General features: G+C 33.3%; 4 protein-coding genes and 2 long non-coding RNA genes across 10 annotated transcripts in view; 1 reads left to right on the forward strand and 5 right to left on the reverse strand.

Moving 5' to 3' along the window:
- LOC114165399 overlaps positions 1-1683 on the reverse strand; it is a gene marked incomplete at its 3' end in the record, with an annotated part of 1953 nt that extends 270 nt beyond the window's left edge. Inside the window, exons 1-3 of the mRNA XM_028050038.1 lie at positions 1368-1683; positions 379-569; positions 1-156 (exon numbers count right to left, since the gene is read on the reverse strand). The exon at positions 1-156 is cut by the window's left edge and continues 270 nt beyond it. Coding sequence (XP_027905839.1) covers positions 1-156; positions 379-569; positions 1368-1683 — 663 coding nt within the window. The remainder of the gene's footprint in view (positions 157-378; positions 570-1367) is intronic.
- Positions 1684-17381: 15698 nt separating this feature from the next.
- On the reverse strand, positions 17382-18608 carry LOC114165400. Its single transcript, XM_028050039.1, has one exon. It carries the CDS (start codon positions 18606-18608, stop codon positions 17382-17384), a length of 1227 nt encoding a protein of 408 aa, XP_027905840.1.
- Positions 18609-29597: 10989 nt separating this feature from the next.
- On the forward strand, positions 29598-35327 carry LOC114167195 (LIMR family protein At5g01460). Its single transcript, XM_028052202.1, has 14 exons — positions 29598-30154; positions 30276-30361; positions 31636-31748; positions 31863-31973; positions 32268-32366; positions 32459-32581; positions 32784-32846; positions 32929-32993; positions 33464-33573; positions 33688-33802; positions 33910-33975; positions 34383-34493; positions 34634-34700; positions 34881-35327. The coding sequence occupies exons 1-14, from the start codon at positions 29805-29807 to the stop codon at positions 34926-34928; spliced, it is 1527 nt and encodes a 508-aa protein (XP_027908003.1). The 5' UTR covers positions 29598-29804; the 3' UTR covers positions 34929-35327.
- A 687-nt stretch (positions 35328-36014) lies between these two features.
- LOC114166551 (GDSL esterase/lipase CPRD49-like) lies at positions 36015-39015 on the reverse strand. The gene is made up of 6 exons (XM_028051299.1): positions 38771-39015; positions 37676-37753; positions 37120-37260; positions 36948-37024; positions 36427-36576; positions 36015-36314 (listed from the first exon to the last, which is right to left on the reverse strand). The coding sequence occupies exons 1-6, from the start codon at positions 38879-38881 to the stop codon at positions 36176-36178; spliced, it is 696 nt and encodes a 231-aa protein (XP_027907100.1). The 5' UTR covers positions 38882-39015; the 3' UTR covers positions 36015-36175.
- Positions 39016-46374: 7359 nt separating this feature from the next.
- On the reverse strand, positions 46375-50242 carry LOC114166428. 4 transcript variants are annotated; one of them, XR_003599921.1, is made up of 7 exons: positions 49029-50242; positions 48025-48453; positions 47707-47924; positions 47064-47527; positions 46885-46976; positions 46734-46809; positions 46375-46534 (listed from the first exon to the last, which is right to left on the reverse strand). It is a non-coding gene; the product is annotated as an uncharacterized LOC114166428 (long non-coding RNA). The 4 variants fall into 4 exon arrangements; XR_003599923.1 differs by lacking the exon at positions 47707-47924 and having other exon boundaries at positions 47064-47196; XR_003599920.1 differs by having other exon boundaries at positions 47064-47924.
- A 19849-nt stretch (positions 50243-70091) lies between these two features.
- Positions 70092-72089, reverse strand: part of LOC114166120 — a 2895-nt gene continuing 897 nt past the window's right edge. For both annotated transcript variants that reach the window (XR_003599855.1, XR_003599854.1), the window contains exons 3-4: positions 70430-70592; positions 70092-70299 (exon numbers count right to left, since the gene is read on the reverse strand). This is a non-coding gene — a long non-coding RNA (uncharacterized LOC114166120). The remainder of the gene's footprint in view (positions 70300-70429; positions 70593-72089) is intronic.

Consider the following 72089-nt stretch of genomic DNA (forward strand, 5'->3'; position numbering starts at 1 on the left):
ATCATCAGCCTTTACCAAAATCTGGTGGTAACCTGATCGCAGATCTATCTTCGAGAACACTGATGACCCATGTAACTGATCCATCAAGTCGTCAATCCTCGGGAGCGGATACTTGTTCTTGATGGTCATCTTGTTCAGTTGCCTGTAATCCACACACAGGCGTGAACTCCCGTCCTTCTTCTTCACCAACAACACTGGTGCTCCCCAAGGCGAAGTGCTGGGTCGTATGAACTGTTTCTCCATCAGATCTTCTATCTGTTTCTTAAGCTCTACCAACTCTGTCGGAGCCATGCGATATGGGGCCATCGAGACCGGGCCTGTTCCTGGGACTAGATCAATAGAGAACTCCACCTCTCTACTGGGAGGCAATCCTGGTACCTCCTCCGGAAATACATCCACAAAATCCTGGACGACTGGTATCACAAACGTCGTCTCTCCTCTCTCCACCCCCATATGTGTGAAGATCATGTAGCATTGCGCACCATCCTGTAGTTCCCTCATAACACCCTGAGAAGACATCAACTCAGGCTTCTCTGAGTCGGGAAACAACAGCTTCTTCTCCCGACAATCTATCAGAATGCGATTGGCAGAGAGCCAATCCATCCCTAAGATCACCTCCAACTCCTGTAGAGGTAGGCAGATTAAGTTCACCTTGTATCTGCGTCCTTCTACCTCCACTGGAAACCTAGCATACAAGGACGACGTCCTGACCAAACCCGACGCCGGAGTAGACACCGCAAGCTCACACTGTAGCTCGCGCACCGGCAAACCCAACCGTTCCACACACGTAAAAGACACAAAAGAGTGTGTCGCTCCAGAATCATACAACACACAACATCTCATCCCAGAAATCACACAATAACCCATAACAAGGTTACCTGAACCTGCAGCCTCAGCTCCGGTCATGGCATATACTCTGCCTGTCGCCTGAGGCCTGTTGCCTCTATCTCTCCGCTGATGCTGGTGAGGAGTCTGAACTGGAGGGCGTGCTGCTGCCCTAGCAAGGGTGGGACAATCCTTCCCAAAGTGGCCCTCCTTGCCACAGTTGTTGCATATGCGGTAGCCCTCCATACGCGGACAAGCGTACCTCGGGTGGGGTCCTCCACATGTATAACACTGTACTCGACCCTGCTGAGGAGGAAGACCCCTATACCCCTGAGACTGATGGTGTGGTCTATCATATGGTCTCCTCCGCTCCTCATGTTTGGGCTTGGACCCAGATGGTCCACCGATCCTCTGAGGTGGCTGTGGCTGCTGCGGGTGCTGGCCTTCCACCTCGCGCTTCATCTTCTCCATCACCCTGGCCTTCTCTACCAGAGCGGCAAAGTCCTTGATGGACAAATGAGCCACCATCAAGCGGATGTCACCGCGGAGCCCGTTCTCAAACTTCCTGCATCGCCACTCCTCATCGAGTGGCAGGGTGTAGAAACGACTGAGGTGTTTGAACCTATCAGCATACTCTGTAACAGTCTTCCCTCCCTGGGTCAACTGGAGGAACTCCACCTCCTTAGCGTATCGGATGCTGTCCGGGAAGTACTCGGAGAGGAATCTATCCCTGAAAGTTTCCCACGTCACTGGCTCATCCCTCTCCTTCAGGATGGATCGGGTGCTGCTCCACCAATGCTCCGCCTCTCCCGTGAGCATATAAACTGAGAACGCCAACCTGTTCTCCGCAGGGCACATCTTGGCGTCGTAGATGCGCTCTAGGTCCTTCAACCATTGGTCTGCGGCGTCAGGACTAGTCTTCCCGTCAAACTTCGCCGGGTGGTGTTTCAGAAAGTCCTCCAGGCTCCACTCCTTGACTGCAGGTCGTGGTTCAGGACCAAACACAGGGGCAGCCGCCCTGTTCTCCTCCAACTGGCGGAGGGCCTCCATATGCTGCCTATGAGCATCCTCAGCAGCTACCCTCGCAGCCTCCATCTGCTGCATCACAGCCTGCTGCTGCTCAAACGACGCTGCCTGTCGCTGCATGGATGCCTCATGCTGCTGCATCATCGCAGCACTCTGCTGCGTCATAGCTGCTACCATCGCCTCTATGGCTCTGGCGATATCTGGTGCGTCCCCCTGGGATGACTGAGAAGCTCGGCGAGGAGGTGCCATAATCCACTGGCACACAGAAAATCACTTGGTTAGGCTCGATAAAGGCAAGAATTTAACTAAGAACACTCAGAAGATACACAGAGAAGCTAAGCGGACATCCAAGTCCACAGACCTAAGGAATGACCGCTCTGATACCATAAATGTAACGCCCCATTTAATTTAATACATAAAATTAAAGGAAACGTCACACAGAGATAATCAACAATACAGTCCTGGGGTTCATAACGTCACCCCTACAAAACCAGGCACACCACGATGCCAACAAAAGCAGGATAACAGTTTAACTAAGAGTTTATAATCCAAAGACAACGAGTACAGGGGCCATAGCCCTAAAGAAGACATGATGAAGAGAAGTGTAAGATTCAGCCCAGATGGCTAAGTAGCGGAGTCGCCATTCCCTTGTCGCCCATGAGAACCTCGCCCATCTGCTCCCATCAACCAAAGTTGATGATCATCGCAAGAGAGAACAGCCACATACATCACAACCATGCAACAAAACGGGTAAGCTAGAGCCAACAACATATTCATCATGCAGTCAAATATATATTCCTCATCTCATATCCACTTAACAACCAAACATGTTATGACTCTTCATTCAATACACTACGACCCGACTCGACTCATCCGGATACGTATAACTTGGTCGGATTCAGCGGATGCTTGCACTTGTGGTGAATACCTCTGCTCGACTCTGAGTTGCTCATCTCCGAGCTATATGTTACAAGTGTTACGATGAATCAAATCTCCGTCACCACAAGGTTAGCCCTTAATGAATTTCAGGCCTCCTGCTACTCTCACCACAGGAGTCAGTCTACTCTAAGTGAGACTAACTGGCTCCTTAGAGTGTCAGGATGCAACCTTACCTTGAATCCTTACCTAATTATACAAATGGGGCACCACCATGGACACCCACTAACAAGGGCCATAGAATTACGTCCCGACCACTGAAGCGCAACCCTAGAGGTCCCACCTAGAGACCTCAAGGAATTACACGCTGACACGGACCAATCATTCATAATTCAGCAATAAGAGAATATTAAATCATACTTTACAATTTCATATCAACCCTTGAAATCAATTCCTCATCTGCATCACATCCCAAATCTATGCCTCTGATCATCACCACCCCAATGAGTCTAGGGCCTCGTCTCATACTAATACCAGGTTCCTTTAGTACCAAACCTCTCATTCATTTCACATGCCAATAACATATCCAAACCATCGTACGAAATTCATGAATCATGCCAAACATACCTCATGCTCCATTATATATATATATATATATATATATATATATATATATATATATATATATATATATATATATATATATATATATCACTCATCATACCATCATACTCAACCAAGACAGGTCATTTAGGAACAAACAAACAGCCAGCCACTGTGCTGTCTCGCCCAGCACCTCGCTCAGGCTGAGGGATCTCGCTCAGGCGAGGCAGTCTCGCTCAGGCGAGTCCCCCTCCGCTCAAGCGAGGGCTCGAAACCAGGAAACAGGAACCACTGCGGGATCTCGCTTAGGCGAGATACCTCTCGCCTGGGCGAGTGGTTCGCTCGCTCAAGAGCTGAGCAAGTCGCCTGGGCGACTTATCGCGAAAAGTGGGGTGGCGAGCCTTCGTCAGACTCGTTTAGGCGAGCCCGACTCGCCTGGGCGAGATTAACAGTTCTCGCCCTGGTTCACCTGCAACAGATCCATCATTTCGTCCAACCAAACATACAAAACAGCCCACACATCCAGAACAACGATTTAATCCATGCAAACAGCTCACAAACTCAAGGAACGACAGAAAACAAACAACCTAGCTGAAACCCTAACTTCCCGTACCTGGAAAGCGGCTTAACAGAACTTCGACGCGGGACCTTGGAGCACGGCAGTTCGAGTGATGGACCTAAGAACTGGCGGAACAGCGGAGGACACGAATATTTTCGGACTTTAATCGGTGGAAAACGAAAGTAAAGCTTTAGGAGGTAAGTACAATAAGTTTAGAGTCACTTACATGGGGTAGGAATCGTTAGTTGAGCTCTTGGGACGAACTGGTTCACGACAAGGACAAACCCTAGCAGAGCTCTAGTGCGGAAGGGGTGACGGCTGCTGATTTCTGCAAGAGTGAGGGTGAGTGTGGAATTAGGGCAGACCTGAGAACTTTATGTGTTGGGCCGGCCTTAGCCCACTAATCTTAGGGCAGAAAATAAGGTGGATTTTCATGAGCCTTACAGTCTCAAACTCCTGAAATCAGAAAATACCACCACAAAAATTCTAATATAGACAACAATAAAGTCAACATATTATTAAGATATTTCTAAAACAAAATAAATTTATTCTGAAAGATTTTAATTAATCATATATAGTAAAAGTTTGTAAAAAATCTACAAAATTTTATCTTCCGTTGATTCACCAAACTTTCTTTGCTATATCTCAAAATTTAAAAGAAATAATACATTTTTTATATTTATAGTTATGATGCTATTGGACCAATAAATAAATGGGTATGCTATTTAATTTAGAAATCACATAAAGTTAAATATAAATAAATGAGTATGCTACTAAAGTTGATGTTGCTTACACCATTGCCTTTCACCACCAATGTCCTCATGATAGGTCCTGACCAGATAATCAATGTCCTTGTCATTGCTTATCAAACATTTGGAAGATATTACATGGTTACACATGCATATCAAATGGTATATAAATATAAAGTCGACCAAGAAAATGGTATGTAAATATAGCTAGTGGTATTTAAATATTCAAAGAAATGTTCATCCAACAAATTGTTAGGAATCCAAGTGTGATTCTAAGTCCCACATTGGCTAGAAATGAGAAAGTGAAGCACTATATAAGAATAAAGACCCATAAACCCATTGCCTTAAGGTTTTGGGTTGAGAGTGGTGTCAATATCTTATGTGGTTAGGCTCAAGTCTCATTGGTGTTTGTTCTCCCTAGTGAAACCCCCTCCTTATAAACCTAACAAGTGGTATCAGAGCCGATGGTTAAAATCGGTTCAGACGAGTGCACTGGAAGGGGGAGTGTACCAATGTGGTTGAAGGGACTCACCCTTGAGGGGGAGATTGTTAGGAATCCAAGTGTGATTCTAAGTCCCACATTGGCTAGAAATGAGAAAGTGGAGCACTATATAAGAATAAAGACCCATAAACCCATTGCCTTAAGGTTTTGGGTTGAGAGTGGTGTCAGTATAGGTTTTGGGTTGAGAGTGGTGTCAGTATCTTATGTGGTTAGGCTCAAGTCTCATTGGTGTTTGTTCTCCTTAGTGAAACCCCCTCCTTATAAACCTAACACAAATTGTATAGGGAAATCAGAAATCTAATTTGAGTGAAAAAAGGGATTCATCAGCTAAAAAATGACTCAAATTATGTGCCTCGGACCTCATAGATAATAGTATCAAAAATGACAATATCATTGTGGTCTCCTAAAGCCCGGTATGATTTATCCACATCTCTAAAAAGTACTAGTCAAAGTCACCACCATAATGACAATGCAAAAAGAACAATATATGAAACTTTCTTTCTCCGGTAACAAATACAAAGACTTAATCCTTAATCAATATTCTTAGGGTAATGAAAGGTCAAACTTTACAACCTTCTGCCATGTCTATTCAGTGGCATGGATGAAAAACTCACTTATCAAAAATAGACCTCACAGGATAACTATATGGAGCTTATTTCAATAACATAAAAACATGAAATCATAAACATAACTAAAGGCATAAAATAGAAAAACGTAGAGACATCAACTTTAAGCCACAAACCAGGCATTCAGTTAAGTTGGATAAATCCCTAGTCCTTTTGTCTATTGGAACATAGTCTTTAGATAACTCTGGTTGTAGCCTAATTCTTTCTTCAATTCGAGGAGCTTCGTCGCCGGTGAAACTGGTAATCAAAGAAGAAGAAGAAGAAAATGATAAAATTTTAACATGCTAATCCAGAGATTAAACATTAGTACACATCTTAATGAAAATAGGAATCCAGAGCACGAAATATTAACCTAATCAAGGAATATTATCCATTAACACTTTTTTTGAGTGAAAAAAAAAGTTATAACAACATATTGGTCGCCGATTTCATCTTTGTTCTCCATTTAGTGAAGATTTGGGGAGGAAGGTAGCAAAGAAATATAACTTCTTGAATAAATTTTCAGTACACCATCAAGACATTATACAATGTTCCCTCCATCCCATAATCCTAGAAGCGGGAAAAACAATATGACTTATAACCCAACAGATGCTATTGTTTAAACACAGAAAAAAATGGGGCAAAGTTGTAAAATCAGGACCTTAGAGAAACAAATGGAAAGAAAGTTTAAAAAAGGTTTAAACGGAAAGAAAGTAAAAAAAAACTATATCTAAACAAACATTCAATAGAACAAAACGTGAAAGAATAGAGGAAAAAATAAAAAACATTAGAAAACACTAGAACACACAACATATTCTAAAAAAAAATACCCCTTTAAATAAAACCTTGGAGCCAGCACCATTACCACCGAAACCGGCACCCATCCCTGTTGTCGTCGTCTTGTTAGATATCATTACTCTTTTTGATATGTAGAACTTCTTCAAAAAAAATCTAAAAAACCATGAAATAAGTTCAAATTGGCAAACAAAACCTAAGAAACCTATAAATAAAATAAAGCTTAACAGGAAGAAGAAAACCCATCATGGTTTCTCCACCAGGAACGATTTTCACATGTATGGAGTTCAATTATTTCTTCGGTGTCAGAAAGTGGGATCCATTCTTTAAGAGCTATGGATTATAGAAATGACAAACTTCATGTTGGTGAGATAGCTGACCAGAAAGGTTTGATTTTTCACACAATTATTCCATCACGGTCACTCAAAATATGGTCTTTCAAAATAAAGGTTGGCGCTCAAAATTGGTACACATATACAACTGACGTAAGGTTCATTAATGGATGTAACATCTATCAACTCAACTCAGAGTATTCCCTCCTTCTATCGATCTCAGAAGCGGGAAAGTTGAAATGACTATTTAACTCAAATGCTCAAACGAAAAGGAGATTGATAGAAGGGTTAAAATAATATTTTTTCTGATCACAGATCAGAGACGGAGAAAACATCTTTAAAACAAGGGTAATTGACGAAAAAAACTGTAAAATGGACAGGTGTCAATGATCGGAAATGGGGTATTTTAGTATTTTCCAGAGGTCTTTGTTTTCATATAGTTTAGATTGTCAATATCAATTTCAAGTCAATTTTTTACCACTCTTTTTATAAGACCATTCGTCAAATCTATATCTATATCCAAATATATCTATGTAATCTAAAATTTATGAAAACAAAGACCTCTGGAAAATACCCTTATATCCATATTTAATTTTTCGACACCTGTCCAATTTTTTGGTTTTTTTGTCATTCTCCTCTTTTAACCTTTTTAACTCTTCCCGCTCTCAGATAGATTGGGATTCATCTTTTAGGCTTCCTGACTCAGTTTGAAATTCCCTTAGTCTTTTCCTTCTTCTACGTACTCTGATCCTCCATTCTTTAGTTTCAAGAAAAAAAAAACGATTCTTGAGCTCTCAACGATCCCACCTTCCGACACCGAAGAAATAACTAAACTCCACACAAACATGTGAAGATCCTTTTTGATGGAGCGACCATGATAGGCTTTTTTCTTCTGAGCTTTATTTGATTTCTAGGTTTTATTTTCTTATTTGATATTATTTCATGGTTCTTTAGTTTTTTTTTTTTGGAAAAGTTCTACCTATCAAGGAGAGTTGTGATATCTAACTAGAACCACGACAGGGACTGGCGTTGGCTCCGATGATGGTGGTGCTTGGGATCGTGCTACCGTTTATGTTTGTGAGGGTGCGACAAGGGTATGTTTTTTTGGTTAGCACCTGTGTTTTAGAGTTTTCTAATGTTTCTCATTTTTCTTTTCCTATGTTCTTTCACGTTTTCTTCTTCTATATAAGAGAAGATCGAAGATTTTTGAAGATCCAAAACGAAGTTCTCAAGCAGAAGGATGAAAACTCATTATTAAAAGGTTTTATTTTTATAAGGTTTGTATTTGATTATTTTCCCATTTTTGGAGTTTGATTTTAATCATTTTTGTTCTGTGAGCCAACCCATCCTCCTAGTAGTGTTCCAATGGTGTTCCTCACATGTGGGTCTACGAGGTTAAACCTTGCGGAATCTGTTGTTAGGTTTTCTATTCATGGAAGTTTTATTTCTTCTTTTTAATGGTTTGGTTTTTTTTTTATGTTTTTAGGTTGAAGTTCTTTTCCTGATGATATTTTTAGGTATGTAATCTGTGCATATATAATTTCTTTGTTTTTTGTGAGTACGTTATTCATGGAAGTTTTTTTTTTGTTGATATGGATTTTGTGTATATATAATTTGTTTGGTTTATATGACAAAGTTATTGTTCAATAGATATTATACTTAGGATGTAGATGAGGTTCTGAAGCAAGTTCTTGAAACCAAATACTTTGGACTTTTTGACAATTTTGTAGTCTTCATAGGACAAACAAGATGATTGACTCGCTTAGGTAAGTTTATTCAACACCAATTGGTAAAGTTTCTTCAATGAAACCTCTAGATGTTTCGGTCACTTCAAATCAGTAGCACAGGAAACATAAATTGTTATTCAAGACCATTTAATGTAATAACTTACTCTTTCAAATGGGAAAATAGAAGAATAAATATCACAAATGAATCTGAACTATCTTTTAAATAAGAAAATTAAAGATATTTTCAATAAAGATTATTATTAAGATTAAAGATATTTACTAGGGTTGCTTCAGAACCCGATAGTGAAAAAGGTAAGCTTTTAGAGTTGGAGGTTTTGTTTAGTTAATTTATTTTATGGTTTTAATTGTTATTATCGATTTAACTGCTATATTGTTGATAAGTACAAAATAGTTGGTGCTCACCAATATTGTCTCATCCGATAACTAAGATTTGATTCAACTTTCCCAAAAAGTGTTTGTGCAAATAGTCTCCAATATTTATTTTTCTATATTTTTTTATGTATGAGAAACACAAAATTGTTTGTGCATATAGCTTCTAATATTGTATATAGCATCCAGTATTCTTTTGTGCAGATAAAATATGGATCCTATGTTACTTCATTACCGGTAAGATCCTAGATTTTCAATAATTTTATTAATATAATATATTTTTTTTGTGGAAAGTAGATTCTTAAAATAATCAATGGTGAGTTCATATCACTTGACCATCTCAAAGTTTTCTTTTTTAACTGGAAATACAGCTTTGGAAATGGCATGAATTCTTGAGTCTGTTTTATGGAGGTGGATTACTGTTATGTTTGAAAGGAAGTTTTGATTTTAGAACTTACTAGATGTTGTATGATAAATTAATTGTTGGGTGGTATAAAATTGTTTGAGAAAATGGTTTTTAGAACTAGAAAGTGGGGAGAGAACCAAACAAGATCCTTATTTTCTTCTAAAACGTGTTTTTTGCTACAAGTTTTATCAAGAATTGATTTTAAATTATATAGGAGCAGGTCTTGGCTACTACGCAGATGCTTGGAGAAGCAAGGAAGAAATGGTTCCAAGGAACAACTGATGTTGTTAGGCAATTTATTTGGGTTTTTAAGGTAAAAACATATGATGTTGTGTATTTCTTAAAAAATACTATTTTGATATATAGAGTAGTGAATGTGGTTTTGCATGATCTTCCAGGATGCCAAGAACAAGGATGTGGAGGATATATTGATACTTTATGGGGATCATCTTTACCGAATGGACTATATGGACTTTGTACAAAATGGTATAAATTTTCATCTAACATTACAACTCATAACATTTATAGTTTTTTGAAACTAATATTGATTTTGATGGGGACTATGATTGCATACACATGTTGACACGAATGTTGATATCACAGTTTCATGTGTTCCCATGGATGACAAGTATCTCTATGTGAAAATCTGCAACATTTGATTTCTCACAATAAAGGAACTCCACATTATTCACAAGAGCTAAACATTCACTGAAAATGATATCGTTTTTTGTTTTATCTTGAATTGAGTTTAGATTTAATTGTGTTAATTGTCTTGTAGTCGAGCATTAGATTATTGACAAAACCAAAATTGATGTCTACGTACTCCACTAGCTAGTGCCCCCTTTTAATTTAGAACTTGATTTGGCATATCACAAGAGCATGAAACCAATAAAACAGTGATTGAACCAAGCCATATGGAGCCAAAAACAGAGCTGCAATGTATATCATGGAAAGCTTAAACAGTAACTATAAATTAAACCTAATAAAAATGCAGAGTAACTTTAAACTAGGATGTCTTCAACCAATATGGATGGTCTGTGGACAACAGAGAATGAAGTGCAGAACAAAATGAAAATATAAAATCAGAAGCTAAGTGTAAAATGCAAGCTGGAAATATTCATTGAAGACATAAAACTCCCACAACAGATTGAATTGACAAGAACATTCATCATGGGTTTCAACTTACATAGTCTTGGAATCAAAATAACAACTGAATAGCAAACTAAAATAAAACTCACAATCCATATCACAATGCAAAGTGTTCAGCAATTCATCTTCGAGGACCTTGAAGAGAAAAGTTTTTCAGAGAATCCAGAATGATGGTGTTGTCTAAGAGCTAACAAAAGAAAATTGCACACCAATGGTCCCTAAAAAAACTCCATCGTTCTCTCTATCCCCTCTTTTTTCAATTTCAGCCCCCTCCCCTCTGCACCAAATTGCCTCTCCAAATTCCCAACAACATTTTGTCCAAAAGCTGCCAAAAGCTGATCCTGCTTTTTCAGTGTGTGTGCTGCCAATCCAAACAGAATTTTCTTCTGTTTTGTCTGCTGATGTGGCAATGATGGCCAACCCTAGATCAGCTCCCTTTTTGGGCTATTCCATGTGCAGAGAAGAAGCCCATTAGGTGAAGAAAGGGTCTGCTTCAAGACTTTGCTAAATGCACCAAATTTTCAACAAAAACATGAGGTGGTTTTTGCCTTTGTAACTGCTGTCATCTTCCAGAGGAAACTGCATCTCGAACAAAATTCCAAAAATTGCGTTCTACCACTTCAATTAAAACTCTTTGAGTGTAGAATCCAACGCAACAAGAACCAACTCATTTGGACACCTGTAGAGAAAGTTATGATCAAAACAAGCAGCAAAGGTCAGTGCTGAAAAATCAGCGTTTTTCTGCCAGCGCCTAGCGGAAGAAAGATAGCGCTAGGCGGGAATGTGACAGTGGAAAATGATCCTTTAAGATGCGTCGGGCGGTAATAAATACCGCCAGGCGATACTGCAGCTTTGAAGACAACTTTAAAATATCACATTTTTTAAGCTAAGATTGAAAGATAACGGAAACTAAAATGGCAAGTGAGTGCAATAAGCTTCAATATGAAGGTATAGAAATTGAGTTATCAAATACCCCCACACTTAGACTTTTGCACTCCTGGGCAAAACTAAGACTAAACAACCTATAACACCAGACTCAAGCAAGCACAAACCCAACCATCAAGAGCTGCGGATCACAGACTGGAAAATTGGTTGAGTCTGTGGAGACAACATAGACAAGCAAGAACTAGACAAAGCGAGACTGAGCCAAGAAAAGTGTAAACATTGTAAGCACATTGTTTCAAAATTGTGAGCAGAGATGTGAGTAGGGAAAGAAAAACTTCATCCATCAAAGTTAGAATCATTCAAACCAGTCAAGAGCATGTTTAAAGCATTACAAACAAGAATCTCAATCAAATCAGATCTAGGATCAAAATTGACAAACTCTCACAGCATGTGTATCACTCAATTCTCTCATGTGTTTCTGAAAGAATTTCACTCCACACCTCATGCAAGCGTGCATTGCCATAAGCTTGAAAAACCTCTAATTTCTACCACTCAAATGAATACAACTCAAGATCAAAAGGACTTTTATATGGCTTGTGATGTGGTCAAGGTGAAGGTGGAATAAAGTGAGAGGTCTAGAGCTAGAAACCAAAGAGAAGTGAGGGAGCAATAAAGAAATGTGAGAAGAATAAGTGCAGATTATATTTCTGCAAAAATTGAACAATTAAACCAGCAAACTCTCTTCTCTTTCTCTTTTGTTTTCCACTTTTCTTTCCTTTTTTTTTCAATTTTCTCTTTTGTAATTCAATGCAGACCACCTCTTTTTTTTTTTTTTCAGATTTTTCAATCTTTTTCTCATTCATACACCCTTCCAAACTCTCATAATGCACCAAAATCAAATTCTGCACCTTTTTCCCCCACACTTAGACTTCTCAATAGGGCTCAAAATAGTTCCAAGGTTCCTCACAACTCTAAGGTTGGGTTGATCATGGTTTTAAGGTTCAAGGCTTGTAATGAGCTGAAATATCACAAACAAAAATAGGTCAATTAGGCTCAAAGTAGGGTGCAATGGAGAATAGTGCAAGGAAAGGCTGTTCGGCTAAGTGGATGGTTCACACAAAATGCCTAGATCCTTTCAAGAGTGTAAACAAACAAGTAGCATAAAAAAGAGTTCAATCAAGTTCTAGATCACATTGCAAGCATGAGTACATCACACAATGAAGAAATTTGGCTCAAAGCTCACTAAGGATATAATTCATCAAATCTGATCCGTCATCTAACTCTCATGAGAATCCAACTAAACACAATGCATGAACATGTCAATCAGGTGTGAAAACTTCTAACTAAGGATGGAGAATCAAAATTATTCACATGTGCTCAAAAAGCCTTTATTTTCATTCAATGCAACAATGAAGACTAAACGAGGCTCAATCAAAACACTAACAAACATGCCTAACATAATAAAAACAAAATACCTAATCTTAAACAGAAAACACAAAAGCATTAAATGAAAATTGAAACCCCTCCCCCACAATTGAGTCCAACATTGTCCTCAATGTGAGTGAGGGTAAACAAACTTGGTATGGTGATCCTGACAGCCTAGAGGAGTTCATCCTCCTCTCTCATTGGCTCAGTAAGACTGAGCTGTTCAATGCTCTCCTTTGGCCTTGGTGTGTTGTCATGAAAGACTTTGAGTTGTTGGCCATTAACCTTGAATGTACTGTTGGTAGCTTCATCAAAAACTTCAACTGCACCATAAGGGAAGACTTTAGTTATAACATAAGGACCATCCCATTTAGATCGAAGCTTACCAGCCATGAGTTTAAGCTTGGAATTAAACAGGAGCACTTTTTGGCCTTCATAAAACTCCTTTCTTAAGATTTTCTGGTCATGATATTTCTTCACCTTCTCCTTATAGATCTTGGAGTTCTCATATGCTTGCAATCGAATTTCTTCTAACTCTTGCAATTGAAGCTTTCTCTCTTTCCCAACTTCCTTCAACTCCAAATTGCATCTCTTCACTGCCCAATAGGCTTTATGCTCAATCTCCACGGGGAGATGACATGCTTTCCCAAAGACTACTCTGAAAGGTGACATGCCTAGGGGTGTCCTATACGCTGTCCTTTGTGCCCACAAGGCTTCATCCAATAGTTGGCTCCAATTCTTCCTATGTGGTTCCACCAATTTCTGTAGCAGATTTTTCACTTCCCTGTTGAAAACCTCAGCCTGCCCATTAGTTTGGGGGTGATAAGGTGTGGAGGTTTTGTGAGTCACCCCATACTTCAGGAGTAGTGTTGCTATCACTCTGTTGTAGAAGTGGCTTCCTTGGTCACTGATGATTGCTTTTGGCACCCCAAATCTGCAAAAAATGTTAGTCTTGAGAAAATCTGCAACAACTTTAGAGTCATTAGTCCTGGTGGCTTTAGCTTCCACCCATCTAGACACATAATCCACAGCTAGAAGAATGTAAGAAAAACCAGCAGAGGGGGGAAAAGGCCCCATAAAATCTATGCCCCACACATCAAATACTTCACACACAATTATAGGTTGTTGAGGCATTTCATTTCTCTTTGTAATGTTACCTTCTGCCCTCTGGCATTTCTCACACCCTTTAACAAACCTGTATGCGTCCTTAAAGAATGTTGGCCAGTAAAATCCACTATCTAACACTCTTCTTGCAGTCCTTTGAGGCCCAGAATGGCCTCCAACCGATGTGTCATAGCAGTGGTGTAGAATAGCTTCAAACTCACCATTAGGGACACACCTTCTTATCACTTGATCACTGCAGAACTTCCAAAGGTAGGGGTCATCCCAAACAAAATGCTTTGCATCTGCTTTTAACTTGTCAACTTGAGCTCTAGATGTATGAGAAGGCAAAATGTTAGTAGCCAAATAGTTCACAAGGTCAGCATACCATGGAATAGAATTACAAGAATGTAAAGAATATAAGAGTGAGTCAGGAAAATCATCACAGATTGGCACTGTGTTGTGTGTGCCCTCAATTCTGCTGAGATGGTCAGCAACTTGATTTAAGGCTCCACTCCTATCCTTGATTTCCAAATCAAATTCTTGTAGGAGGAGCATCCATCTGATCAGTCTTGGTTTGGCATCAGATTTCTTGAGTAAATACTTCAGAGCAGCATGCTCGGTAAAGACAGTGATTTTGGAACCCACCAAGTATGATCTGAACTTGTCCAATGCAAAAACAATGGCAAGCAACTCCTTTTCTGTTGTGGTGTAGTTGCTTTGTGCAGGATCCAATGTTCTTGAGGCATAAGCTATGACATAAGGAAATTTTTCCTTTCTTTGTGAGAGAACAACACCTAGTGCGTAGTCAGACGCAGCACACATGAGCTCAAAGGGGAGCTCCCAATTTGGGGGTTGCAAAATAGGTGTTGTAGTGAGCCTTCTTTTTAATTCATCAAATGCCTTCTTGCATGGCTCATCAAACTCAAAGGGTGCATCCTTTTGTAGCAACTTGGATAATGGTAATGCAATGTTGCTGAAGTTCTGGATGAATCTCCTGTAGAAACCTGCATGTCCAAGGAAGGAACGAATCTCCCTCACAGTGGAGGGGTAAGGTAGAGAAGTAATCACATCAATCTTGGCCCTATCTACTTGAATGTCTCTGTCAGATATGAGATGGCCTAAGACTATTCCTTCACTCACCATGAAATGGCATTTTTCATAATTTAAAACCAAGTTAGTCTCAATGCATCTCTGCAAGACTCTATCTAAATGATGCAAACATTCAGCATATGAAGTGCCAAGCACAGTAAAATCATCCATAAAGACTTCCATGCAACACTCAATCAAGTCAGAGAAAATGCTTAACATGCACCTCTGAAAAGTAGCAGGTGCGTTGCATAAGCTAAATGGCATCCTGGTGTATGCAAATGTTCCAAAAGGGCATGTGAAAGTAGTTTTATGCTGATCCTCAGGTGCAATATGTATTTGCATATAACCAGAAAAACCATCTAGGAAGCAATAATGTGTCTTACCAGCCAACCTTTCTATGACTTGATCAATGAATGGGAGAGGAAAATGGTCCTTCTTAGTGGCTTGGTTGAGCTTCCTATAGTCTATGCAAACTCTCCATTTGTTGGTAACTCTTGTTGGAATCAAACTATCATCCTTGCTTTGCACCACAGTAATTCCTGATTTCTTTGGCACCACTTGGATGGGAGAAACCCATGTGCTATCTGATATAGGATAAATGATGCCAGCTTTCAATAGCTTGGATACCTCCTTCTTTACCACATTCAAGATTGTAGGGTTAAGCCTCCTTTGTGGTTGCCTCACAGGCTTCAAATCATCTTCTAGCAGGATCCTGTGCATACAAACAGCTGGACTAATCCCTGGAATGTCATCTAATGACCAACCAATGGCTTTCTTGTTCTTTCTCAACACTTGCAGTAACTCATTTTCTTGCTCATCCAAGAGGTTGTTGGCTATAATCACAAGAAACCTTTCCTCCTCATCCAAATAGGCATACTTCAGATTTTCTGGCAGAGGTTTCAACTCCATTTTTGATTGTTGCTTACATGTCTTTTGCTCTAATGCTGCTTGTTGTGAAACATTAACCTCAATGTCAGTTTCTACAAAACAACTAGAAAGGGAGGTTGTAACAGCAAATATCTCAGTGCAAGCAGCACAAGTGCTCTCAGTGCAAGAGCAATCTGTGAGTGTGTCTAAGTCTATATCAAAAAGATCAACAAATTCAGAAAGTGATAAATCAAAATCAACATCTAAAATGAAATCAACTCCTAAATCTATGTTTGTGCAAAAGTCAGTAACTGGTCCAGGTTTCACAGCATGACACATGAAAACTGGATGCTCGTATAGAATGGAGTGACCCTCTATTGGATAATTCATAGCTTCAAAGATGTTGAACTGCACTATATCATCTCCAAACTCCATAGACATAGTACCAGAGTACACATCTATTCTGGTCTTTGCAGTCATTAGGAATGGTCTTCCCAAGATCAAAGTGGATTGGTGCATGGCTCGATCATCCTGCATATCAAGAATGTAGAAGTCAGCTGGAAAAATCAATCTATTTACTTTTACCAACACGTCTTCAAGGACTCCTAAAGGTTCAGCTGTGCTTTTGTTTGCTAGTTGAATCACCACATTGGTTGGCTTCAATCTACCTAAATTAAGCATCCTATACACAGATTCTGGCATCACATTGATTGAAGCTCCCAAGTCCACCAGAGCATTAGCTATGGTTAGCTCTCCAATAGTACAAGGGATGGTGAAATGCCCTGGATCTTCACACTTTTGAGGCAAACCAGGTTGTGACAATGATGAAACTGTTTGGAGATGCCTCTTGCGAAGATTTCTCTTATAAGTGCACAACTCCTTGAGAAATTTTGCATACTTCGGAATTTGCTTGATTGCATCCAGCAGGGGAATGTTGATCTCCACCTTCTTGAACATGTCCATCAAATCTTTCTCATCCTCCAACTTCTTGGTATTTGTAGCAGCTCTGGAAGAAAAAGGCAGTGGCACTGTTGGTGCTTGCTGTGGTGGTTGTTGTTGCACTTCTTGACCAACTGATTTTCCTTTGTCTTTGTTTTGAGTGCCTTCTTGTAACTCCTTGCCACTCCTCAATGTAATGGCACTCACATTGTTATGTGGATTCAACATTGGCTGGGATGGCAACTTTCCAGACCCTTGTTGCTTCACCTCATTCATTTCAGTTGCTAACTGGCCAAGCTGGGTCTTTAGGTCTTGTATGGTTGCTGTCACATTTTGCTCAATCTGTGCAGACATCCTCTCTGCCATTTGAATAACCATCCTGTCAGCTATCTGCTTTACCAAATCTTCAGTCACAACTGTTGCATTGCCTTGAGGTTGTGTTGGGGTAGGCAAAGGTGGTGTTGCATTGTTCCTCAATGGTGGAGGAACGTATCTCTGCTGCTGTTTTGGATATTGATTGACTTGTGGCTAAAATTGATGTTGCTGGGGTGGAGGGAAGGGCCCTCTTAGCGGTTGTGTTTGTGCTGGTCCATACCTCAAATTTGGATGATATCTCCAACCAGGATTGTAGGTATTGGAATATGGGTTGTATTGCTGGTTTTGTTGAGATCTAGAAGTGTTAGATTGTGCTTGGAAAACTCCAGCAGGGGCTGGTTCTTGCAGCTGTGGACACACATCAGTGAAATGATCAGCAGCACAAATCCCACATAATCTCTGCTGAGTTTGTTGAGTCTGAGTGGTTTGTTGGCCTATTGCTAGCTGCCTCACCATAGAAGTTAACTCATTTAACTTGTTCTCCAACCTTAAATGATCAGTTACATCCACATTGTGAGTTTGCACCTCATGTACAGCTTTTCCAAGATTTCTTACACCAAACTGCTGTGAGTTTGCAGCCATATTGGAAATTAGACTTCTTGCTGCAGAAGGGGTTTTATCCATCAAAGTGCCTCCACTAGATGCATCCACCATGTTTCTATCCATGGGCAGCAAACCTTCATAGAAATACTGAATCAACAATTGCTCTGTGATCTGGTGGTTTGGGCATGATGAGCATAACTTGTTAAACCTCTCCCAATACTCATATAGGGACTCTCCTTGCAGCTGTCTCACTCCACTGATATCCTTCCTCACTGATGCAGTTCTGGAGGCAGGAAAGAACTTCTCCAAAAATCTTCTCTTCATATCGGTCCATGTGGTTATTGGTGTTGGTTGCAAGTAAAGCCAATCTTTAGCTGCATCACACAATGAAAATGGGAAGGCCTTCATCTTCACTAGCTCTTCAGGCACATCAACTGGCTTCATAGTAGAACAGACTACGTTAAACTCCATTAGATGCTTGTGAGGGTCTTCTCCAGACAAACCATGGAATTTGGGCAGCAGATGTATCAAACCGGATTTCAACTCATAGCTTACTGCACCTTCTGGTTGTTGTGGCAGTTGTATGCATAGGGGTTGGTAACCAATATCAGGATTGGCCAACTCCTTCAAAGTCCTCTCTTGGTTTCCAGCCATATCTTCAATACTTTCTGATTCAGAATGAGAGCTTGTAGTGTCACTATTGGAATATGAGACAGTGTGGCTGGACTCTCCTTGTTTCTTTCTTTGTTGTTGCAGTCTATATCGCCTCTTGTATGTTCTTGCAACTTCAGGGTCCAAGGGATACAAATCTTTTTCTTTTATCCTAGACCTGGTCATAAAACATGAAACACACACAAGTGCAACAAACTACAACAAGCATAGATTAGAGATGCATTCAGAAATCAGTTTCATTGAACTAGTAGCCAAAGAGAAAAATCTAGAAAAATAAAAAAAAAACTATATACTAAATCTGTACAAAATGCAAGAGAAAAACATTCAATAAGCTCAAAACACTAGCACCATCCCCGACAACGGCGCCAATTTGGTAAACAGCTTTTTGTCGCCTAAACTGTCCCAAACAAACTGAATTAATCACCCTTTACTAATGCAGTATAAGGATCAACTCAGGTCAGTCCAAGGATGGAGTCAATGCAATGAGTGGATTGAATGCTAAATACATGTTTTTAGGAGATTTTTAAAAGCATAAAAGATAGACAAAGAAATTAAAACGAATGCATTTGTAAAGCGATGAATTAATGAAACTAACTCATAAAAAATATGCTAGACTCTTAAAAGTAGAATAAATGAGAATGTATGTAGCCATGAAACCAATGCAAGGATAACAAGTAGAAGAAATGACAACATTTGAAAGAGATAACAAAAATTGGCCTAGCTAGTGTCTAAAAATCAATAACAAAGTGATCACTAAGAAAAAGGGAAACAAAACCAAAATTGATGTCTACGTACTCCACTAGCTAGTGCCCCCTTTTAATTTAGAACTTGATTTGGCATATCACAAGAGCATGAAACCAATAAAACAGTGATTGAACCAAGCCATATGGAGCCAAAAACTGAGCTGCAATGTATATCATGGAAAGCTTAAACAGTAACTATAAATTAAACCTAATAAAAATGCAGAGTAACTTTAAACTAGGATGTATTCAACCAATATGGATGGTCTGTGGACAGCAGAGAATGAAGTGCAGAACAAAATGAAAATATAAAATCAGAAGCTAAGTGTAAAATGCAAGCTGGAAATATTCATTGAAGACATAAAACTCCCACAACAGATTGAATTGACAAGAACATTCATCATGGGTTTCAACTTACATAGTCTTGGAATCAAAATAACAACTGAATAGCAAACTAAAATAAAACTCACAATCCATATCACAATGCAAAGTGTTCAGCAATTCATCTTCGAGGACCTTGAAGAGAAAAGTTTTTCAGAGAATCCAGAATGATGGTGTTGTCTAAGAGCTAACAAAAGAAAATTGCACACCAATGGTCCCTAAAAAAACTCCATCGTTCTCTCTATCCCCTCTTTTTTCAATTTCAGCCCCCTCCCCTCTGCACCAAATTGCCTCTCCAAATTCCCAACAACATTTTGTCCAAAAGCTGCCAAAAGCTGATCCTGCTTTTTCAGTGTGTGTGCTGCCAGTCCAAACAGAATTTTCTTCTGTTTTGTCTGCTGATGTGGCAATGATGGCCAACCCTAGATCAGCTCCCTTTTTGGGCTATTCCATGTGCAGAGAAGAAGCGCATTAGGTGAAGAAAGGGTCTGCTTCAAGACTTTGCTAAATGCACCAAATTTTCAACGAAAACATGAGGTGGTTTTTGCCTTTGTAACTGCTGCCATCTTCCAGATGAAACTGCATCTCGAACAAAATTCCAAAAATTGCGTTCTACCACTTCAATTAAAACTCTTTGAGTGTAGAATCCAACGCAACAAGAACCAACTCATTTGGACACCTGTAGAGAAAGTTATGATCAAAACAAGCAGCAAAGGTCAGTGCTGAAAAATCAGCGTTTTTCTGCCAGCGCCTAGCGGAAGAAAGATAGCGCTAGGCGGGAATGTGACAGTGGAAAATGATCCTTTAAGATGCGCCGGGCGGTAATAAATACCGCCAGGCGATACTGCAGCTTTGAAGACAACTTTAAAATATCACATTTTTTAAGCTAAGATTGAAAGATAACGGAAACTAAAATGGCAAGTGAGTGCAATAAGCTTCAATATGAAGGTATAGAAATTGAGTTATCACCTACTAATTTAACTAAAGTAAATGCAACAAAGTATAATATAGTTTTAATTTGTTTCTTTGTATGTAGATTAAATTATCTTCTAAACAAACTCTCTATCGTAAAGATTGAAGTATTGTAATCATATACCTTGAAACGAACTAAGTTATGTCAGTATGTTATATGAAGTCACTAAGATTTTTATTTTAGCATAAGGTTGAAGTGTAATAGTTTCTTCCATGCTTTAAGTTTGATAAATCAACTAAGGCAAGTGTCTAGACTCGAGAGTTCTCCTCAAAAGAAGGGCCTTACCTTTCATCCTCTAATTCCATTCTTCCTTTTTTGTTTAGGCCCATCAGAGTCAAGAATATGCATAAGGTTTGCATGCTTTACACCAGCACTACGCCATGTAAATAATTCCACTTTGTTCTAGATTTCATAGTAGCCTCTATAAGTTGTGTATCCTTGATAGTCCAACCAAATTTCTTTTTGATGCTAACTACCAAAACTTTCTATGCCATTGAATAAATTAGTCACATATTCTTTGCTCAAAATGCTGATAGTGCTTTGTGTGTTCTTCAAGGTTCCAACCTTGGATGGAATGGATCTACATTCTGATTCGGAGTTATTGCGGTAATGATATTATGGATGTCTAATGAACACATTATTCTGTTTGAGAACCTTTTCTTTCTATATATAAGTACTCTGAATTTCATACCCGTTGGGGACATGATGCTATCGTAATATGTTTATGTTCAAGGACAACTGGTACTTAGATATGGAATGGATCAGTAATGGTAGTGATGAGGGTAAGGAGTGTCCAGTTTCCAATTCCATAACTATATGAACAAATCGAAAAGATGAATGGGCAACATGAAAATCCTCAAAGTGGCAATAGTAGAAAACGCAAGAGTAGATGGGAGGAAAAACCATAGAGTAAGTAAATGAATCTCTTGCGTAATGTTTTGCCATTTTAAGTAAGCTAGGGTTTTAAACATCCATTTTTTATTCGTGAGACACTGGTTCTGCATAGGGGCATCAAGGCCAGCAATGTTTTGCTTAATAAGGATATGAATGGAAGGCTTGGTGATTTTGGGTTAGCCAGAATGCACAACCATGGAACAGTGGGGTACATGTTTGGCATATTGATTTTAGAGGTTTTGTGTGGAAGGACAAGTGATGAACGTTTTGGATGAGAAGAACGATGAAGATGATTCAGAAATTGAGAATATGGATAGTTATATTTGCTCCAATAGTTGAAATCATAGGATATATTGTTTGAGTGTTCCCGATACTTTAACTATGCCTCACACCCAAATTTTCAAGATATTGGTAACTCTTCTTCAATGTCTCTCTCACTTGGTCTGAATATGTAATTGAGGGTAGCTAAACCTCTGTCATGAATGACAACGCATGATTTGTTCATTAGCTCATTGTTGTGTCAAACATTGGATTCATTTTTCGGGAGTAAGAATTGAATTATTTTTACGATACAATTATACAAGTCTAATTTTATGGTTTTTGATTTTTTAATAGTACTAAATGTACCATTTTAAATTTTTATCTGATATGGTATGCTTGATTGCATCTATTATCAATATAATTTTATACTCCAACGTAACTCTTGACCAAACCAAACCCTACCCTGATTTTATAATTCATGACACTATTAAAGAAGGAATCAACTAGCTATTATCTCAAAAGCTATCATAAAGTTGTCTTCATGTTATAGCTTAGTTTCCACTGAATCAACTAGATAAAGGTTATAACATAGTATTAATTTTATGTGTTGAATGACCAAATTTTCCATCCCAGTGGTCCTATACTAGAAAATGTCAACATTTCTCTTTCTCATTTCATGTTGGACATTATCCAAACATCACTCTTTTGCTTTTGGAAAACGTATGATAATTTTTTTTTCCAGAAAACTAGCCAAAGATTTACCTCAGAGCTGAAAATTGAATGATTTCATGGTACTCTCACTAATAAATTGTTTAGGAATATAAGTAGATAAATTTTTTATTATTTTTAATTTTATTTTATCTATTATTATTTATTTTGATATTAAAAATATAATTAACTATTTTTTAATTTAATTTTATAATTGATATACTTTTAATTTTAATATATTTATTATATAATTTTTTTTATTTTATTTCACTTATAATTTATTTCAATATTGAAAATACAATTAACTATTTTATTACAGTTTAATATAGTTGATATATTTTTTTATTTTAATAGCTATTGTAGTTTTATTTTATTTTAATATTTTTACTACATATATTTATTTATCCAAATATTACTTAAAAAAAGTTCTCAAACCTATAATCATTTATATATTTGATTATTATTACACAATTTAATATTCAATAATCTATATATAAAAATATTTTTAATATATCTCATTATTTAATGAATACATTATTTAATATGTTATCATGTCTTTTGCTTCCTCACTATATTTATATATTATTATTAAAACAAATTTAAAATATTTATTCAAAAATATATTTAATTATATTAATTTCATTATGTAATATATTGTAGTGAGCTTTTACTATATTAATTTGAGTTGATTATTCATACTTTTGTTTAGAATAGTTTAATTTCTTTTTTTCTGATTCCATATGCACACCTTATTAATATATATATATATATATATATATATATATATATATATATATATATATATATATATATATATATATATATATATATATATATATATATATATATATATATATATACACACACGTGTGTTTATTTAAAATTTTAACATCAATTTAAGGTTGTATTTATTTTATACGGGACCATGTTACACATATGTCTACATTTTACTCTAACAATATAGGTGCATACGCATCTTATTTTAATATAATATATTTGTCTATATCTACATGTGTTGTGGTGATGATCTCTGAATGTGTTGGACTCATTTTTCATTTATAATATAGCTCTGTTATCTTTGTACTCTGGAGATATATGTAGTTATGTATTGTATTGAGGATGAACAATGAGTTTAAATTTCTTGGTGGTTGTGATGATAGCCCTATGCACTTATTATACTTTATCCAGGATGGACAATGGATTGATTATTATGTTCAATTTTTTATATTTACATATGTTTCTATTTAAAAAATTTAACATCAATTTCATATTATATTTATTTTATACGAGACCATATTACACAATATGTCGACATTTTACTTTAACAACGACTTGTACATACGTATTTCACTCTAATATAATATACATGTGTTTCTATTTAAAAATTTTAACATAAATTTCATGTTGTATTTATTTTTTTTCGGGACCATATTATACAATATACTTATATTTTACTTTAACAACAACCCATACATATTTTAACATAAAAATAATATTATTATTTACTCTTAATTAATTCATTATAAAAATAATATTAATTAATTATTTAATTTTTATTATATTATTTAATATTGTATCATATTTTTTGTAAAAGGGTTAGACCACCCCACAAGTGTTCTACTATATTAATTAATTAGTTATTTGCTCATAAGAAAAAAAAAATTTACTTGTGTTTCTAAGTAAAAATTTTAACATCAATTTTATGTTGTATTTATTTTTTATGGGACCATGTTATGCCTACATTTTACTTTAACAACAACTTATGCATACACATTTCATTCTAGTATAGCATACATGTTTTTATATCTACATGTGTTTCTATTTAAAAATTTTAACATCAATGTCATGTTGTATTTATCTTGTATAGGACCATATTACACAATATGCTTACATTTTACTTTAACGACGACCCATGCATAAACATTTCATTTTAAGATAGCATACATGTTTTTATATCTACATATGTTTCTATTTAAAAAATTTAATATCAATTTCATGTTCATTTATTTTATGCGAGACCATATTACACAATATGTCGACATTTTACTTTAACATCGATTCGTGCATATGTATTTCATTCTAATATAATATACATTATACATGCATATGTTTCTATTTAAAAATTTGAACATTAATTTCATGGTGTATTTATTTTATACAGGACTATATTATACAATATACTTATATTTTACTTTAACAACAACCCATACATACTTTAACATAAAAAAATAATATTAAAATAATATTATTTACTCTTAATTAATTCATTATAAAAAAATAATAATAATAAATTATTTAAATTTTATTATATTATTTAAATATTACATATATATATATATAATAAAATATAATTACATAAATAAATAATTTATTCAAATATAACAATAATTATATTAATTTTCATAATCTAAATTAAAAAAAAAAGACCCGTGCATCATACTAGTTATACATAAAATATTCAATGATTACATATGACACTTATACCTCCAATTATATATTAATTATCTTTTTCTTAATATATATATATATATATATATATATATATATATATATATATATATATATATGCCTTTAATTAAATTCTGTACCATTATATATCATCTAAATCCCTCTAGTGTACATTATTACACATAACCAAAACTCAATCAACAATTAATTCATGCATATACGCTTCAAAATTCTACCACACAATGGCTACATAATGACTACATTTTAGTCTTTCCCAAATTAAAAAAAAAACAAAAAACAAAAAACAAAAACAAAAGAGGTAGTAAGTTTATAATCATTAAATCATAACTATTGGAAATCAAACATCCCAAACTTAGGCTAAAATGTTAAATTTTCAATGATCACAATAATTTCTAGAATTTGAGTAATCTAACTAAGGGTTTTTAGAAGTCGCATACACCCATCATTCATACAATTCATAAGTCATCATCTTATAAACTAATGACACGTTGACAAATTCATTATGGAAGTTGTTGCATACAAGGTATTTTCCACCAAGTTCTCCTTCTTTATGCAATCCTCCAACATAAAGGTAGCTTATGAGAAAAAAAATGTAGTTGTCAAATAAAAAAGAGCTATGAGAAGAATCCCTAAAAAGACTCCCTAAAAAGACAAGACAAAATATGAAGGGTTAAATATGATTTTGGTTACTTAATTTTTAGTGAAAATTGAAATTAGTCTATCTTTGAAACTTTGGCCCAATTTAGTCCCTCAATCTTAGAATTGTGTGAATTTGGTCCTTTTGACAATTTTTTTAAGTTTATTTGATGTTTCAAACGCATTTCATGGCCTAAAGAAAACCTTATATTATTGGACCCAAAATACAAAGCCCAAAATTAAACCATAATATAATATTTACAAATACAAAGTCCTAGGCTAGGTCTTCACGTTCTCCTTAGTCCATGTGAACTTCAGGTTAGGCTTGTTATGCTCAAAAGAGGTCAAATCTTCTTGTATCCTCCTAACCATAATTCTAGTTGTAGGACCATCGACTATAGGTATGTCATCAGTATTATAATGGTCATGCTTGAGAATACAATTTAATTAAGTATTTAGAAAACATTTTGTTTTTATGATATAATGATAATGTTACTTGTCGAGTTTTCCTAAGTTACAAGTCCTTTCCTTGCCTTTCTTGGAGTCATGAAAAAGTGTTTCAAGTAGAGATGTCAAAATGAGTTTCAACCCGTGAGCCAACCCGGCTCACCACGGATTCGAGACGGGTTGGGTTGAGAAAAATTCAGTTTTTTCAAAAGTGGGTTGAATTCAACCCCCGCTCACTTAACCCACGGGTTAAATGGCTTCGAGCCGGGTTGAAGGTGGGTTGACCCACTTAACCCACCAACATTTTTTTACAATTTTTTTTAATAATTATTTACTACTAATAATAATTATATATGTTCACAATTTCATATTTTTAAATGCTAGAATGTTGCTCAATAGAATTTGAATAGTTTGAATGTTTAATTAATTTGATTGTCAAGTTATATATGTAGATACTTTAATCTTTAACTTTATAGTAAATTACTCAAGCAATCGCCTTATAAACAATTTTTTCTAAATTAACATAACAAAAATGTGTAGTTTTTTATTTATATTTCGTTGAATAGTATGATAGAAAATGTGTAATATTAACCATGTTTTTTTGGACTATATGGATACTTTCTTGGAAACAATTCATCATATATTGGTGGTGAGCATGATGAAAACATTGGTTCTTGATTTTACTGTGATTATCATCTCATGGGTTGCTTAAAAAATTATTTAGATATTTGAATACTAAAAAATAAATACATAAATAATTATTTTTATGTGGATTGGTGAGCCAACCCACTTAACCCACCAACCCGTGGTGGATTGAGCCGGGTTACAAAATTTTTTGTTCACCATAAAGTGAATCAGGTTTGATTCACTCATTTTCAACCCGGCTCGTGGTGAGCCAATCCGTGTGAGCCGGTTGGCTCACTTTGACATGTCTAATTCCAAGTGACCTTCAAGAGTGTTCCAAGTATTAAAGAAAATCATCAAGTAGACATATCGTAACCTTTTTTTCAGTTAGAACTTTAATGCTAACCTTCTTTTCTTTTAACTCAATTTGGTCTTCAAGTTTTCTTTTATCTCAATTTGGTCCTCATTTTCTTAAAAATGATTTAATTTAGTTCTTACCGTTAGTTTTGACCAAACGGTGTTAAAGTCAACAACACATGTCAATTTATGTTTTTTTTTAATATTTTGATTTTTTTTTGAATTTTTTTATTTTTTTGATTTTTTACACGTGTCACTTCACAGTTGTACCACGTGTCAAAATGATTCAATTTGGTTCCTATATTTGTTGTTAGTTTCAATTCAGTCCCAATTTTTGTATAAATGAAGCAATATTGTCCTTCCTTAAATTAACACTCAATTTATTTTTTTTATAAATCTTATGGTGATATTCTTACTAAAATTAACGTTTTTATTAAATATTTCTAGAAATATTTTAAATTAACTTTAAATTATATACAAAACATTAAACTTTGGTTTTGTTTTGAACTTGAAATTTTGTTCCTAAACTTATGCATGAGAAGTTATTTGATTTTTAATCTTCATTATGTTTGTATAATATGATACACTTGATGCCTTTATATATGATGACGAAATTGTTAATTGTTGAAATTAAGTTTGACGTTTAACTTTGTTTAATAATAAAACTAAAAAAAAAAGCTTGTTTAAAAATATTTCTACAAATATTTAATAAAAATGTCAATTTTATTAAGAACATCATCATAAGATTTATACAAAAAGTAAATTGAATGTTAATTCAAGGAGAGACAATATTGCTTCAGTTTTACAAAAAATGTGACTAAATTGAAACTAAAAACAAAGATAGAGTCCAAATTGAATCATTTTGACACGTGACATAACTGAAGTGACACATGTAAAAGATAAAAAAATTAAAAAAAATAAAAAATAAAAAAAAACCAGAAATTGACATGTGACATTGACTTTAACACCGTTTGGTCAAAATTAACGGCAATGACCAAATTGAATCATTTTTACAAAAACAAGGACCAAATTGAGACAACGAAAAATTGAAGGACCAATTTGACACTACTTGACAAATACAAGGATCAAAAGAGTAATTTAACCTTTTATTTTTCTTCTCTCTTTTTTTATGTTTTTCATTTTTTGTAATTCAAAACAACTTCCAAGGCCACCATACATAATGAATAATCCAAGAACCAACACAAATATGCACACCCACACCATACTTGATTGAGCATCCATTCCCAAAACAATTCCAAAGCCTCAAAATTTCCTACGGTATGTCAATCATGGTTTTAATGGCTAAGGGCTTGTAATTAGCTATAAGATAATGAAACAGGGTAAACAGGCTCAAAAAAGCTATCAAAGGAAATAATTTAAGGTAGGCTTATCTGGCTAGAGGCTCATCTGGCTAGAGGCTCATCAGAATAAAACTGCCTAAATCATCTCCAAACATGCATGTGAATAAAGAAGTATCAGAAATAGTCAAGTCAAGGCCAGTATGCAAGCAATCAAGAGGCATAACACATAAGAAAGAACAAAGAGTGGCTCAAAACCTCACACAAGGTAATACCAAAATACATATCTCTTGTAGAAGAAGAAAAACAAGTGAAGAAAAACATGTAGAAAATAAAAGTTGCTGAAGAAGAGCCATGGGAGTGGAGAAGAGCCATGGGAGTGAAGAAGATGGGGTTAGAGTGAAGAACTTTCATAGCTTAGAGAAAAACATGTTGTATTTGTGGTTGATGGAGGGTGAGAGGAGGAGAGTGAAAAGGAAATGAATTTGTGAGTGAATGATGAGAGGTAGATTTAGGTAATGAGGTTTTGAATTTTGATTATGATTTATTTTTTTGTAGTGTAAAATTTGAAATGAGTAATTAGTGTTATTTCTGATTATAGAGAAAGAAATTGAATGGAAGTAAAATTTGAATGAAAGATTTATATATATATATATATATATATATATATATATATATATATATATATATATATATATTATTTAATTAAAAACTTGTTGATGGTTAGTTCTCTGTTTGTATATAGTATAGATACAAAGATTAATGAAAATAATCTCTAATATATTTTTGAAACAATTTTTATTTAGTATTTGTGATATACAATTATTTTATGCGTTAATCTTTTCTGTCCCTTGAAAGCGTCGTTTGCCGTGGAAATTACAATTTAGCACCGGTTTTCAAAAGTGCATCTTGCGGTTCCACAACATCGCTCAACAAATAAATAAATGAACCTTTTATTACTTTTTTTAAAAGCAAAAAATTATGAATCAGTTATCAAACATATTTCTCAAATAACATAGTTTATTGGAATTCAAATCCTACATTACTTAATTAAAAATACAAACTAGTATATTCATACAGTTTAAAAATCAATTCGACATTAAATTACTTAGAGAAAAGTAATTTTAACACATTTTCATAAACTAAACTAAAATTTTCTTTTAGAAAATGTTAAATTGTAAATTTTAAACAGTTATACCAACAAAAAAATCTAGAAAAGAAAAGAAAACCAGAAGAGTCATTTATAAAGAAAGTAAATAACCTAAAAAAGAACAAAAAAATGTTAGTGCCAAACAAACAGCGCATTGTATATTCGTTCACAACCTACCTCGACTCGCTAGTACAGCCTGGTCTGAACTTCCGAAACTGTCTCTTCTCACATCCAACAAACAAACCCTGGAAATTACCCCAACACCCTTACCCTCTTCCTACCATTCCTCTCCAAGAGGGGCAAAAAAGTATTTCCCATTCCCGACCCCAACAGAACCAAGTAACCAAAACCTTCCCTCATTCCCAATTTTTCTTCAGATCCGATTAAGCCCTAACCCTAGCTCCCAAATCGCTTTCAGCGAGAATGGGGGACTTCAACCTGGCGCTGGTGATCGTGGCGATCGTGGTATGCGTTATCGTATTCCTCGTCAACGTATATCTCCTCGTCAATTACCAGCACCCCGATGACTTTAACCAGGCCTACTTCCCCAAATTCGTCGTCGTTTTGGGGCTCTCCGTCGCCGCCATCTCCATCCTCATGCTTCCCGCCGACGTTGCCAACCGCCAGGCCTGTCGGCACTCGATCTACAATGGCGCGTGCAACCTCACGCTCCCCATGAAGGACCTCTGGCTCGCGGTGTACATCCTCGACGCGATCCTCGTCTTCTTCGTCATCCCCTTCGCCATGTTCTACTACGAAGGCGACCAGGACAAGTAAGTACGTTGTGCTTTAATTCAAATTTTAAACTTTTAAACTTTTCGTGATTTATTGAAAAAAATTAAAAATTTGTTTGATTTGAGGAAACGCAATGCGTTTTGTTTGTGTTGTGTGTAGGACTGTTGGGAAGCGGATTAAGAGCGCGTTGTGTTGGATGGTGACCACTGCGATCGTCTGCGCTCTTATTTTGGGGATTTTGTATGGTACGTTTTCGTGGTTTTGTTGGTTGTTTTATTTCGGATGTACCTTGTTTCTAAATCTGTTCTGAACGAGGTAGGGGTAAGATGGTTGTTTTGTTGCGTTTTTTTGCGTTTTTTTGGTAGCTGGTGTTCGGTGGGTTTGTTTGGTTGGGTGAGAGTTATGTGATAGTGAATGCAAATGTTGTTTGAGTGGTGATATATAATCACTGTATATAAACCATGCATCTTCTCAATGCCTATTATTTCTGTCTCTGTCTTTGTCGTACCTCATCATTTGCCCAATCATACTCACATTTATTTACTGTTGGGTGTCCATAGATTATTTTCCATGTTTTTGTGGATGGTTCAATGGGTGTGAACAGTGGGATGAAGATTTGGAAGTTGAGAGTGGAATTCGCAGAGTTGATACGCGTTAATGTGAGCGGATTTTTTCGTCTCATGCTGGTGATCACTCATTCGTAGGCATAGAAATCCATTGGTTGTGGCGCTGCTGCTTTCCTTGTGAAGCTATATACTGTGTGTCCATCTTGTAAATTGTATAACTCCTACATTAAGGAAAAGACAAATGGTGGGTTTTTGTGCTGTTTATTGCTTTGTTTGGGGCTGGGGGGTTGAGATAACCGAAGATATCAGTTGGTGAAGTTCCTTGCTGTATGAATGTTTAAGGATTATTTGGTAAGGAAAAGTTGTCTGTTGTGGATTAATGGTTGGGTTTTAAGCTAGTATAGGCTGGGTTGGGATTCTGTGTCGAAGAACAGAAAATTCTCATCGAAGGAGAGTGGATGCGAGAGTAGCTTATGTCATATATGAATTTGATGTGAGTTATGGACACATTGCTAAATACACAATAAGGGGGCAGGCATTTGATTCTGGCTGCCTACATTCTTCATAAATCATAATTAAATAAAATTTCAACCTGTTAGCATTAGTTCGTTAACTGTGTTTCAAGCCCAAAGGGCTCTTTCATGAAGATGTGTGTTATGAATATAAGACCATTCTTCATCCTCACAAATCCATAGGCATAATGTTGCAACTCGCAAGGTATTAATTTCACCTATGCACCAAATACCACCCTCTGAAATTTGTTATCATTAATTTTACTTCATTTTAATCAATATGACAAATATTTTTCATGGCTATAGTTATTATATGAGTGGAAGATTTGTTACTAAGTGTAAAATCTGTTTGTTCATTTTTAAAAATCCACAATTAATTTAACATTTCATATCCACTTTTGCTTCATGTGAGTATTGATCTGCGTCTGACTGATGTATTAGGACTTATTGGAAAGGTGGACTTTACTGTTAGGCATCTCTCTTCTACCACAAAGTCATTTCCTAGTACATGGGAGTTCAGCAGTAGTCAACCATGTATTGAAAACACACATCAGGTCTGTTGTTTCTCTCTCTCTTACCAAAAGTCCATATTTTTTCTCTCTTAAAAGGAATTTCTTTTTTTTTTTGCCTGTGCTCATTCTGATTTTTTCCCTTTGTCTGAAAAAAAGTGTTCTGCATACACTGCCAGTCCTTCATCAGAGAAAACCTGGACCATGCGTACTACCTTTCCAGAATATGTTGTTGCTCTTGCCACTATAGTTGGATCTGTGCTTTTTGCTGTAAGTTAATCCTATCTCATATGGATTTATGAGCAAGATATATCTTTTTTTTCCCTTTTCAAATGATCATACATTCTTTCAATTATCATATTTTTTCTTGTGAAAGTGTGTATGAATTAGGATATTGTGTTAGATCCTTTTGACTCCCTAAAAATTTAAAACTGATCCTATAAATTGCACACAAGCATAAACAACTGCTTATAATGACTCTGGTAATGCCTCGCATCCAAGGTCACAAGTAAATTTATTTCCTATTACTGATGTTAACAATCGATTTCTCACCATTCAATCCAGATATTTGGTGGTGTTGGTATTGCTTGTCTTCCATTGGGACTTATATTTTCTTTCATTCGGCGTCCAAAGGCTGTTATCACTCGTTCACAGTATATCAAGGTGCTATATTCTTTTAGAGCTGGAGACGTACTAAATGTAGATTGAATATGCTGTATTATATTTATCGTGTGGTTTGTTGTTTATGGTTGTAGGAAGCTACAGAATTGGGAAAAAAAGCAAAAGATCTGAAGAAAGCAGCTGAGTCACTTCGTCAGGAAGAAAAAGGTGGTTCAAAGGGTAGGAAATTTCGTAAAAATGTAAAATCAGTGGAAAAGGTAAACTAATATTGGTGCTCTAATGGTACTTTATACTTCCAGCATCGTGTTAAGTATTTTATGTGTACCATTGTTCACATGGACTGCCTTGTATTAATTTGATGTGTGCTTTTTCTAGTGGCTGGTCAAAGTTGTCTACAGTTTATGATTAATTTGTTTGTGGTTATGTTTTTAAACTTACTTATCTTTCATGATTTGCCAGGAGTTGCTTCAATTAGAAGAAGATGTCAAACTTCTTGAAGAGATGTACCCACAAGGAGAAAAGGTAAGTTCCTTGTACATACTGGACTTCTAGCCAAATACAATGTGCTATAGTTCCCCCACTTACTGATCCTGTATGAATGCAGGCTGAGGCAACATGGGCACTAACAGTTCTAGGGTATCTGGCAAAACTTGTTTTGGGAATTTTAGGGTAAGCAATGGCATATAACGATTGAGTTACCTGGAATGCTGGATACAGTAAACTGTCTGTGTGATGATTTTCAGAATGTTCTCTCCTGATAAATTTCACAAAGATGGATAGATAAATAGATTAAATAGTTTATTTTCATTAAAAATTGATAGAATTTAAATTAATGACGGAATGACTGATAAGAAGCGTAAGTAAAATAAAATTAGATGTGGTTATAGAAAAATTAATTTAACTAGGAGAAAATAATGATATTTTAGAGAAAATATACAAAATTAGTTGAATTAAAGTAGTACTAGACGTATAAGAGTGGCAGTTGACACCCCTTTGATGGGGGCAGTGAATACAGCTGCATAACTATTGCTGGGATATTATTACTCTTGCTATCTCTCTGTAATGAGAATCGCTTAATCTAAAAGAGGTTTTTTTGACTTCCATATATCATCTAACATAAGATTTGAAAACTATGCCAGGTTAATCGTATCTGTGGCATGGGTTGCTCACATCATTATCTATCTATTAGTTGATCCTCCTCTTTCTCCTTTCTTGAATGAAGTTTTCATCAAGCTGGATGATATCTGGGGTATGTTGGAATACGCTTACCTTAATATTTGATTACCATAAGTTATAGAGTTCAGATACATTATATTCTAATTTTCATTCTGTTATTCTTCATGATGTCTTCTTCTTTCATCAGGTCTTCTTGGTACAGCTGCATTTGCATTCTTCTGCTTCTACCTTCTCCTTGCTGTGATTGCTGGAGCAATGGTGATTGGGCTGAGACTAGTTTTCTTTACTATTCATCCAATGAAGTAATTAAACTTTGCAGTCTATTATACCATTTCACATTGCTTTTAATTTGTGTTGGTCACATACTAGGACTTGTTGATTACTGACTATGTGAACTTATCTATGGCAGGTGGGGAGCTACTCTCATGAACTCTTTTCTGTTCAATGTGGGGCTTATTCTTCTTTCTTCCATTAGGTCAGTATAGCCTGTAGGATGCATTTTCAAATGTATATAATGTATAGAAGTTTACTTTATTATGGTTGATGCATAGAATCACCATTTGTGTTAAGTTTTTATTTTGTACCTGTATAAATTTTAAAACAATGACTTTCATCCTTCTTTGGTTTAATAGGGTAGGAAGGGATAGTTTAACAAGAGTGCGTCATTGAAAGTGGCCTTACTTTCTGGCTTTGATTTTTCTGTTCAAAAGTTTAAAAGTAGCAGGGAATATTTCTCTGTTGTGCCAGTTATCATGTGTTTAAGGAAGTTATTTATGGACAGTACCAAATAGGGTTCTCTACATAGTGAAAAATTGTTGTGCTGTCATTATAATGTCATTCTGTGAGGACATTGCTGAAAGTTCAGTTGTTTTACCTTTTCAGTGTTATCCAGTTCTGCTCCACAGCATTTGCCTACTATGCTCAAGCAACTGCAGCACAGGAAATATTTGGCCACACCTTGGAGTCTCTTCGTGGGATTAAATATTTGTACAAGTGAGTCAAGCTGGATATTTTTCTCTCCCTTTATCCTCTGATTGGGTGAAGAAAGAACTTAATGTTTTGGATGTATTATTTGTTCTAGCATTTTTAATACCTTACTATTATAATTAACCCATGCATTTTTCATATCGCAGATACAATGTCTTCCAGATCGCGTTTGTTGCATTGGCTGGGTTGACTTTTGTATATTATGCTGCATTTGTAAGTTTCCCGTATAAGCTCATGTTAGGCATTGCTGCCATTACATGAAGATCTTATTAAAAAAAAGAAAAAAGATAAAGAAAATCTGGAGTTTAACTCTGGAGTTTTTTTTTTTTTTTTTCTTTTGTGTGTCGATGATTTTTTCTGATCCTGAAGGGGTTTTGAATTTGGAAATGTCAGGGATGGAGAAGAAAGAAGCCCAGTGGCAGGTTCCAATTGTCTTCATGAGGGTAACGGTTTATTGCGTGGAAGAATGTTTACTAAAGGGTGCCATCGGGAATTCTTATCGCAAAATCTCATTTGAAGTGGCTTTTATTTGGATGTGCATTGGCTTAGTTTTGTTTTTTCTTGAAGATTATAGAGTTGGCTGATATGCATCCGAATAAAATCATTTTCCTGAGGTGTAATCATTGGGTGGGTGCTTGTGATACCACTTAGCTTTTTGATTCTTTCTCCACCCTTGTCCTTGTATGTATGATTCCTTGGTTTGATTTGTGCAAACACATTCTTCTGATTATGTAACGGAATATACCATGAGCAAAAGAGACTATTGGGTTTTTCGTAACCCTTTGATGTATAATGCAACTGTTCCCAAAAACAAATTGTACTAGTCAATGTTTTAATGTTTATGTTTCTCTGTAACGTAGATATCCTATTCCTATACGGACAGGCTGTTGGGTTTTTGCGAAAAAGAAACTTTCGGGTCTGTTGAAGAACGTAATAATCTGTAACAGCAAATCAATACATAGTTTTATAGTAAATATCATGATTTGGGACGCAAGAAAAAAGATGTAGAAACACAATGCAATTATGATGCTAACATGTATAAATCAAACTCTGCTTATACATTTAAAAAGTCAATACTGATTTTAATGATACCAAATGTAATCCAAACATACTTTGGTGACACTTCTATGCAAAAGAACCAGACACCTTTACATGATATTGCTTGATCAATACATTATTTATAAGCCTACATATACCTGAATAAAGATTAATGTAACGTTCTCGCATGACTTTAAAGTGTATAAAATATGCATCTCGAGTTACACGTGTGATGGCATAATAGTATTCATTTTGTGAGAAAATCGGCGAGACGACATTGAATTAAATTTTGTTGGTAGCCCTATCTGTATTTAATTGACATACTAGCGATCTTGTGTGATAATTGGCATATTACAGTGTATTAAATTTCATGTGTCAGACATTATTTTCAGAAGCTAATGGCCATAGTTTCTTTTCGTATGCGATTTTATTTCTATCTTCGAAAGTGCTTTTAGCATGCTACGATATGCTTTAAGAACAACATATTTCTTTAAGCACCTATAAACATTATAAAACCATTCCACTTTGTGATTCAAACTTTGGGTTTTTCTGTAGCTTGAAAATGCAGAATAATTCTACTCCAATTGAGAATTTCCTTGGAAGTTCCCGTTAGAGACATTTATAATACTCTTTCATCGGCACCATTTGGATCATAAAGTGAAATCTTCAGCAAACTCTGTTGGCATTGAGTTCCAGTGCAGACTAGGTTCCCAGTCTGCTTCTCTGAGGACCTTCAATATCTCTTTTGCCACTATTTTGTTTCCCTCATGTGACAAATGAATTCCATCCCTATCAAACAACACCCCATCATATGAATCAATTGTAATTTGTAGATTTATACTTTTCTTTCAGAAACATAAAATAGAAAGAGAGTGAGAGAGAAATTGGAATATATACTTACGTGAAGCAAACATCTAACCAGTCATGCCTTTGCTGGAGTGCAGACCAGAGATCAATGGCTTTCACATTCATCTCACGGCACAACTCCAAACATGCTTCTGAGTATAATCTACATGATTCATTTGTCCTTTTTAATGGCCCCAGTAGATCACTGCTTCAAGTTCAACCATTAATGTTTGTGATTGAAACTATATTTTCAATAAAATCAGGCAGCAAGAATGTCAAAACTTTTGGAGCCCTCCATCCTCTAAATTTATCATGTGCCAGTATACTGATTCAGATATTGTTGGTACAAAGCGAAAGGTGCCACTATCAAGCTTACTCTAAATCTTTAAAAACAATTTATAAGTACCTTTGGCCAGGGTAAAAGTTCGACTTATAAATAAGTTGGTCTACTATGTAGTTAATCATATAGCAGAGATAAAAGTACAGGCACCATAAACAAGTAGAAGTGCAGGAATTACATAGCCTCAAGATAATGTGAAATTATATTGATTAACCAACATCAATTGTAATGAGAACCTGAGCATCTCATGCATTTGCACCTCATTGATGGGAGGGGAACTGAGAAATATTAAGCGAGTCTTCTTTGAAAGGCTCTGACAACCATCGGTAAAATTTCTTAGTATTAAACGTGGATAGAGTACTTGTGTGGAAAAAGAAAGGAAACTTGTGTTCTTGTGTAAGAGTTTACCATTAGATGGATAGCAATATTCCTCATATTTTGAATGTATTCTTGGAGGGGTACATGAGGACTATGGGCAGTTGGATGTGGATGCATAGAATCATTGCCACCAAAGTACACAATTACCAATGATGGTTGATCACCGGCATCCTGAGTTGAAGATGACAGAACAAAAAGTGATTTCCTTTAAGTCAGTCTGAGCAAAAATCAAGTAATCGCGCTGTGCAAAATTGAATATAATGATTAATACTACGGTGTAAGTCCCATTTGATTAGAGATAAGCCGAATATACAATATATAAGTGAGTGCAAATCTTATTTTACAAGTTGATTTTGTAATATTAGATTAAGTTTAATGTTCACCTCTTAATAATATAATAATATATCAGTGTTAGTGTGGTTGCTAAAAATTCAAGTACGAGTTAGCTTGTTGTGGTTCCATATTTACTAACCATTCCAGTTAAAACAACCACATTTTATAATTTGTCGAGAAAAGATGATATGTTGAAGTTGAAGGAAATGTGAGATTTTGAATCAACACAGGAATTAAAACACATGCTCAATACCTTGGGAAATATTTTATCGAGAGCCTGCAGAGCACGTCTTGTATTCCAACCACAATATCCTCTCAAAATTACATCTGCCTATGTCAAGTCAATCTGTGAAAAGTTAAACTCATTTTTCATCTTAATGCTTCACTCACAAGAATTGTGTACAAATATAAATTGACTGCTATATTTCAGAATATTTAGACACTTTAAATGCATGTGTTCTTAAACCACTTTCAAACATAGGATATCTATTATCTATATTATATCTATGTATGTAAGTTATGCAAACTGTGGCGTTGACACCCTCAACAATGATGAGTCATTCTATACGGGTTTTTTTTTTTGCCATCTTCATCTTCAACTGAGCATTAAGAATATATTATATTGATTGATACTTTAAAACGTTTTTTAATATATTTTAAAACTTAAAAATTAATGAACATAAATATATTTTGAAAACACAACAGAAAATTAACATAAACAACCAGGTAGAGAATCCAAATTCAAATAATGATTCTGTATATTCTTTCTGGTCACATCAGTTTTTTTTGTTATGGTATCAATTTTAATTCTAATTCCTCACTCTCTGCTTTTATGGAGAAGACAAATCTCATCCAATACCATGCTACAGGACCACCACTAAGTCACTTTTTTCACCTCCATGATTGACATCTTATTTTTGATTCTCCACAAGATAACGACCAGCCATAATTTCCATATATACATTCATGGAATCAGAATTAGTAAACAGGGCCTAAATTTTCCCAAAAGGGACTGTTCTATTGGGTGAAGTCCTGTTCCCAAAGATTAAAAACTCAACAAAATTTGTAAAAAATAATCATTTAGAGTCTCTTTATGAAACATCAACACAAACAAAACAATTCTTAATGGGTTTTCTCAACATGAAAAATCAAAGCACAACGAGCTTTACCCTCTCGAGAATCATTCATCACAGCAAAAAGTGAGTAAGTAACCTTATATCAGAAAGACCAAGATTGCGCAAATCAAAGTGCATGCACCAAAACCAAAAAGAAACAAAAAACGCAGCATTAACACGAAGATTTGAAACCATGATGCATGAAGAAGAACAAGATGCAACATATCAAATACCTTGCGAGCATACAAGTTGGCAAGGGTAGCTCCCCAACCTTCACAACTATAACTCAGCTCAACTATGGATGAACCAAACAACACAAATTGAGGCCTCACTGGTCCTACCATTTCTCACAATATACATCAATAATTCACTCTCACTTCAATATTTATAGATGTGGATTTGCTTTCTTTGCCTTGTTGCCTTCTCTTGTTGTCATTGGCACAGCACGTTCTGTAGATAACGATATGAAAGTTACGTCCTACTTTTGAAATTTTGATCAATCACATAAATCAGATCAAATAACTTAAGACATGGTATTTCAAGTGCTTTTCGTTTTCCAATCAAAATTAATATTTTACTTTTATAATAAGACAAATTCAAGTATGTTTTAAACCTTTGACTTGTTACCAAATTTTATTTATAGTTCTTAGTATTTTTTTAACTTAATCTAAACAAATTTAGTAAAACAATAAAATAGAATAATTATTAAAGAGGAAAAAGTTTCGAAACATTATTATACATATTTAAGCATGATAAAAACAGATTTAATCACCCTTTGAATTAATTAGAAACGTTTTAATTGAGGGAAAAACTTATGTTTTTATCAAAATCAAGTGTATAATTGATTACAAATTTATCTCATTTATTTTTTTTTAAACATTTTCATTAGAGCTGTCAAAACGGGTAACCCGACCCGACCCGACCCGACCCGACTCGACCTATCACGGGTTGATGATTTAGTGAGCCAACCCAACCCGGCTCATTTTTTAGCGAGCCAAAAAAATTTGAACCCGGCTCGGCTCACCACGGGTTGGCGGGTTAAACGGGTTGACTCACGGGTTGACTTAATTAAAAAAATATTTTTATATTTTTTTTTTTCAGTCAAAACTAAATTGTAATTCTAATTAAAATCTAAATAAACTTTAATACAATCCAAATACAAACCAAAATAAAAAAATACAAATTATTTATGTGTTGGATAAGAAACAACTTAATATGACCCAAATGTAAAGTCCAACTTAATAAAAAAGAAATAAAAATACTTGTGACCCTTTTATCTGCGGGTTGGTGAGCCAACCTAGCTCACCACGGGTTCAATCCGGATGAGCCGGGTCAAAAATCAACCCGTATTGAAATTTGTAAAAAAATTTCAACTCAACCCGACCCGAACCCATGATGAGCCGGATTGGCTCGGAGGTTCCAACTCATTTTGACAGCTCTACTTTTCATATATACTCTTATGTTATAAATTAAGTATATAATTCTGAAACTTAGATTGTTCTTATTCCTTCGATTAAAATTCTAATACCAAACATTTTTAATACTACTGTTTCTATATTTTTAGATTGTATTCACATGTTACTTTTACAAGAAGAAAAATGATCTACCCTCTTTCTTACGGGTTTATTCTTTTCTATCTATCATTTTCATCTTCATTAATAAATTAACTTTAACATTTTTCAATTGTTAATAGTTTAAAATTACTGTATATTATCATTTATATTGTTATTAGGAATTTAATTCATATGTTCAACAATATTAGAATTAAATATTTAAAATATTAGTTATTAGATTATAAGATACTAGTTTTTTAAAAGTCAAAACATCACTGTTTTCAGTTACACTGAACGCAGGCAAAGAACACCTGTACACTGTGTTGTACCATTATAATAAAGTGATATATATATATATATATATATATATATATATATATATATATATATATATATATATATATATATATATATATAATTAAATAACCGACTCTGAGCAACTTGAATGGGTTAGCCCGTGGTATTAGATTATGGTGAAATCTAAGCACGTATATAAACTAAAACAACTTTAGTTTTATAAATGATTTTAAATTTACATTCTAATAGGTAATTTGTTGATATGTTGAATATTAATTTCTTGTTCAAGGTGTTTTTGTAAAACTCGAGTAAGGATTTAAATAGTTTTTAAATGATCAAGAGTTCAAATAATTGCAGTCGTTGGTAGTGTCGAATATCTTCTGAAAAATAAATTTTAAAAGCATGATTTAATTGTGTAACGAGACTAAATTATAACTTTTGTTTTTGTGTTTTTTTTTTTTCATTAAATTTTGAAATTATGATATAGGATTTAATTTTGATCAAGGTTAGTATAACTGATTCATAATTTATTTTTCTTTTTTTTAACATGGCCATCAATTTTGCATTTTCTAAATTAATCTGACGTGACTGAGAGAATAAAGCTAAATATTTTCTGAAGTAATTTATTTGTGAATACTTTTAAACCTAATTCTAATTGGTTCGTTTCCACCACTTGATCGTATTACATCATTTGGAGACGGTGTATCACTTTGAACATCCTATGCATTCAATAAATAAAGAATATAAGTAATTGAATAATTTTAAAATAGCAATACAATACAATTAATTAATTTTCTTGACAAGTGCAAACTCACTTTCCATCTTCACAAACTTATCATCCATATTTGATGAAACTCCACTAAATGAAGCAAAATTGATTCCACTTAATTTTGCAATTGGATATTGCTAGAAAGCAAGTGTAGGACAAGCTCCAAAAGTAAGTGTAGGCCACTAAAGGCTGCAGAATTACAAAATGTCACTCTAGGCCCAAAATGATAGTCCAATCACTTGAATGACGTGGAAATGATGTGGAAACTCTCTTTGTAAGATCTAGGAAAATTTAGAATAAGTAGAAATCAATGGGAGGAATTAATGACTTGATTAGGATTGTTAATTTATTTAATTTACTGAATTATGAAATATGGGGATAATTATTTAAGTGAATTAAGTTGTGATTTTATGTATTTTAATTATTGTATTTATGTATATTATGTAGAATATGTGTTTATATATTAATAGTGTGCATTAAATCATGAGAAAGTGTTTGGTTTAGTGGTGATCAAATCCGTTAGTGCTTTGAGGTCAAGTGTTTGAATGTGGCTGGTGTTCATTTATGTGGTTTTTCTCTCTCCTCCTTTTGTGGAAGTCACATTATCTTCTTGTATTGCTTTTGAAATCAACATGCAATATTTTATTTTTGTTGTTGTCACACCCAAAATAAATTACGACAAGTATATGGGCAATATTTTATTTTTTTTGTTGCCACACCTAAAATAAATTACAAGTATATGGGTTTCAAATATTTTTGTAAATCTTAAATGAAGAAGATAAGAAGATATGTTGTTTTGATTCTAGGGTTTAGGTAGAGGAGGTAAAATACTTTAGTTCTAGGTTCTTAAGGGTGAGGAAAGAGAGAGTGTGCACATGGAAAAGAAAAAAAAGGTTAGAGAGAAACCGTGGAGAGGGAAAGAAGAGACTGAGGGAAGGAAGAGACTGCGGGAAGCGTAAGCCCTTCAAGGATTATTACAAGAGGTAAGGGAAGCTGAGTTTGCTTTCCTGTTGTTGTTTGCAGTTAAATCTTATCTTCGTTTCTTTTATTCTGGTTGATTTACGTATGAACAATGGAGGAGTGTGCATGGATATCTGGTATTGTGATGAATACTGCACTTGTTTGTTGACATATTATTTTCCTTTTCTCTCTAATTATGTTTCTATTCTGGTATTGATGTTGGAAATGTGGTGCAGATTTTTTGTTTTCGTTAGCCACCAAGTTTTCCTCTTTATTTGGTGTTTTGTATGAAATCCAAGTCCTTCATGACTAGGGTTTTCTGTGACAGTGCTGGTCCTTATTTTCTTTTTTCTATCTATAGAGTTATAAATCATAGTATTGTATGGTTTTATGATTTTTGTGGTGGGAGAAAGGGTTACGTTTAAGTGGTGTTTGTTTGGCTTTTCTTTTTACTTATGTATTACATTACAGTGCTTGGGGGAGGGGTCCACGAATTATCATAGGATTTTTTGCAGCCTTTAGATTCAATTGCTAGGTATAACATAGTGCTAGTTTCCTTTCTCGAGTTTTTGAATGCATGTGTCACGTGGGCATCATAGTAGTATATGAGTGTGCTGCCAAGGGCTTGTGGTGCATAGAAATATTGTCGTTGGTGCATGGTAGAATTTGTAAGGTCTTGTATGCCATCTTTTCCATTCAATGTTAACATATATTATTATTTATGTGAGGGGCATAGCATGGGAGTGAGAGAGTCTCCATGGGCCATGTTTCATGTAGTTTACGTGCAATGGTTTCCTTAGATTTCAAGTGCAACTTTCCACATTTTCTAATTGCCTCACGGGTTTTGTAAACTAGCTTTTGGTCTTTTTCCTTTTGATTTCTCTTTTACGTTAAGGGTGCAATGCATGATTTCAATGGTTTGGTCAAGCACCTTAATATGGTAAGATCTTGGAGTTTTGATGTGACGTTGTAATATGTGGGACCAAATTTTCTTATGATTCACGTGTTGTAGCTCTTAGGTTCTTCCATTATTCACTTTGCGTGGTAGGTGAAGAGTAGTCTTGATGTTTGCAGGGTCTGCATGCATTTTTGGGTTGTAGGGATAGTTCTTGGTTGTGCTTAATTCATTACAATGCTCTTATTTTTGTTGATGCAACCTCTCATGTAGGGTTTTCACAGTTAGAACCATGACTTGGTTTTCTTTCTCTTTGTTTTTGGTGCAGCCACATACTTTATCCTTAACTTCTTTTTACTCTTTCTACTTTGACGTAACTAAGCTTGTTAAAAATGTGGGGCCACATGCTTTTCTTTCCATTCTTTAGATTTTTGGTGGGGACCACATGTAAAGGCATGTTTTTAATTTGGTGGTGCAGTGTGTGTTAATGTTTCACCTTTAGATTAATGAGCTTGAAACCTTTGATGGGGCAACATTATGTAAATGAGTGCATCCAAGGTTTTTATATTTTTTTTTCTTAGCCACGAGTCCCACGTAAAGCCTTTTTGGTTTCTTTTCTCCTTTGAATTCACTTTCATGGTTTACATTTTAAGGTGCATTACATGATTTTCATTAGGTACACTTATGCTACTTATGCTAATGTGTTAAAACATTTAATTCTTTGATGGGACATTGGTGCTTTCGAAAGGTTGTCTATGTTTTCTTGCATCATGCAAGTGTTGTGTGTTATTCACATGGTGCAGTGGTTTCGTTTCTTTATTCTCTCCCATGTTTGTCTCTTTCACAATTGGTATCTCATGATTCAAAGGGGTGTACGAAATCCTCATCTTCGTTTGTGGCAACGTTATAGTGTATGTATATTGGGTTGTAGTGCATTTCCACGTTAAGTTTCCTATATGCATAATTGTTTTAGCTATCACTCATGCGTTAATATTAGTGGTGTGGTGTAGTTTTAATTACTTCCACTAGCTTGTTATCATACTTGTTTTAGTGCTTGAAGAGATACCTATTCTGCATGTGGTTATGTTTTATTTACAATTTCTTTCTCTGCATAAACCTAATATTTTTCCTTCTTAGTGACTTGTGCATGAAATACTTTGAATCTTGGTGGACAATTTCTTGGGGTTCTTTCTTGTTACGTGAGGGTATAGTAAGAGACATGGGTTGCACGATTAAGGAGTTTAAGTGGTAGTTTGAGGATAGTTACTTGCGTGTGATGTTATCTTTGTGTTTGAATGAATGTCACTCATTAAGTTCATTGCTTGAATTTATTGGTTGATAAGTTTAGGGGTTTTTGTTGTGGAACTTTATTTCCCATGCATGATGTGGTGGTTTGTATTTTGTTGGCAATCTGTAACTCTAATGTGTTGCATGTTGGGAATGTTTTGCTTGCTTGAAGTGAAATTAAGTGTTGTGTGAGGTTTTCCGTACCTAGAGACCCAGTGATTTCTCTTTCGCCTGTGTGAAGTAGTGGAAAGGGGTCCTCTTCGCCTGTGTGAAGCAGTGGTAGAGGATTTGTCCGAGTGTTGTACTCTCTTGTTTGTGCGAAGCAATGGTGAGAGGAAAGATGTTTCGCCTTGTTTTGGCTCGTTGCGGGTATAGTGTCTAATGTGCGATGCATCAACGTTTTTACTCATAAGTCCTTGAGGAATAAGGGAGATAGTGTGGCTGCGATAACGGGACACATCGAACTATCTATTTCTAGGAAACTAGATGTTGTTGTGGGATAAAAGATCGCGAAAAACCAAAGCTTGATTATGATTAAGGATTCTAGATGAATGTGATAGTCTGTTTGGTTTGGTATGGTTGTTTGGATTTTGGGGGTTGTGTGTGTTAAAACCAAAGCTTGATTATGATTACTATGTTTAAGTATTTTACTTGGATGAGATTTGTCATGCTTGATTTTGGATATTATTTGTCATGTTTGGTTTTGTTGAAATTCTTTTATATATCATTGTCTATGGTTAGCTTACCCCTATTTGTTTATTTGTGTGTTTGTTGTGTGTGCGATGATAGTATAACATGTGTGTTATACGAGAGTAGATGATAATGCAGATATTTTTGGCATGGAGTAGATTGATGAGAGGCTGGGGTGAACTCGGGAGTTCTTATAATTTATTTAGTTGTTTTAAATCAGATACTAAAAACTATGTAATTTTCTTTTGTTTACAATTGTTATTTGAATTTTTTTGACAAATTGGCTTGTTAAACTATGTAATTTAAATCAAATTAAAAGTATTTTTATTAGTACATTTTCAATGATTTTCCCTTTCACCAAACGCGTTCATTTTCTAACTTTCTGTGACATCTCAAAATTTGGGTGTTACACTCTTCATCTTAAGATTAAATTCCAAGCTCCAAAATTGCTTCATAAAAATACCTAAAAAATAATTAGAAACAAAAATTAAGCCCATTAATGCAAAATTAATCAAAATTCGGAATAATGGCCCAATGAAACCCAATTGATGAAAATGCACTAACAATAGACATTTAAGCACTAAACAACTATCAAGGTGGGCACAAAAAGGTAATAGAATAAGGGAAAATAATGACTCATCATTGGACAAATAAATATTTGGACATCTATCTAGATTTTTAAAGTCATATGTCTTTTAAACCAAACTTCAAAGTATCTTGGAGAGATATTTAAAAGAGAATTTCTAACATCTTTATGCAACAATCCTCAAGAATGAAGCCCAAGTAACTCTACCTATGCATATTTCGGAGAAGATGGTCTTTAAAGTATATCTTGATAGGGGTTGACCTTACCTTCATCCTCTTAACATGAAGAAGCTTTTAAAGAAGTAGAGGAGGAGGACTTGGAGCTTTTCAGGCCTAAACCAAATTGACGTACCATCACTAGTGCAGAAAGAATTTTTGGCCGCGGTTATTTTTGCAATTCTGCTCCAGTTCTAGAACCGAGACATATTAGGACAAGGCAAAAAAGATGCAACTTTTAGCCCCAGATCTCAACCGAGGTAGAAACTCTTTATTCTGCCTCGGTTTTGTAGATAACCGAATCCATATAGTCCATAATTAAAAAAACTACTTTTGAAATACACTTGGCTTTTGGCTTTGGTTCAGGTATAACCAAAGCCCTATGTCCCAACTTTTAGCCTCGGTTCATACCATAACCGAGACCTATGTGCGTTTCTGCTTTAGTTGGTGTAGCAATCGAGACCATATGCATGTTTTTTTTAACATAAATTTTATGTTTTTGGTTATTCTCACATATTTTAACCTACATATTTAAGCAAACCAGACTAAAACAGAACAAAAAAAAAAGATAATTCATTTTATGAAACCCAACATCATCCAATGTCTAAATACATATAAAAGTCTTTAGTTACAACAAGTGAATATCCTAATTAACATTATCGTACATTTGAATTATAAATTTAGCACAAATTATCCTACCAAACTTTATGGACTTTGCGAGAATTGGTGCAGTACTCTTGAATGTCTGCAAAATAAGACATTAACTTTCAATTCAAATATATATTACTATTTCCTAACTAGTTTTCATTCATTGCATTACATAGTAACTGCACTCATAAAAGCCAATTTTTTTTATTACACTACAATATATGAACACCATTATAAATAATTAAGGAAGAAAACTAAATCAAACAACTATAAATGTATGGATAAAGATACCAAACCTGGAGGGATAACCACACAAGATTTTTTGCCTTAGTCGTTGATCTCCCTACCAACATGTTATGTCCAACAATTGAACTATGATAAAGGGAATGTGTTAGGATACTTTTATATAACAAAGAATATTCATAAGATTGACATTGAGGTTCTTACCAATCTATTACTTGTCTAAGATGGCTGGGGGGAGGGAGGTGCAAGGAGCAAAACCACACAACAAGGTTCTCCCCCAAGGAACCCACAAGTAGCTGTCAATGACGCCTCAAAAGAAAATAAATTAATTGTTATGTGTTATAATGATAGATTATATTCACAAGTTAACAAAGATGACTTACCCAACAATATAAGGGACAAAATAAATTTCTTTACCCCATTGAAAAAATTTGGTCATATATGCTTGGGTGTCGTCAAACTTGTTGCCTTCATGAGTGAGTCGGGGGTTTGTAAACCAATATACATCACTCAACCCTGTATTTTCAGCGACACCACACATATACTTAAACACAAAATTGATTTGATATAAGTGAATAGATGAAAAAAAAAAATCAAATAACAGTAATAACTAAAAGGCTTATATCATCCATAATTGAATAATGGTAATATTCAGTTCATCTTGTCCTGATGCAAGCTCCAAGACATCTTCTATATGCAAGTATAGTGGAATCTCAAGGTCTCTCCAAAAAATATTAGAATCCTAAGGAACCTGCATCAACTTATCAATGATGATTTCATCGAGTTGGTGTAATGCACCAAGAGGATCGTCCAAAGAGAGAGGAATCTTCTTTGGTTGAGGATTTTCCTGTCGATGCAACTAAGTTTAAATGGAATACAATTTAAGGTTGAATATAATTAGCATGTAAACTTAAAAATTTAGTATATGGTGGGTTTGAGAGTCTATATCGGGGGGTCAGAATTAGAATCAACTAAATCTCTAGGCCAAGTGAGGAAACATTGGAATGCCTCTGTCATCGTATATACCTTATTTGTTGGCACAAGAAACAAGAACCTCTTCTATCGTGACCTTAACCTCATCCTCCGATAACTCTATACCATGAAGAATTATGGCTGCCTCAAATACTTTTCCATGAGCCACTAGTGTCTTTAATGTACCATCGCGAATATTTAGCTGACATGAATGAGTGTCGTCCATGTCATCCCTTGGTATGGGTGGAGTTGAACAAATCCCCTTCAAGCTTCTACTTGTCAGAGTGAATGTTTTATGTATGTTACTTAATTATTTGATTAAATATCTTTTATTCAATTCATAACTTATAGAAAAAAGATTGTTAATTTTACCCGTGGGAGGCATAAATGGTTCTGTTGGAGAAGATAAGTGCGAACGAATGCCATAACTCTCGAATTGTTGTTGGAACTAGCGCATAACATTATCAGTCACCTCCTTAGTTATTTCTTGCGTCAGTCTTTCTTCATAATCAATAGTGTGTCTACATGAAGACTGATGAGAGGAGGCACCAAAATATTGGTGTATGCTAACTCCTGATCCAGCACCACGCACACGTCTAGGGTGCTCAGACCGTCCAGCTGCAGCAACAAATATGTCATGACGACCTTCTGGAGTGAAACCTCCTTAGGAGCTCTGTTAAACCAACAAGCCAACAATGGAAACAACATCGACTCTAATCGGCGAGTGTGGCAGTGACAATTGGTGTGTGTGGAGGTTCTTTTTTATCGAGGTGGAAGCGCGAATAGTGTATAGGTGGAATTCTGCACCCACAATGGGAAATTACTCTTTAATGGCCTAAACCCCAAACTTAAACTTACTTAAAGGAAATGCATATTGAGGAGGAATTCTTGATATGGAAAGCAAATCTTTAAGAGTGACTTTATAATTGAATTTATTTTTATGAGTGATTTTTAAGAATGATGGTTGTCTAGTTACAACTTTTTAGATAATTCTAGATTAACATTGGCAAATTGATTGCACTATCAACGACCAAGTATCAAGCCAAGTGAGTATAAAGAGTTCAACTAGCATTCTCACAATTTCTAACAAGGCATCAAACTTTAATTCAGAAAAAACATTAAAGAAAAAATATGTAGTTAGTATCACATTGTCCTTAACATAAATTGGCTATTGCGACTTTTTTAAGTCCTATCGGGCTTGTACATGAATTCAAATTTCAAATCAATCTCTACAGAACCTAAAACCTTATCAACATTTACTCAAATTCATATATATATATATATATATATATATATATATATATATATATATATATATATATATATATATATATATATATTCAGAGTATATACTGTAGTACAAAAAGTAGAAGTACCTTGTAATGATATTAAGTTGTTCAACCACCTCTAATTGGAGGTATTATTGCCAACTCATTTGTGTCTTTAACAATGCTTGACTCAGTTGTATACTTCTCATTTAGAGCAAAGACCATACACCCTTTGATTTCTTCAAACCTGGAAACTTCACAACAAGCTTTTTTCAAACAATCATTAGTACTTCTACATGGCACCTCCAGCAGCATCTCACTCAAGCGAGTGAGATAACGTGCTCTAGCAAAAACAAAACTTTTATCTCCACTTATGAACTTCCATTCTTAGTATCATCTTCCATCATATCCTTTTCCTGCTTACAAGTTGTTAGATACAAACTAATACTAACTAGACATGTTTCTACAAGCTTCCATTGCGAATGAAATCGGTGATAAGAAGCTTGCAAGGCAACCATATTGGGGAAACGAACCTTGCAATGGCTTCCATTATAGACCACTTGACGTCACCCTCATTGAGTCGCTGAATACCCACCACATTTAACATAATGGAAGACTCTCTTCCGACCCCGACTACCTTGTACACAATCCCACTCCTACTCTTTCCAGCAACATATGTAAACACACTATGCAAATCCTCCAACTCCACCTTAAACCTTTTGTCCACCACAACAAATTTACCATCTTGCCCTTCACACACATCCACCTAACCCTCCAACTACTGGCCCCCAATTTGCCCTCGTCGTCACCACCCCACCGTCATCCAAAAGCCCACAATGAGAGAGAAATTTTTCCAACCGCAACTCGAAGCCCAAAGATGACAAGAACCGCGACGAAGCCACCACCGTGTGGTTTCACTCTCTGGTATAAGCCTTCAGGGTGGAGCGCATTGGGGTTTTGAGGGAAACCTTTTTTAAGGTTAGTAAAAATCCCAGGCTTTTGCGCTTCAGGGCATGCGATTTGCAAAGAGAGGCCACAAAGTCCACGGTCTCCAAAAAATTCATTGGGACCCTTGTTTAGCAGGGATCCCACCTGGGGATTTTCCTGGTGAGGTTGTTGTGGTGGAGGTAAAGGCTCATAGCCACAGGTAGGTTAGCAAGAGTGGATAAAATCCCACCGGAGAAGAAGTTGAAAGAAAGATGGAGAGTTCTAATGAGAGAAGTGAGATCGGAAAGGGTAGAAGGGAGGAAACCACACTACTAGGTGATTCAGGATGGTGTCGTCGTGATGGAGTGTAATGATCTATAGAGAATTTGGTGAGTTGTGCCATTTGAGTTAAAATGGGTGAAAATGTTTGTTTCATGTGAAATTTGGATAGAAGAAAAAAATTAGGTTGGAAAATAAAACTAAAATGAAAAATAAAAATTAATTCAATTTTAAATTTTTTATTTATTTAAAATCCGTATATAAATTATGTATCAAATATATATCTTCATTTACATACAAACTTTACATATGGAAAGGTGGATAATTATTAATTTTCTATTACATACGAAACAAATCCATATGTAATGCGATTTTATATACATATACAAATTTGTATGTAAAATCTGTATGTAAAAGTTAATTTATCTACAAATTATAATCCGTATGTAATTATCTATCGATAATTTTGATTTTTTTTTTGTAGTGAGAGAAAACGATGCAACAAAGTTGAAGATGAACAATAGTACAATCATGATTTTTGAATCCCTAATTAGTTTTATAGTCTCGATTCAATTTTTAACCGAGGAAAAATAAGACTTTAGGCCCCAGTTCAACATCCACTTGAGGCCAAAAGCCACTCTCCCAGCGACATTTTTGAAATATCAACAAACTTTTCGGCTTCAGGTCAGTAAAACATAAGCAAAAAAGGACTTTTGGGACTGATTATGTAACAACTGAAACAAGAAACCATATTCTGCTTTGGGTATGAAGGGAACAAAGTCAATAAAGTTGGCAAGAATTGCAAAAATGTCACTGCATAATTATATGTTTCGGTTTTGAGTAAACCGAAGCATATAATCCGAAGCAAAATAAAAAAAACTACATTGGTGCATAACATATTTTCCATATAATTGAAAGTATATATATTTATGATGAAAAAACCTTTAAGAGAACTCTAATAGAGGTCGAAAGTTGTTCACACCATGAATAATAAGATGTATATAGATCACTACTTTCTCAAGCCTGCACAAACTCACTAGAAGACATAACCATGTTCTTTCTCCAAGAACTTGGGTTCTACCACTGAAAAGAGCTTCAAAACATTCCAAAGGGATTATACAACCCTTATGAGATGTCTTTCGACGCCATCAACCCTGAGTTGAAAGCTAAGCGTCTATCAAAAGAAGATAAACATAAGTTAAAAGAAGAGATGAAGAAAGACTAAAGAAAGAGTAAAAGTTAACTTGAAAACGAGAGCTAATGCACAAGCCAAGGTAGAAATTGTTGTTGTTATCAACCTTATTCTGTTGGAAATATTTTATTATAATTTAAAAAATAAATAATTAAAATAAAAAAACTTATTGTTACTCATGTTTTTATAGACCTTTAATTTATGGGTTAATGTGTTTTATGGCTAACGGCTATATTCTTATTACACTTTACTGCTTTGTCTCCTTTTGTTACCTATAAATACCACCTAGGTGCATGGGGAAGCACACAACAACAGAGACAACAAACACTAGAGTCTTTCTTAAAAGTGTTTTTCTTTTCTTTTCTGTATTATCTTTAAGACAGTGGTGTTCATAAGGTTTAGAGATCCTTCACTACACTCGATCGATCTAACGGGTTGTTGTATCTTGGGAGAGAAACGCATATGATAAAAAACACATATGATTGTGTATTGATATATTTGTTTAGCCTTGTGCAGTAGGGGCGTTTTCTCTCTAAGGATAGCGCTATGCGTGTCTCAACCTAGGATATTTCTACTCCTTACCTTTTATCTTTTATTTATTATTGTTATTATAATTGTTGATCTTTGATTAAAATTCATTGTTTTATATATTGTCTTAGTATTATTATTGATTTAATAATTATTATTATATTATTTCATATTTATATTATTATTAGTATTCTTTGAGTAATCTTTTTCTAACATTCTTAGAGAGAAAAATTATTACTATTTCTTTTTTTATTACTCTTTTGTATTCAATTCTAAAATTAAAAACAATATAAAGTTGAAGACTGCAAAACACATTTTGTGAACTAATGTGTTTCTTATGGTTATAATTAAATCAGCTTCAACTAAGCCTAAAAATTGATGTGTATAATTATTTCTATTTCTATTGGTAACAATAAATAAAATTATGGATAAATGATATTCCTGCTCATTGAATAATTTTTTGTGATGTCTATAGTTAATATTTTTGTTGTTATATTAATTTATGCTTTAATATTGTCTATTCTTACCATTGATAAAGATGTTCTATATCATGTATATATTTTAAGTATTTTGTATGAAAATAATTGTGAAATGTTTGTCATTCTAAAAATATTATTGAGTTGTGAAACTTTGCATTTGCAAAGGAAAAAAATTATCTTGATATTGATATGAAAAAAAAAGATCGATGATAAATATAATCTTTATCAAATTTATGAATTCAAAATTATTGTTTATGACATGAAATTAAAATGAATTATTTTAATTGATATCATGTTTAAGATCATTTAAATGTTGATAAAAGAAGAAATCTCCATATGATGAATTTTCATGTTTCTGAATTTAGAAACTTTCTTGTACTCAACAAGGTTATGAGATGGTTTCCAAGTGCAATAAGATTATTATTTCTAAACATGTATCTTGGTTGATAAATGATATATTTGTGATGGTTTGTTTGAGTTAAACACCTTTATCTTGTAATAAAATATTTATAAGTTTTCTTTGATTATTACAAAATGTTGAAAGTTGTGATATATTACAATTGTTGAGAAACTAGTACTTTTACCCGTGCAATGCACGGGGCACGAGATTTTAAAATTTTAAAAATTAAAAAATATAATTAAATTTAATAATTTTTTATAAAACTAAATAAATTTTTAATTAATTTTATGATAAAAATTTATTTAAATTATTTATATATTTTTTTAACAAAATATATTGTATATAATTATTTTAAATAATATATTAAAATCAAGTTAATTAAAATCAAGAAATTAAATAAAATTTTAAATAAAATATTTAATAGATAATGTAGAAAAATGTAATAGTTGATTTTTTAATAACAAAGATGACGAACGATATATAAATTGTTAAGTAGACTCTATAAAAATACAAAAATAGACAATAAAAAATGTAAAGAGTAGACAATATAAAACTATAAATGATAGGCCATGTATATAAATGTAAATAATGGATTCTTTCAAAATACAAATGTTAGACAGACGATGCAAACAAAACATCAAGATATAAACGATCAAAAACTACATATGTAAATCCAATGTAGAAAGATATAAAGAATAGACTATTCTTTTGGAGTCATTTTTTTATTTGTTTTTTTTTTTGATATTGAATTTCAAATTTAAATTTTGTTACCATATTTTTATAGTTTTTACAGTTTAGAATTTTAAATCCAAACTTTATTACTTTATATTTTGAATTTTAAATTTGTCAATATGAATCTTAATTTAGAAAAAAAAATATGGAAATTGAAATTATTAGTGAATTTTATATCTTTAAAAGTTTCAAGAATTTATAATTTTCACTTTGCAATGATACACAGATGTCTATGTTATAAAAATTATGTTTTAAATTATTGTTTAAGCTTTTGTGAAATGTCAAAAATATGTAAAAGTTGTTCAAAAACATTTAAAAATTCATTAAAAAGGCTTTAATGTTACAACTTTTTGTAGGGTGTCAAAACATGCCAGCCCGACCATTTTTCCTCTCCTTGCCTTTTCACTTTACATTTTGAAAGATTTTTTGTAGTTTAAGTGGAATATTTTTATAGTTTTTTGAAATTTCAAAATTCAAATTCAAACTTTATTACTATATATATTTCAAATTTCACAATATTAAAATAAGATTAAAATTTAAATGTTGAGTATTTTCATATTTTTAAGTTAAAAAAATTTGTAATTTTTACATTATATTTTAATTATTATTATTAGGTTGATATCATTGTGTTATTTTATAATTATATTTTTATTAAATATTATTATATTTTATAATAATTATTATATCGTTATGAATTTTTGTATTTTTTATGAGAGACAATTAGAAAAACTTTAAATTTTTGTACATGTTTTATATTTTAAATGTTAAATTTAATTTTATTTACGATTTTTACAATTTCAAATTTTAAATCCAAACATTATTATTTTGTATATCAAAAAATATTTTGTTTCAAAAAACTAATTTAAAAAGCAGAGAACATATCGGTTGTCAATAAACTATTTATATTTAGTTTCAAAATACATCTTACAATGCCTTTAACATATATTAGAATTTGTATGTATGAATGTCGTATATATTTGAAAGTTTGTAAAATAAATGAACGAAGGTCGTAAAATAAATAAATAAAAGGTTTAAATTATGAAAAACTTAAATTATGAAACACTTGAATAATCAGTTATAATATTAAAAAAAATTAAAATTTTAATTATGAAATTGTCATTTTCAAACACTTATATACAAAGAAATGAGACTATTCTTTTACAAACATACTTTTAAAATATGTCAATGTCAGAATTAATTTATATTGACTTTATGTTGTACCAAATCAATTAATTTAAAATTAAACAAATTAATTAAACAATTAATCAATCTTTGTTATCATATTATTATACTTTTTTGCGATTTTAAATTTCAAATTCAAACTTTATTACTACATATTTCGAATTTTAAATTTGGTAATATGCATCTTAAGTGTATTAAAAAAATTTATTTTGAAAAATATTGTTGAGGAAAGCCGCTAACAATGCGCTGAATTTCAAAATAGTATGCATTGTTTTTGGCTTTTACCCATATTTTCTGCACATATCAAAGAAATCAAAGAAAGAAGAATAAAAGAAGAAAGTTGACCTTGTAAACCAAATAATGGAATTTGAAAAAACGTTGGACATCTATGCATAAAACTTCATTGTATCAAACATTTGAAAAAATGAAAAAGGAAATGAAAAGTGCATATCTATTTTTTTTGATAAAATTTAATGTTCATACAAAATATTTATGGTTGGTAGAGATGGGAGAATGTGTGTTGGAAAAAGGCTAATATTAGAAAACAACATTTATTTAATGTGTGTGTTAGAATCAATACATGAAAATATGTGCACTCATTTAATGCAAAATATGTTATTATATTATTATTGAATATTATTATGAATTATAACATATTATTTTATTATTAAGAATCATCAAAGTTTTTCAACTCTTTATTTTTAAGATTTTGTTTCCAAATACTATATTCTTTAAGATTATTTTTTAATTATCATAACCAATAAATAAATGAATCAAAAAATACATAGTAAATATAAAAAAAAATAATTATATTGAAATTCTGAAGTAACGACATAGTCACTCCCTAAACCCTGCATCCAAAAGACTCAATAAGATGGTCAAACTAAATCATTAAATAAATTGAATAAATATGTGTGCGTCATTTATCGGTATTTCAATTATGTTAATATTTATTTAAAAATATGAATATGAAAATGTGATTTAGCAATCCAAAAACAATGATTACATTGCATTTAATATAATAATAAATAAATATAAATAATAATTGAAAAAATAAAGAAATAAATAAATAAATGAAGTTTGTAAAATAAATAATTAAAAAGCTTAAGTATAAAGACTTAAATCATGAAAAAATCGTTTCGGAGAATTTTTCACGTTACTTAGATCAAAGACATTTTGAAAACACAAAAAGCTTCCAAGATATAACACTTGAGTGATTGACTACAATATTAAAGTAATTTAAAATTTTAATTATGAAATTGTCATTTTCAATTGGTGGGCATACATACTCATATAAAACATAAAAATATGCCACTGTCAGAATTAATTAATATTGACGATATATGTTCTACCAAATCAATTAAATAAGAATTAAATAATTAATCAAACTTTGTCACCATATTATTCTAGTTTTTTGTGATTTTGGATTTCAAATTTCAAATTTTGTAATATGAATCTTAAGTGTATGGAAACAAAAAAAGCAAACTATCATATTTGAGAACAGGTATCTTAAGTTATTTATATTTTTGTCAATATAATTGATTTCTGGAGATGAAAAGTAGGTATGGAAAAATGAAAATTTTTAAAAGGTGTATAAACCTTCTCCAGAAAGTTAAATAAAGTTAAGTCAATATTGAAAGAGTCCTTCATAGATTTAACTTATTAAACTTTAATAAATATTTATTGGAGTGTGATGTTGATTTTAATTTTAATTTTTTTGAAAATTTGGATTTCACCTTAATGATCTGCATTTATTATAAAAATAAATTATAATTTAAAATTTACTTTTATGATTTGCATTTAGTTTATTTTTATAATTGTCAAATAGTAAATTTTATGTTATGAAATTAAATTTATTATTTAAAATACTTACTTTAAAATATATACAGTGAAATATTTAATTATATATTTATGTTTGAAAGTATTTACTTTCGTATTAAATTAAATTATTATTATTATTATTTAATATATATATATATATATATATATAATTTATATAATTAAAAACATTATTTTCTAAAAAGTTGTAGGTTATAACTTTGTACACCTAAGATCAATTAAGATTTTTGAATGTCTTGTTGCCATAAGATGTTGTTACTAATATAACTTACTTAAATAAGTTTATCACTGAAAAAATTTATTTTCAAAAATATTGTTAGTAAAAATCACTAACAATGTTGTGAATTTGAAAACAGTACATCTTGTTTATGACTATACTTTTTGCACATATAAAAAAAAATCAAAGAAAGAATAATAAAAGAATAAACTTGACATTGTCGACCAAATCACAAAAAACAGTTGACATTTCCGCATAAAAGTTCATTGTATCACACAATTGAAAAAATGAAAAAGAAAATGAAAAGTGCATACCACACTTATTTAATGTTTGTGCTAGACTCTATGCATGAAAAGATGCACACTCATTTAATGTAGAATAAATTTTTTTTATAAAGGTACGCAATCAAGTTCTTTAAATTTATTATTTATTTATGGACAAATTCATAAAGTCTAAACTATATGTATTTATTATATATTATATATAATAAATATATATTTATTTATTTTGTTATCTATTCTTTGTTATTTCTCTTTCTATCTTTCTTCTTTATTATAAGTTAATTATTGCCTACTATTTACTATTTATTTATTTATTTGTAATATTTACGATTAATAATGGTTAAACTTATAACTCAGAATAATATTGTTAGCTTTGCAATATTATGTATTACATATTAGATCAGATATCATTAGAGATTTGATAATTCAAAATGACTTTTACTTTATGTGAATGTGAGAAGATTTTTGAAACCAGTATAAAATTTTTTCAAAAAGGTAGGTAAATCTTTTAAAACATTTTTCATTTAAAATTATAATACAATAAATTCAAATATAACATTGCATTGAGACACATGAAAATTATTTGTTTCTTCATAATTAATGCAAATTAATGATAAAAACATGTTGGAAGAGACAAAAGTTTACCTTGGAAATAGTGTTGGGAGAAACTGAAAAGTTGTTTTTATTCTTCTCAAAAGTTTACCTTGGAAGTAGTATTTGGAGAAACTGAAAAGTTGTTTTTATTCTTCTCAATATCTTTTAATTTTTGGAGGAGGAAAATTAAGTTTTGGAAAGTATAAAAAGCTTCTTCAATAAGCTAGGTAAAACAAAAAATAAAAGTCTTAATTTTTATTTTGGTAAATAAATGTATTTAAAGTAAGTAATATAAAATAGTTAATAATGGTTAAATAATGGTTAAAATTAGAATTCAAAACAATATTATTTTAAAATATAAAATAGAAAACATGAAACATTGTAAACATAAAAGGTCTTTTAAATAAGAATAAAAAACTTGCCATGAAAAATAAATGAAATAGAAAAAATTAATCAAACAGATAAGTTAAAGTAACTATGATATCTTTGTTGATTTTGTCTTCATCACTTTCAAAAATCAGCGATTATCGTTCCTCAAGTTCAAATTTTGTAAACGTTATTGACCACTAAACTTTGTAAACGTTATCAACCACTAAACTTTATTGACAAATATGAATACATCATAATAAACGTATCTCCAAACTTTATTTCTTCTTAAGTATTTATTTTGTTATAAATATTTCTCATCCAAACTTTATTTTTATTAATTATTTATTTTGCTTATTCACTTGTAATATTTAATTAAGTTAATTAAATTTAAATATTTATTTCTTGGCATTACTTTGATTACAATGGATACAGATAAGTGTTGATAAATTTATTCATAATTTACGACTTTTAAGACAGTATACAACATAGAAAAAGTGATAAAAAAACGTTAATTTTAACTGATATTTAACCATAACAATATATTGGTAATGAAGAAGAATAGTAAGAGAAGACGGAAAAGATGGAGAATGAAGTAGGAGAAGATTGCTACTCATAGAATGCGAATAGATTGAGAGATATAAATACATTTCAACATTCGTAGTTTATATAAAGAGAATATGATAATGATGGTTATTCTAACAGTCACAATTGTAAACCATGATGTTTCACATTTATTGCTTATCCTGCACTTACACAACTTATTAAATAGCAAAAATTATGGTTAAATAAATAAACAAAAATAAATTAATTTTAATTCAAATATAAAGACAAAATTATAAATGTGTTGATATGACTATTCCAACCATAAATATAAATAATAATGTTAGAGTTATTAAAATGGAATGCATAATAAAAAATAAATTAAATTTAAACATTTGAAATGGAACCTTTGGAAAAAACAAATTCTAATGTAGAAAATGAAGAAAAGAAAAAAGATAACCTTCGTTGTAGTAGAACAAAAACTTCAGTCAAAGAGAACTAAAAATTCAAAAATATAAAAATCCATAAATAAAAAATCGAAAGTGAAAATCATTAAAAAAAATATGAATGTGTTTGAGATCTAGGAGAAGAAGTATTCAGATCTAGGAGAAGAAGAAAAAATTCGCAAGAAGAAGAAAAGTTTGTACCTTTATTGTGTTATTCAAACATTTCATCCATTTGACATAAAGAAATCATCCATCAGAGAAAAAAAAACCTTCAAAAGAGTATTTAGATCTGGGAGAAGAAGAGAAGATTCGCAAGAAGAACAAAAACTTATACTTTTATTGCGTTCTTGAAACAGATCCATTTGCGAGAAAGCATATATTCATTAGAGAGAAAAAACACAAAAAAATATTCAAATCTGGAAGAAGAAGAAAAGATTGGCGAGAAGAACAAAAGCTTCTACCTTTATTGTGTTCCTCAATAGTTCATCCATCTTACAGAAAACATTTATTCATCAGAGAAAAAAGAACATAAACAAATATTCAGATCTGGAGAAGAAAAGATTAGTAAGAAGAATAAAAAAAACTTCGACCTTTATTGTGTTATTGGAAAGTTCATCCATCTGCTAGAAAATATTCATTCTTCAGAGAAAAAACAAACATAAAAAAATTATCAGATATGGGAGAAGAAGAAAAGATTTGCGAGAAGAACAAAAGTTTCAACCTTTAACCTTTATTGCGTTCTTGACACATTTCATCCATCTGCCAAAAAAATTCATCCATCAAAGACAAAAAAACATAAAAAAGTACTCGGATCTTGGAGAAGAAGAAAAAATCTTTTTTGATGTTCTTGATGGTTATGAATCTGAGAGCAAAACATATACAACGAAAAGTAGATCTGAGAGCAATACATCCATCGAACAGATAAATATGACAAAGAAAAGAAGATAAATATGGTAGAAGAACGAAAAATAGTAGAAAAGTTTTTACCTTTTTGGTGTTCTTGACAGTGCTCATGATTTTGAGAGCTAAACATCACTCCAAACCAAAAATAAAACAAATACAAAGTAGATCTGAGAGCAAAACATCACTCCAAACCAAAAAATTACATACCAGTTAAGTTGTATAGCGAAAAAGACTTTTGCATGTGTTTGAACTCTTCATTGGAAGCCTGTCAACAAAAGAAAAATACCATCAACGCAAAAAATAGTTAGATCAAAGTAAATATAAGAAGAATATGAGTTGTTTGCTTCAGAAAGCTGAAAATAAAAACGAAATCTGGGTAAAAAAACCATATGTCGCAGTGACCCATATCAGACCTGTAAAAAAAGAAAAATACCATCAACGCAAAAAAAAAGTTAGATTTGAGAAAATATAAGAAGAATATGAGTTGTTTGCTTGAGAAAGGTAAAAACACAAACGAAAACAGAGATACAACATCTTCAGATCTGGGTAAAAAAACGATATCTGCAGATCTTCTCATTTCATTCATCTGTGAAGAATGACGAAAACAGAGATACCACAAAAATAACTACAAATCTGAAGAAATTAGACAAATAATGCATCTCCATAGTCGGTTTTTGCAGTTTAAAACACATGGATGTGGTTGTACTCTTCATTTCAAGGATTTAAACACCTGAAACATAAGATCAAGCCAAGAATCACTTAGATCTCAGTAAAAAACATAAAGATTTCCACGAAAAAAATCTCTCATTATGAACGGCAAATCTCACATGCATGTGTTTGTAATCTTCAGTTGAAGCCTGTAAACAAAAAAAACATGATGAACAGAAGAAGATGAACAGAAGAAAGCTCAGAAAAAAAAATATAAAGCATCTCCATAGTCGGTTTTTTGCGATTTAAAAATAGCTCGATCAAAAGAAGAAGATGAACAGAAGAAGATGTTAGAGAAGAAGCTAAGAAAGGCAGAGAAACCATGATGAACACGGAGCAACAGAGACAGAGAAAGAGAGAGAAAGAAGTGAGAAAGGCAGAAGCAAAGAGAATGAGAAAGAGAGAGAAAGAAGTGAGAAGGCGGAAGCAGAGAGAATGAGAAAGAGAGAGAAAGAATTGAGAAGGCGAAAAGTGAGAAGACTGAGGAAGAGAGAGAATGAAGTTTGAATTAAAACTTTCGTTTTTCCATTTGTTTTTCAATTTTTTTTCTACCTTCAAAATGCTGAGAGCTTGACACATCAGCGGTTTTTTCCTTTTGTAGATAAAAATTTGAAATGAGAAGTAGCTCAGATATATTATTCAATTGAAAAACTTACCTTTTGTTAGTTCCCAATTGTATATAGTATTAGATTAGATTGATAAATTTGGTTAGAGACCATTCAAATTATAAAATTTTGAGGTGCAAAATTAATTAATTAAATAGAGAAATGATGATACATGTCTTTACAAATGAGTGTTTTTATGTAAAATTCATGGTATAATTCATTAAGCAACATATTCATATGGTGTTAATGTAATGGTGCAACGAAAGAAAAAAAATGCTTTTATTTGATATGGTAAATGTTATGCTTCAAGTTCTAGTTTGCCTACCATTATATTAATGAAATTTTATATCCTGCTTACCATATTTTGAACACAAAAGATTGTGATAAAACTTTTTATGAGTTATGAAAGAAAGGAGAACCACATTTAAAATATTTCAAAGTGTGGGGGTGTCTTGTAAAGGTTAATATACCTTTTAATGAGAAAAAAAAATCTTGGTTATATATATTATAAAGTGAATGAATATATACTTCACTGATTTGCCATCTAGTGTAATATTATTTGTATTTCTTCTATGACAATATGCCCAATTTCTTGAGATGATTGAAGGATAATTTAAATTGGATATTGATTTTGGTGACACAATATCAAATATTGGTTATGGCTATGTTTTAACCTTGGATGGAGGTGCACTATCATGGAAATATGTTAAAAAGTTGTTGTTCTATCATGATCTACTATGCAAGCATAAATAATTAATTTGTTCAATGCATCATGCAATCAAATTGTTACATTTAAAGTTTTTAGTAAAAATGTCAATGAAAATTTGACATATAAGAATGAGAGACAAATATATTAGAAACTTTATTACTGATGGTATTGTCTCTTTTGACTTTGTCAGGTTAGAAAGAAATATTGCAGATCTGCTTATCAAAAGGTTGATGCATCAACAACAAATATTTGAGTCGTCAAGGGGAATGAGATTATAGCCCATAAATTAGTTGCAACAATGGACACCCATCTCCACATGAATGGCGATCGCATGGAATGGAGTTCAATGGGTAACAACGAAGTTGTTGTTGACTAAAGTACACCAAATAATTTGATTAAATTTTATGTCTCATTCCTATGGCGAGGTGTACTATAAATTGTGGCAATAATTAGGTTGAGGTATGTGCATTATTATGCTTATTTTATAAAATACCTCTTAATAAACCTAATGGTTGAGGTATGTGTATTATTTTATAAAATACCTCTTAATAAACCCAATGACAATTATTGTAGGGGTGAGTCACAAATCACCCTTTGAGGGTTTATCTAGTGAGTGTGATGGTGGGGCCGCCATTGTGAGACATAGGCAAGTCTCTAAGTGACACTCATAAAACAAGATACATGCACAAGGCCGTAACGTGCACCCACTGATTAGAACCTATAATGAACACCGATATTGTATGTGTTATTACTAAAACCCAGTCACAGGGGATGTAGTTCAAGACAATCAAGTCTCTGCATTTTCTCGGGTGAAAGTTTATAAGTACTAGGTGTAAGGGTCAGACCCGGAAGGTTCCATACACTGAACTACAATATTTTGTTTTAAAAGATAATATATTTTTGTTTTATTTTTTAAATGATGTGGGGGATTGTTGGAAATATTTTATTATAATTTAAAAAATAAATAATTAAAATAAAAAAACTTATAGTTACTCATGTTTTTATAGACCTTTAATTTATGGGTTAATGTGTTTTATGGCTAACAACTATATTCTTATTACACTTTACTGCATTGTCTTTTTTTGTTACCTATAAATACCACCTAGGTGCATGAAGAAGCACACAAAAACAGAGACAACAAACACTAGAGTCTTTCTTAAAAGTGTTTTTCTTTTCTTTTCTGTATTATCTTTAAGACAGTGGTGTTCATAAGGTTTGGAGATCCTTCGCTGTACTCGATCGATCTAACGGATTGTTGTATCTTGGGAGAGAAACGCATATGATAAGAAACACATATGATTGTGTATTGATATATTTGTTTAGCCCTGTGCAGTAGGGGTGTTTTCTCTCTAAGGATAGCGCTATGCGTGCCTCAACCCAGGATATTTATACTCCTTACCTTTTATCTTTTTTTTATTATTATTATTATAATTGTTGATCTCTGATTAAAATTCATTGTTTTATATATTGTCTTAGTATTATTATTGATTTAATAATTATTATTATTATATTATTTTATATTTATATTATTGTTAGTATTATTTGAGTAATTTTTTCTAACATATTCATGCTTTACCAGAACTAAAAACTCAATTGTTTGAATCTCAAGGCATAATCCACATATTAGTTATATACATTAGTAGCACACCCTGAACTTGGTTCAAGTAATAGTCCAAAAGGAAATTCAAAGAAAAAACAGAGAATAAGGATAAATTGTTAGAAATGGAACAACACTAAAATGCTTGGATCGACATTATATCTAACCTTCCATCCCACCACTCACCTAACTAGATAATTGACCTTCTATCTCTTAATCACCACCTCTACTATCGATAATTATTGATGAAATTTTTTATCTATTAATAAAATTTATTAACGAACATTTTATTAATATATTTTTTACCATTGATAAATTGTCAATAATTTTAATTTTTCAACGAACTTTAGACACGACTAACGGATTTTAGTTATTGATAATATCATTTTTTGTTGTAGTATTATTTAAGCATGATTTTCACCACATTAAAAGATTAATGATATTGTACAATTTTTTTATGTAGATACCTAATATTGGAAATGATGAAAATAATTTTAATAGTCACGTTGAAACAACTCCAAATATAAATAGTTAAGTGATATTAATCATATATGAAAATTAGTTTTAAGTCATAATTATTATTTTACTTCTCTAATTTTATTTTATTTTTAATGTAATTGCGTATGTGCTAGTAATGGTGTGTTTTACATTTACATATGGACATTATTGATGAGGAGACCGTGTTTTCAATATTATTTTTAGTAATTATAACACGTAAAAAAATGAGATGTGCATGCAATAAACCGAAATATTTCGACTCAGAAGACAATGTGATTAGTATCTCTCATGTGAGTTATCATGGATTATGACTCCTATGGTACGTACATGAAATAATATTTTTGGGAGTTTTGTTTGATATATTAGTATGTTTCTTTTGTATTTATTATCAATTTGGTATTGTTTTAAAAGTGATATGTGAACTCTTGATTGATTGGATCACCTAGAATAATAGGGATAGTGACGTACTACCATTTTACATTATAAGTGTGGATGTGTCTTAACAAATTCATTCTCCCAATTTAAATATATATATATATATATATATATATATATATATATATATATATATATATTTGTTCAATGAGATGTACACAACATATATTGTTTTTTAGATCTAATTTGTTCACTCTAATAATATCACAAATCAAATCAATACATAAGAAATGAATGCGTTGTTATATTATATAGAATTCAGACTATACCACATCACTTCTTTTCCTGGATCTCATGGAGCCTGTTGATGCAAAATAAAATCGAATATATGTATAAGAGTAATATATCTACACTATATAATGACCTAATTAAGAAACTGACACATGTATATAGAAAATTATTATTTTCTGAATTTGACCTTCTTTATGCTAAATTCAACAAAAGCATATATAACTTACGAGAAATTGATACTATTTTTTCTATTTATTCTTATCCATAAAATAGTTTATAATTTTTAAAGTTCATTTAAATTTGAAGAATTCCTATTATATATAGTTACTGTATTTTTTGAATTTTTAAACTAGATATGTGTAATGTAAGTTACACGTATCCTTTACATGATTTTAAATTGAAGAAGCATGCAATATAGACGTATTGCACGAAAAGTAAACCCTGAACCGAAATGCTGCGACAAGAAAAGAACATAAACAATAAGGAACAAATAACACTGATCTTCACCATTGAATCAATAAATTATTACATTAGGGCAACAAAGACAAGAAGCAATGATGATGCTGCATGCGTAATTCATTAATTTCCAGCAGAAAATCACAAGAAGAATGAAGAAGAATGATGTCATCAACGACGACGATCACCCAAATATTCTACTCTCTTGTTCTTCTGCGTGTGACCCATGATGCTTTGCTTTAGTTTGGCCCAACCTTTCTTGCACGCACCAAAAGCCTTCTTCCCACCTTTGGCTATAGCCTTCTTGGCTTTTTTCGCTGCAGCAGTGGTCTTCTTTGCCGTAACTTTTACTTGCTCTTCGAACTCTGCCATATTGAACTCTCAAAACGAATTCAATTGCAGCTTGCAAGAACAAGCCAAGGACCAAGGGCAAGCCCCAAGAATTGGCTTGAGCAACGTTGACATACAAAATTTTAGGTATTTATATCTGTCACACACCAACTTTTCATTCTAACCTAAAACCACAACCCTTTGACCTAGTCTTCGTGTTTCATATTTAGAAGGTTACCCTCAAATACCTTAAATCTAGAGGCCTATATCAGCCTGCGCCGTACGTCTTCATTCTAGCTAACTCTTATAAAGTTATCATTACCTATTTAGTACATTTACGTTCAAATTACTTAACCAATAGTACCTAAACTCGTCATGATAGGAAAATTATCATATTTGAGAGATATTGTTCAGTTTTAGAATTTCTTATTTTTATCATAATTGTTTTTTAAAATATTTCAGAAGGTTGAAGGAGAAGATTTATTTAAATTATTCTAAGTTTGACTTTTTCACGATGTTAAACTATTAAGTATCCTAAAATAGTACCTTTTGTGTAATAGGTTTTGTTGATATAATCTATATAGGGTATTTTTGAAACACATACATACATGTATCTTTAATGTAAAAGACAAATATAATCGAACTAGCCACTAAAACCCAAAAGCATTGATTAAGATAGAACAACCATATATTAATTGATCCATTTTTTTATAAAAAAACAAAACCTGTAAGTGTTGATGGAATTATTATACACATAATTAGTTCGTGTCACTGCACAAGTGTTAGGATAGAAATATCGGAACTTTTTTATTTATTGCAATTTTATTGATTTTTTCAATTTTTTTTTAATTTTATAATACATAGTAAATATGTGTATAAACATTTAACTAAAATACAAAACAATCATGATAATAATATATATTAAAACATATTAAAATCATATGAACATCGTGTTGATGTATGGTTTTTACCTCTCCACAAGAAAGTGCTATTAATAAAAAATAAGGACTTCGATCTTCTACCAGAAAAAAACATTACGATACTTTGGCCAGAATGTCTCATGAATCTCTCTTTTAGAATTGTACTCTCCTAGCCTCTTGGTCAAAATTCGATCTGGTTTTTCGAGTAATACGCAGTTCTTCAAAGATTTTCATAATGGTAAGTCAGATAGTTCGTCCAATGGTAAGTCGGATAGCTCATCCAATGATAAGTCGGACAGCTCGGCCAAACTACAAAAATGTGTCTGTACATAGGCAGATGGACCAGTGATATGGCCCAACAACATCCCAAAAGGGGGAAACGTGGCACAGAAAAAAAGTGCAACAAATACAACGTGCCTTTAAAATATCTTTAAATATCCCTACATTTTAGGAACATTATGCCTGCAGGATTATATGAGAAGATATTGGGCTAGTTGGTTAGCTGAAATATTGGCAGCAGAAAACGGTTCCACAACTGACTACCCTATATATACTAGAAATCTTGGGATAGGAAGGCAAGTCTAAAAAGAGTGAGAAACAGAGTGTGAATTATAGAGAAATTATCGTTCTGGTTTGGTCATAAGTTCGAGACCAGAACATTGGCGCCCACCGTGGGGCAGGTAAAATTAGCATCCCTGTCCACATAAAACGATATGGCAGTGACTACCCTTGGAAAAAATGGAGGAGATTCCCTCACCATGGAACAAATCATGCAACACATTAAAAGCTTGCGGCGGGAGAATGAAGCAATGAGGAAACAGGTGAACGATGAACAAACTCGATGACAAGAGCAAGAGGCAAGACGTTGGGCCGAAATGGAAGTAGAAAGTGAAAGCTTGCGGAAGGAGACATTGGAGTCCTGCCAATGCTTAGAAGAATCATTACGTCAGTAGGAACAACTACGAAATGCAACGAGGATTTGCGCACATGGATGCGAGATCGCGGTCACCTTCAAGATCACAACACCTTGAATAGGAGCATGGATCAAGAGGAGGGGCATCCCTTTGCTAGAAGAATAATGGAGGAGTTAATTCCCCCACATTTCATCATCCCAAAAATCCCACCATTCTTTGGGGAGGGCGACCCTGAGGCCCATCTCAAAGGTTTTTTAGCTCAGATGTTGATCTCAGGAGGGAGTGACGCGACTTGTTGCAAAATGTTTGTAGGGATGCTCACTGGAACAACTCTCAAATGGTTCAGTAAGCTCCCCAGCACATCCATTACACCCTTCACCGCTTTCTCTCAGGTATTCTTGGAACGGTTCATGGTAAATCGGCCAAAAAAACTAGAAATTGTTGACATGTTCGACATAAAGCAATGCCTAGAGGAGTCGTTGAAGCAGTTCCTCAACCGCTTCTGCGATATAAGCATGGGACTCACTAACCCTAGCGAGGAGATGTTGGTAGGGGCTTTTGTCAAAGGATTGCGAGCAAATCCTTTTAGCGAATCCTTAATCAAGTTGCTCGCGACGACGTTGGCAGAGGTAAGAGGCCGAGCTGCAATACACATCAAAATTGAGGAAGCAATGCAAAAGAAGAGAGCAGAGGAAAAGGAAAAACGCCTAAATCCTGAATACAAGAACAAAGGTGAAGCCTTGTGACTTCAAAGAAAATGATCTGATGTTAAGGAAGGCTCACGCGATCGAGATAGAGGACAAACTATCGCCAAAATGGGTAGAACCATTCCAAGTCCATAAGGTCCTTCTCGGAGGGGCATACATATTGGAGACGTTGGATGGAACGACGATTCCTAGGACACGGAACGCAACAAGCCTACGATTCTATTTTAGTTAAATATTTGTATTTGCTATTATTTCTTTCATTTTTTCTAATGTTAGAAAACTCATTTCATTTCTTAAATAAAACCCCACACTCTTTTTCCCTTCCAACATCATTGGGAGGGTTTTTTAACGAGGTGGGTTGTTCATAATTTAGTGTGTTTGTTAACGCTCATATTCAAAGTTCATTTTTCTCGATTTTTCTGAATCTCGGTCCGACCTCGCTACGTGCTTGGTAAAAACCTCAGTACGCTGAGGGCTATCTCGGTCTGACCTCGCTACGCACTTGGTAAAAAGCTCAGTAAGTTGAGGGCTATCTTGGTTCGACCTCGCTACACGATTGGTAAAAATCTCAATACGTTGAGGACTATCTCCGTCCAACCTCGCTACGCGCTTGGAAAAAGACCTCAGTACGTTGAGGACTATCTCGGTCCGACCTCGCTACGTGCTTGGTAAAAAACCTCAGTACACCGATGGCTATCTCAGTCCGACCTCACTACGCGCTTGGTAAAAGCCTTAGTATGTAGAGGGCTATCTCAGTCCGACCTCACTACATCCTTGGGAAAAAACCCTCAGTATGCTAAGGGCTATCACGATCTGACCTCACTATGCACTTAGTAAAAAACTCAGTACGCTAAGGGCTATATCAGTCCGACCTCGCTATGCGCTTGGGAAAAAACCTCAGTACATTAAAGTTATTTCAGTTCGACCTCGCTACATGCTTGGGAAAAAACCTCAGTACGTTGAGGGCTATCTTAGTCCGAACTCGCTACATGCTTGGTAAAAACCTCAGTACGTTGAGGGCTATCTCGGTCCGACCTAAGGTATGTATTTCATTATGTGTTTAGTTAAATTTAAATATCCTATAACACCTCGGTCTGATCCCACATATAGATTTTGTTATATTGTTTAAGTTAAGTCTTAACATTTCCTATGTTTGTTTCTTTAAGCATATCTTTATTTTTAGGGCCACCTTGGTCCGATCTCATATACCATAGGCTCATTTCTGTAGTTAAAAAGTCGTCCCGTTATGTTTAACTTAAAGATCCTTTCCTTAAGTTATGAATATTGCGGTTTCGTTTTTACGAAGCACACAAGGAAAAATGAAAAGGGAAACGGTTAGTGCAGTTTTAAACTTGAGCCGTTGGATCTAAAGCAAATAGAATATCTGATGGCTGACGCGTGTCAGGGTAGGTGAGATATAATAAATGGAGGCAGAAGTGTTACGTCATACATGTCACATCATATAGATATAAGTGTTATGCAGGAGAGGGAGCAACTCTTCATGGTGTTAGCATAATGCAGAGTTGGAGGGCTATGTACTCTCCTCGCCTCTAGGTCAGAATCCGATCTGGTTTTCCGAGTGATACGCAGTTCATCAAAGATTTTCACAATGGTAAGTTGGATAGCTCATCCAATCACTACAGGAAAAATGACTTTAGGCAATGAACCAAAAATCATGGCCTAAAGTAAAAAAACCGTGGCCTCAAGATTAGGCAACAGATTGGCAACGAATTTGCGGTCATTGCATAGGTGGCCGTGGCCTATACTATACGCAACGGTTTTTTTCCGTTTAGGCCAGGAAATTCGAAAACCGTTGCTTGTTATGCAACCATTAAAAAATTGTGCCTAAAATGTTCCAATAGACAACAGTTTTTCGGCCAATATAATGCAACGGTTTTTTTCGTGTTGCTTATTTCTATAGGCCACATTTATGAAAGTGTGGAACAAAATAGATTTGTTTAAACAAAGCTTATAAAAATTGAATCATGTAAAATAATTTAAAATATAATTTTTATTTTATCTATACATTTAGACAATACTATTTTAAATGAAATATTAATAATTTTATTTGAACAATATTAATTAAAATATATTTATTCTATTAAAATAGTAGAAATAAAATCGATTAAATAAGACACTTCTAACATATAATATGAAATTGAAAATTTTCATATATTGCAAAATTATATTGTAATATTGTATACAATTCTATAAGTAACAATGTTTACAACTAATTAAAAAGTATTATGTTCTCCAAAAAAGAAAAAGTACAATTTATCTTGCACTTTCATTCCTCTTCATCTTCATATACCATTTGGAATTTTTTTATCATTCTTCATCCTCTTGATCTTCACCAACATCCTGAAACAAAAAAAAGTTCAATTTATCTCTTATCCAAATCCCAACTAATAAAACAAAAATAATGCAAGTCTTAATTGATAAAACAGTAATATATAATGTAGAGGAATTGAACTCGTCAAGAGTGTTTCACCACATATAAACAACAAAAACTTAGGTCCATTGGTGACCCCTCCAATGCTTATTATCCTTTCACGCTTTATCTTTACTTTCTTTCGCAGTTCTTTGCTTGACTTCATTTCACGCACCTCAAAATTTGGACCAGTCATTTTTAACTTAGTTCTAACTTCCATTGGCTGAAAAAAGAAAAACATAGAAGAAAGGGATTCAAAAATAATGGGTGTTGCAGATTTGTATGTGATAAAATGCATATTTTCTTTACCTATAAATACACTAACATGCATATTTGTATGTGATAAAATGGTTAACCAACATGTAGATTACAGATGCCATTTATACTCTTTCAACCAAGTATCTCCATAATTTTCTAGTCATATATGATCATAATCAATTTTGTTACACACTTCATATGATGAGCATACAGACCTACATAATTTAGGATTGCATATAAATCAGTTTTGAGTAGATCATAATCAGTTTTGATGCTCTTAGCTATTTGAAACTTGAAACTCGTGCATTATATGGATATACAAGGCATCAAAATTATCATAGGTAGCTATACCACGTAACTGCACCATGGGGCTTGCTTGTTTCAATTTGTAAGAAACCCCATATATATTGTGCACGTAAGAGGATCTTGAAATTGAACTCAAATCATGCTAAAACATGAACCCCACATGCATTTAGAATTATATTATGTAAAAAAAGAAGCGGGACAATCATGAAGAAAAGCGAGACCCACCTACATTACTCAATTATTATGCATGAAAAAACTTTAACATTGAAATAGGGAGCCATATGGCCATATATAATACATTCCAAATACATTAAGAAAAGGCTTGTATGAAAGCTAAACTCCTGTATAAAAGCTTGAGGCAATAAATGCCTTTGACAGGTAAATGTATTAACATTTATATGAACATTTATATGAACACATTCACATCTAATATTTTTAGTCAGAAACAGAGTTTTAATTATTTATAGAAAATATCAAACATGACTTAAATGCACTTATAATACTGTGAAACTCACAGTATTTCAGATTAGACCATCTTCTTTGTTATTGATTGAATCTGAATCAGCAGAATTGGAGCTAGTTGCATCTCTTTTGTTCTTCAGGTAATTTAGGAAATTGAATTACGTTTTAAAACTTCTTACCTAAATTTGCCTAATTCTAAACCACTATGTATCAATCATCCCAATAAAAAAACATAAAAATCTTTTTACACTATTATTTCTTTCTCTTTTTTTCTGGTAAACTAATAACTCTGCATTTTCTTTATTAACTACAGAACAAAAAGAATTCAGATTCAAACAAAATTTGTCTGTACAGCTGCATTTTTACTATTAACTACAGAACAAAAAGAATTCAGATTCAAACAAAATACTAACAGTTATCCTAAATCACAACTTTCAATCAAACATAATAGTAATATCCTCCTGGTTCAAAATCACAACTTTCAATCAAACATGATAATCCAAATTCCATAATCAGGAACTACATATGAATCACAGACAAAGTTGTAATATGGATAATGTATCACAGAAACTATAATTTAATGGATCACAATGATCAAGAGATTTATTACCTTTGCAAGAGATACTCTAACTCTCTTTCCTTAAGTTTTATGATTCTACTGATATGAAATATCGGCAACTATAGTTAAAATGGC

Source organism: Vigna unguiculata, chromosome 10, assembly GCF_004118075.2.
Source record: "Vigna unguiculata cultivar IT97K-499-35 chromosome 10, ASM411807v1, whole genome shotgun sequence".
Taxonomy (NCBI): domain Eukaryota; kingdom Viridiplantae; phylum Streptophyta; class Magnoliopsida; order Fabales; family Fabaceae; genus Vigna; species Vigna unguiculata.

Excerpts from the sequence above, each read along its gene's own strand:
- LOC114165400 (XM_028050039.1), bottom strand. The coding sequence starts at position 18,608 with ATGACCAGGTCTAGGATAAAAGAAAAAGATTTGTATCCCTTGGACCCT.
- LOC114166551 (XM_028051299.1), bottom strand. The coding sequence starts at position 38,881 with ATGGTAGGACCAGTGAGGCCTCAATTTGTGTTGTTTGGTTCATCCATA. Across the intron at positions 37,261-37,675 it reads TCGATAAAATATTTCCCAAG|GATGCCGGTGATCAACCATC; the intron begins GTATTGAGCATG and ends TCTTCAACTCAG. Across the intron at positions 36,315-36,426 it reads TGGTTAGATGTTTGCTTCAC|GGATGGAATTCATTTGTCAC; the intron begins GTAAGTATATAT and ends GTTGTTTGATAG.
- LOC114167195 (XM_028052202.1), top strand. The coding sequence starts at position 29,805 with ATGGGGGACTTCAACCTGGCGCTGGTGATCGTGGCGATCGTGGTATGC. Across the intron at positions 31,749-31,862 it reads GTATTGAAAACACACATCAG|TGTTCTGCATACACTGCCAG; the intron begins GTCTGTTGTTTC and ends TCTGAAAAAAAG. Across the intron at positions 33,803-33,909 it reads TTTACTATTCATCCAATGAA|GTGGGGAGCTACTCTCATGA; the intron begins GTAATTAAACTT and ends TATCTATGGCAG.